At 29.3% G+C, this 72,089-nt stretch overlaps 1 protein-coding gene across 1 annotated transcript; it reads left to right on the top strand.

The window, feature by feature from the left end:
- The first annotated feature begins 12,675 nt into the window (after positions 1–12,675).
- Positions 12,676–70,626, top strand: LOC147072110 (zwei Ig domain protein zig-8-like). The gene is given in 6 exon segments (XM_085946426.1): positions 12,676–12,937; positions 63,074–63,273; positions 64,583–64,793; positions 66,308–66,435; positions 68,749–68,917; positions 70,508–70,626. Coding segments are annotated over 6 exon segments (942 nt in total). The 5' UTR covers positions 12,676–12,822.
- The last annotated feature ends 1,463 nt before the right edge of the window (positions 70,627–72,089 follow it).

The following is a 72,089-nucleotide window of genomic DNA, read 5'->3' as shown; positions in this document are numbered from 1 at the left end:
TCAGCGTAGGTCAAAATGGAGCTTTTATTACATTTTCAAAGCATGATCCTCGACATTCCTTAAACGCTGTAGATAAGCTACAACATACGGCCGTAGCCATAAATTCACAAACTATAATTATTGAAGTAGGGAGTAAAATGATGTTAACGTGCGTGTTTGAACATGTACCTAACCGATTTTTTTTATTTTTTTTAAACGGTACATGTTCAAACACGCGCGTTAACATCATTTTACTCCGTATTTCAATTATAGTTTGTCAATTTATGGCTACAGTCGTAAGTTGTAGCTTAACCACTGGGGAATGCCAAAATAATTTTTATCGTAAATATTTCACTAAAATAATGTCGACATAAATTATACTAATGGTTTTATAAATGCGTTTAAAAATTAATAAATGTAAAAAATCTTAACACTACTGCAAATTTATGTACTGGAATATGACTATATTCTAAAACATTAGAGCAAGAGGTTTAAAAGAATACTATTTTATGTAATAAAAATACCTTATGCAGTCATCAAGTGTTTAAAATAAATATAAAAGATAATAAGGCTTCAAAATTATATAAATAGATTATCTACAACGTTTAAGGAATGTCCAGGATCATGCTTTGAAAATGAAATAAAAGCTCTATTTTGACTAACGCTGAGCATGTCCCCCCTTAACCTTTGTCAATTTGAAATCCAAACAAATGATTAATTTTAATAAAAAAAAACACACTGTCAATGAAACAATCTGAACATTTATCAGGTATCATATTATTAATAAGCAATTTATTTTCAAAAGAGAACTGTTAAAATAATATTATCTAAGCGGTAAACTGAAAATTAAATGAGTTGAAATAACTTTCATATGGAATCACACCCTATGTTTTATGGTACTGAATAATGATGTAACAACATAAAACTTTATTTTTTGCAGTACAATTTTGTGTTGATTTCATAGGTGCCAGTAAAAATATATAACCGGAAATTCTTACCATTTACTAAGTTCCCAAAAGTGGATCTATATTCATTTTATTCGAGGTATTTTTTTACCTATATTATATGATATTTTTATTTATCTAAAGTAACGTAGTTATATAAATTTAAATAAAATGCATTTTTTGTGTAACTTAACTTTTATAATGTACAAAATGTATTGTTTCTGTATGTAAAAAATATATTTTATGGAGTACCTATGCATATTGTATACCCTTAAATTAACGATTTACATTTTTTTGTTTTGTAATACAAACTACATACTTTAAGAGTATGTTCTGGACAGTCAATTTATTTTTCTTCAGAATCTTTTTTTGAAAGTGTCTCAATCAAAACCAGATGTGAAGGTATTTTCTCTTTATCAATACATATACAGTATTATTAAAATGTGCCTTTTCCTTTTTCAAATTTTCAATTAAAATAAATTACGGTATTTAAAACAAATGACACATCTGTGTTTTTGAAAGGTACATAACATTTTACGATACAGCGCTTATTAAAAAATAATTCTTCAAAATAAAGAACGACCCCTGTAGCGATAAGGATTGAGCAGTATGCATTTTATTATGACCTGAAATAATAAAAAAAAACATATTTGTGATTGTGACCAACAGTCTACGTAGCCTTATAATATAATAATAATCATGTTAAAGTGTCAGCAGTGGGAGAGTATACTAATATATTATTATTGTAATGATCGATTGTTAGTCGTTTGATGAGTCAATAAGCTTCTTATTCTAGATACAAATATGGGATTTGAACCCGATAACCACTGATCGTGTTTAACAAACCGTACAGAAGACTGACTAACTAGCATACGCTCCAGGATAAACGGTGAAAACTAAAGAAAAAATATAGTTGAAGCCAAATGTTAATAATAACTTAATTCAGTTTATTAAAAAAAATCTATTATTACGGGTCTATTTTTAATTTAAAAAAATCCGATGTACGTGAATCAAATAATATAAATCTATATTATTATATTGAAAGTGTTTTTTTTCCAAATCAATAATTAATTTTCATAATCGTTCAATCCTTTTGTTCTCAGTCTTTATTAATTGGTATTTATCTTGAAACATATTATATACTAATTAAATACTCTATATTAAATGAATATATTTTTTAGTTTCAACACGTATATCTTAACAAGTATACTTAAAATAAAATAGGTAGCTACGGGATACATTTTCAGCAATTTGTAAGACATTATGAATATTTTGTATGGTGTTAACATAATTTTTTGGTAGGAATATTTTATATTTTATTAATACAATATTATGTAGTAGGTACCTACTCATTCCATAAGTGATACACTAAGTACAGGATAATAATTGTATACTCTGTACGGTTGTACATATTATGAATGGTCCATCTTCAAATTCATGTATACTATTTGAAATTATATAACAAATTATTTCGAAACAAAAAAAAATCAAAAATAACTTTGAATTTTTTTGAAAAGTTTTTATAAATTAATAGTATATTTAATTTGTAACATTTATGTACGTAACGTATTTAATAATAATGTGACCATTGTCAGTTATAAGTATGTTTTATTTATTATACTTGGAAATTCACATTTTCGTTAATACATAGAAGAAACGAGAGAAATTAGAAACTGTTATGATTAATTGAAATTTGCGTCTCAGAATAATAATAATAGGTACTATTATGAACTTATTAAAACGAATAAAATTTTTCACTACACTATAGTATTATTATGTATTAGTAAATCACTCTTTTAGTCTAAATAGACGAAGATCGAATATGCTGACGATTTGTAGAAAATCCGGTAAAAAAAGGATAGGTGATGTTTTTATGGTTAAACAGTAAAACCTCACCTCACTGGTTTGGTGTGGCATGTCATAAAGAATTTACATTTTATAGACTAGGTATGCCAAGCGTTATCGGAAGCAAGCCCTTCCTTTTACATGGTCATTTAACAAAACACAAAGTGCCGTAATAATATAGTAGACGCAGTAAATGCATTGTTTTTACCCCCTTGATTTAAGGAAAACCACCGAAAGGCGCTATACGAATTATATTCATCGCCCATTAAAAATTACACGGCACCTGTTAAAAACTGTGATTTTTAAATTAAGGATATCGACATAATATCATATATTCATAAATATTATATTTATTTTAAAAATCACAGGACACTAATAAAATAAAAAAATAATTTAATTATTTTTATTCAAAGAATATGTCATAATATTTTAGAATGTAGCATTCTTTCTTAAAATACTTTGGAATACATCAAAAAAAATCTAATAGAAAAAATATTGGTTTATTATTATTATTTTAACGTCACCGTCGCTTATGATAAAATAAAAAAATATCCGCAATTTATTATGTACTTTCTTAACTCATCATGTTTGATCCTAACAGAATCATATTATTATGGGCCTCTACAGAGTAGATGTTGTATTAACAGATTTTTTTTACGAGAAATGGATGTTAACCACTTTCTCAACCAATTAGGTCCATAATCTCACTCCAAACACAAATTGAACAACGATATTATTATGTATTTACCAGACACACGACTTGAACCTGGGACCCACGACATTATAAGCTGATGCTTAAGCCGCTCAACTATTGTATATCATTTATAATATTAGCGTATTATAAATGATAAATATTGCATTTTTGAAAACACACACGATATTTCGAGGCCTATGGCAGCTTGATTTAGGGTAGGTTTATGTGGTTATAAAAAAATATTATATTATATGTGATGTACCTATTCAAATGTATATTACTCGTATCTAAATATATGATATTTATTTAGTAAGTTTTCTCATCAATGTGAATTTTATTTTTAAGAGTTGGGTTTTGCAAGAATAACAGTATACTGTTATTTTCCGTTACGAATCGCTTATTTCACTCCAAAAGACAGTCCTTGTCACTGGTAAGACGAATATAGTTAATAAATTTACCCGGAAGTCATTTGCGGAAACGGAAATACTTGTGTAAAAGTCACTTACTATGATTGTCGTAGTGGCGTATAAACGAATGATAAATAGTTAACATGCTTCAATTGCATACTTTGTGAAATAGCTCTTCACGCGCATAGCTGGAAGGCTATATAGCGGGCCATTGTGGGTTGCGGTTGGAATGTGACTTGCAATAACGTTTGGAGAATACTTCACAGTCCACGATGAAGACAAGCGCAAGGATGTGTATGTGCGCGGTGTTCTCTGAGCATCGTCGTAGAATTTTGAATTTACGTCAGAGAATGCTGGCGGAAATACGCCCAAGCCATAAGCGGTTTAAAATAATTAATTTTATTTTGTTATTATTATTAAGTCAATTTTCTCATCGTGATATTTGTTTAAGCTTTGAAGGCGACAAAATTTATTCCATTTAAAATTTCGTTCAAATTCTTTAATTATTTAAAGCGCTAAGCTTAATTCATAGAATGAGGTTATAACTATAATAAATATTAAGGCTATACTTCAGCTGAGGCATGGTCTAAAAAGATCGTGACTAGGCGATGCGAGGATCGTGTAAATGACGCGAGCCGAACGAAATATAATTTGTCATAAAAAATCAACTTTGTCCTTTTAATGTTATGTTTATTATTATATTCGTAATAATAATAGCATATTCATTGACATGTTTTCTTTTTCAAGTACATGCGGAACGTTTTTTAGTCATCTTTACACGATTTAAGAATATATTCCTACGACGCCATCACAAAACAAATTGACGTGCTCACACCTCGACTATGAGTCTCCGATTGGCGAAGACTGCGAAATTTCATTCCACCTACTGTTGAAAATTATTTGCCGTTTCACTTATGTATGCTCTTAATATTATAGGTACTTGGATAACTTTCTCTATATTCAAAATTCTGAAGTGATGATTTTTGTGATAAAATATCTCTATTAAACTGATATGAATATTGTTTAATGTTATTATAATATTAGGCAGATTACATAGTTATCGTATATTTATGTTTGCGACATTAAATATTTTCAATAATAAAATTATTATTGTACAAACAATATGTTTTACACGTTATAAGGTACTCGCAGTAGAGAAATATTAATATTTATGTATTAATATCAAAATCATAATATTTGATCAAATTAATAAAAATTGGGTAGGTCCAGTAATAATGTTCAATTAAAATGAACTCAAAATGACCAGCAAAATTGGGCCTTTATATCGGAAGTGTAGGTATATTAAGTATTCAGCGAAAAAACTTTATATTTTCAGTTAATTATGATACTTTTTTTATTTCATTTTTAATATATAAACTAATAATTGTATTTATTTTTCTACTAAAAATATTAATGTTTCATTATGTCAAATAGTTTGTCTTTACTAGGTTCACAAACATAAATTATACGTAAATTAATTTAACCAGCATTTACGTGGTAGAACTGCATTTTAATGGTATTAAAACAAAGTTATTTTTTAAGAAATCTACTAACTGAGTCAATTACACTGACAGCTGATGTACTGTCTAAGCAATGGTCGACAATAATTGGAATATAGTCGACCGTCCCGAAGATGGGTTGATAGACCGAAACAGTTATCAAATAAATGATTCAGTTAAAGTAGAATTTACAAAAATAACTTATTAGTTTCAAAAACATTAAAAATTACACAGTTCCTATGAAACTTTGATTTGTCCTTTTCAAATCAATTCGTTCTAACCCAAAGTTAAAAAATCAAATAAGTTAATTAAAAAATAATATTGGATGTATGTGTTATATACTGTAGGTATAAAACAGTTATAATTTATAGAAAAGGGAAGGACAAATCAATAATCAATATTTTTTCCTGATTTGTATGCCTATAAATCACTAAAGCTTTTTAAATCTGCATTTGATTTTCAGAGAGGCGGATGTAATCAATCCCTAATGAGTTGCGTGTATTAGATTTTGCGAAACCCTTATCTGTCACGCTGTAGAAACCTTTCTCGAAGGAATCGTCCCTCAGGGATACTTAGAGAAACTGCTGTCCCCCGGTCCGTGCATGTACGTACTAGGAGAATAAGGCGACTGTCATGCATTCCATTTTTTGCCGACTCTCTCGAGGCCTCTGGAGACCATACTAAACATGAAATGACGTCACAGTTAAACTTTACAACCTACCATATTATACGGCGGGTAGGCAGTAATAATTGTGGTCATATTAAGAATTTTTGAACTAATTAAAAATAGCCTACATTTTTCCTGAAAAAGTGAAACGGAACGAAATAAAATATTAAAAGTCCAATTTTAATTAGCGCTTGCTAAAGCGCTCTTTTGAAAGTTTATTTTCATCTCGTCTTTTTTTAATGTTTTTTAATTAATCTCTATAAGCGAAAGACTAGTTTATTAATAAGTTTTCGTGAAAAAATGATAAAGGGTGTAGAAGTTGTTGGTTTCCAGAAACAATGTAAAATATGTTGAATACATTTCTTACATAAACATAAATGCATAATATTAATGTTTATTTTTGACCATGTCCGATCCATATAACAAGATCAAATGGGCCTCCACAGAGAGGAGGTTTGTATTAACATATTTTGTTTTTACGAGAAATGGATGTCAGCTACTTGCTCAACCTATTAGGTCCATATTCTGGTTCATACACAAATTGAAAAACAATATTTGTATTTGCCAGACCCAGGATTCGAACCTGGGACCCACGACGTCGTAGACCGACGCTTAAGCCGCTCGGCCATCGTGGGCATAATAATTCGTTGTTTAAAAAAAATCAAAAAATATTATTAACATTAATTTGTGTAGATGCAATAAAAATATGTTAAGTCATTACGAAATACTTTATTATTTACGTAGTATAAAATTATTAATTAAAATATTATGATGAAAATTGCATTCAACCACTATGAGAAGACGATTTTCAATTTATTTTCATCATTAGAATTTAACCGACCAAAGCTGCGGTGAAAATATTAAAGTGATTAATATGTTGTATTATTGATTGTGTATTATGTATACCGGAACAGTTAACTTGGGTGTTTTTGTGAAAGGAGTTTACCTCGTTGATTCGAATGCTTCATAAATTTCATTAGTTTACACAACATTAGCTAATTGCAGACTTGGCAACTCAAGCTGAGCTTCACTAACAAAACTGAGCCGTTGTAAATAACCCATAACAGAATTAGCATAAATCATTAAAACTATTCTACGCTTCAAAACTATTTAGATATTCTATAAATTTAACCATTTTCTGATAGGTCATTTCATGTTATAATATAACATGATATAAGTGATTCTCAACATTTTTTTGTTTAGCGGAACCCTTGAGATGTTCTTAAAATTCCGTGAAAAACTTACCTTTAATAAATAAGCAAACGAATTTTTTCAAATTTCAAAATAGATTTTTTCTAAAAGCTATATTTTCTCATGAGTGTTTTCAAAATTATGTACGTTCAAAAATTATCAAACGTTATTGTATTTGTTTTTCTCCGTATTCTGCCGTACTCTTTGAATGTTTTGCCTTTCAATACCGGTAAAGTTAGTAAACAATAATTAGTACCAACATACTTATCTGCATAATAAAAATATATTATAACAGTTGTTGATGCAACTAGATCCCTTAATAATTTTTGTTGCTTCTTTACCCAGCGAGAATTCGTTATAGTTCAATAATAACTGTGATGCGATATCTAAACCTAAATAAGCTAACTTTCCAAATAGGCAAAAACTAAATACATGCCTGTCTATGTCACACCACGAGAAGTCGCACCAAAGTTAGATATTGGTGCATACAAGTTTGATACGGTCGACAGTTTTATATACCTTGGATCTCTTGTAACTCGACATAATGATATTACAGAAGAAATCAACAAGAGAATCATGTCTGCGAATAAATGCTACTTTGGTCTGTTAAGACATTTTAAGTCCCGCTTACTATCTCGTCGAACTAAAAGCACTCTTTACAAGACACTTGTAAAGCCAGTGCTCACCCATGCATCGGAAACCTGGACATTAACTCTGCGAAATGAACGAGCCCTGAACATCTTTGAAAGAAAAATTCTCCGCCGTATATATGGACCGATCAGGGATGGCACCAATTGGAGGAGAAGATATAATGCTGAGCTCTACGGACTGTACAAAGATTGCAGCGCAGTTCAATCAATTAGGATTGGGAGACTGCGATGGCTAGGTCATGTGCACCGTATGAATGACAATGAACCGGCAAAGAGAGTGATGTCCAGCAATCCAATAGGACGTAGAAGAAGAGGGAGGCCAAAGATTCGCTGGCTGTATTCTGGGGGTACCTAAAGTGGCCACACTGGATAGGGACAGGTGGAGGGAGCTGTTGGAGGAGGCCAAGACCCACACCAGGTTGTCGCGCCCCTGATGATGATGATGACATACTTATCTGCATAATAAAAATATATTATAACAGTTGTTGATGCAACTAGATCCCTTAATAATTTTTGTTGCTTCTTTTCCCAGCGAGAATTCGCTATAGTTCAATAATAACTGTGATGCAATATCTAAACCTAAATAAGCTAACTCTCCAAATAGGCACTCTATTGCTTAAAGCAGGTCACATTAAACATTACTTTTAACATATTACCAAAAAGATTTCAAGACGTACCTACCTACCTCGCTAAAAACGGTTGGGAATCATTGTCTTATTAGTGATAATTTGCACTTTATATTAATTGCTTCAAACCACACAAACGGATTGTCAATGTTAACGAAAGTCAGTTGCATGATTTTAGTTAGTTTTGTCATAATAAGGTAAGACACCGGTAGTTAAATTAATATAGCACATTGTCCGATATCCGATGGATGTATTTTTATGGATTTTATAAAACGCATATTTCTGATTTATGCATTTTTAATAAAGAATAGTATTACAATTTCTAATGTTTAAAATTATTTGTTAAATAAAAAAATTGTTTAAATAAACCATTTTTATGCTCAGTTTTATGCATGCTAATTATTAAACATGGAGTCTTAATATAAGAAAAAGCCAAAAACTATGACTAGCGTAACGTGTAATGGAAAAGTTGTTGTTGATAATAATGCTGAATGACCACAAACAGAATTAATTAATAATGAGGCAGAGACGGGTACGCAATGTGATAGGTATCGCCAAGTTGATGAAAATGTAGATAAACCGGGCTTGTCGCTCAGCAAATGGATTATCGTTAGAGAAATTGAGTTATACAGTGGTACTCATGGGTAACTAAACTCCCATATTAACGCCTTTAAGCCCACTAGAATAATGATCTCATAAAGTTTCTCAGGTGTACATAATGAAAACGAATGGTTGAACAGAGTGGAAGGAACTAGATGAAACATTCATTTGGCAGAGGATTGCCACTGCCTGATGATAATAAGCATTTGGATTCAACATATTATAAGACTACTTTGATTATAACTATCTAACATTTGTGATGTACATAATAATAATACCTATCTATTTTATAAATAACTGTCAGTAGTTTATGCAGTGATGTTCCTAGGTGAATGCCGACATTTATTAAACTGACTTAGAATGTCGTGAATTTTATTTATAGTTTCAAAATCTTATTTTTTTTGGTATCCACCTAATTTTGTATTTCATTATCAATTTGTTTTCGGCTATCTTAAACAGACAAACACATCTAATTTCTTGAATCGATATACACACCATCTACTGAGAATTAGAACATTTCCCCGAAACAAACTCTCAAACAGTGGTAGTTTTTGCTGCACAGTTACAGGTTTGTTAGTTTAATAGTACTCTTGTGAAAATTTTTTCTTTTCGATAAACCGACATTATAATATGTATTAGAATGGGTATGTTAATTATTTGTATCCGTTGTTTCGATCGTCGCCCTTTATTACTTTCTGCCTAATATAACACATGGCCCTTCTACTAGTTCAGTACTTAAGGCGCTGGCCTCTCATCGGGGGGGGGGGGGGGTTCGATTGTCGGTGAGGTCACAATATATTTATGTGATTTTTTCAAAGCCTGGATGTTTGTGACTATTGCTCTTGTATTACTAAACACACTAATCTCATTTGGCTCTATAGTCTGTTGTAATGATAAAAATAATATATTTAAGCATTTATATTTAAAAAAAAAAAAAAAAAAAAATACCTGTCTATCCCCGCATAACGTCACCAAGTTTATGGGTATATCACTTGATATCATAATGTATTGTAGGTATAATATTATGAATTATACTAAAAAAGCATTCAAAATGTGAGTGTACAGATGCAAACTCCATATTATCTGGAAAGACACAGAATTACGAATGTTGACGTAATGTCGCGAATGAAAAAAAATAAAGAAATAATCAAAGAGATAACAAGGAATTTGGCATACTTTGGCCACATCATGCGGCATTGCGAGAGATATCACCTTCTGTAACTTAGCAATCAGGAGAAGATTTCCGTTAAGCGAGGTATTGGTAGAAGAAAATCGTCCTGTTTCATGACAGCACTCCATCCTTATTTAGAAGGGAGAAAATGACCAAACTCATATCCGACTTCCGATAACGTATATGGAAATATTGTGTAATGGGGTAGAAAGGGAGCTATGTAGTGTGGAAAAGAAATAATTGATGAAATTTCAAGATATATTTATTAAGTACTCTATTCAATGTAATCGTAGGAATTTTGAATGAGAAAAGTACCTATATAACGCAACTAAATCTTCGACGTAAATTTATCAAACTTCATTTTTATTATCATTTAAAAAATATGTGTAACGTACGTTTGTCAAATTTATCATGGCTTTAGTAAAATACCATAAATTGTATTATTATTTGTTTTTATGCAAGAATAAACATTATAATATTTAAATTAAATAATAAATTTGTAAATTCAAATAAATATTAGGATATATATAATATATTGGTGTGTGTATAAATATTGTATAATATTCAGTATAGTAGTTATATTTAAAAGAATGTTTTCGGTAATGTAACTACACTAAAGGAGAGTATAATAATTTTGACATTAAGAAACACGTATTCGATAAGATTGGTTCAATCACGGGAGCTAACTATACAAGGAGCCGAAGCGTAAAAGCTTCTCGATCTTAATTTAATTAAGGTACTGCGAGGCAATCTATGGAATCCCATTGAAAAGACATTAGGATTTTATCCAAAAGCGTCTCTACATAGAAAACATTCCACTAAAACCAAACCATTCACCTGAGTATATTCTCGAAGCGTTAAATAAACAGCAAGTTCTGTGTTCTAGGATCCAGGTGCACCATCTGTGTAATGTAAGAACACCGTTTATTGTGTCGCAGTGTAAACATTGGAACAAGTAACCGAAATCTTTGGATTCTAGATACCGTACACAATTTGTATATTTTGCTTTGTATCTGGCTTTTCGTGTTTAATATATATTTTGTGGGCATTTGTATAATACTGTATTAACAAAAATTACGACGTTCAGTTTAAATATAGAGTAAGTACACGTTGGTTAGAATCTTATGTTATAATGTTATATGTAGCTCCTAGTATCGACCATACACTATTTTTGATTAAAAAAATATTGGCTGAATCTGATTAGTATAATTATTTTTTACATAAATATTATATTTATTTTTAATTAGTAAATGAATTTCTACCGAGAGTAATATTATAACTAACCACCCATCACCATTATTGGCTTTTAATCCATTGTCTCTCCGGATGACCCGGTGCCACCGCTGTCTAATAACCAATCCAGTAGTCATGTAACCAACCATTAATTCCGGATTAACATTAAGATATATTCAGATGGTCGAGTTATAATAATATTCTTGCTAATTAATTTTCTCCGGATGCCGCCAAAGAGTACGACACTTTGTACCCTTGTGGCATAGCCTCAAAGGGTCCATCGTCGTGGCCGGCCCTCCCTCACCCTGCAGCGGTGCTACAAAAGTGATCTACACGCTGCAGGTCTGGAATCACGTTAGGTGCAAGAGTTGGCGTTGGATCGAGGGAAGTGGCGCAAACTTGTGCTTGCCCTATGCCCCAATGCTGGGTCATGACAGGGTGAAAGAAAAAAAAGAAGGATTCATTTTCTACTAAATTTTTTATCATAATAAAAATGATAAAATCGTATGACATAATATAATATTAATAAATACAAACTTTCACTCTGCGGAGGCTCATATTAATATGATCGTATTAGGATCAGACATGGTTAAACGAAGAAAATTTAAAAAAAAAAAAATGTGAACTTTGGTATGTACGTATTTTTGTATAATGTTGTGAAAAAATTAAAAACATAAATAACAGTATTTTATCTTTTTTTTCAGGTGGGTAATGAAACAAGTGGAATTGTACTATTTTAATTATAATTAAAAATGCTAGTCACAAAACGACATTTGAGTATAATAAAAAAAACTGTAGTGCATTCATAATAAATAACATCGTATGACAAAAAGGCTGTTTCGTGTATTTATTATTATTAACTGTGAAAACTTTTATAAAAAACACTATTTTATAGTTAAAAGTAATTTAGCAAATAAAATGCAAGGACAAATAATATATAAAAAATATTGTTTTCATAAAATATCGTTGATATTTAAATATTTCCTAAGTAATTAACTCACTGTTATATTTTAGTACATCCAGTTGACAACTGATAATAATAATAAAAAATATTGATTTCAAGACAGTCATGTGATAATAAACAATCAATGAAATTATCAGTATAGTTGAATTAATGTGCATGGTTTGATTAATAATTAAACCTATTGAAATGTGATTTACTAGTGAATATTCAGAAATAAAAATGACTGCCTAAAATCATGTTAAATCATATATAAAAACACATGCGGCAGTGTATGAAAGTAATCAAAAATGCACTGACCAACGGGATTCATGACAAAATAGTGGTGGACGCAGAGGCGACGGGGTAAAATAATATGGCCGGGATGAAGGGGTACGGTAAACAGGGGGAGCAATTTTCCGACCGCCGCCCGAGCCGGATCGGCTGGGTGCGATGGATTGCGGTTGCCACGGTGCTGAGCTTTGACCCAGGTAAATTATTCAGTGCAGTATTCATATTATTTTACTGGCGATGGCCGCTAGATGCCTGTTTGTAATTTTGATCTGTGGTTGAAACTTATGAATGGAGTTGCGTCTTGTTTAAGTATTTCGATATGTATCCTATTGTGTCAGAGAATCCATTCAGTACCTTCATAATAATTATATTAAATGTGGTAATATTTTTTTAACCTTGCAATGATTTAATTTATGGCTATTAGTGGATTATGGGGTAAGAAAGTTTGAGAATGGGATGATTTCACGACGATATCTTGATGTCAGGACAACTGGATGATTATTGAATTCAATGTACGTGTGCGTCGACTTGAAATAAAAAAGACGAGAAAATATAAAGGCGATTATATGACAACTACACAAAAAAAATCTAAACGCATATAATGGGAATCGTTAGGTTATTCCGACATCGAGATGATGGCACCAAATCGTCCTAGGCCTAAATGTTATTTAATTTTGTTGGTTAGTATAAATTATGATAAATTATACTGGTATGTGGTAAAAAACATTTGTCTTTGAGTCACAATAAATAAAATATATTAGGCACTGACATAATATCATATTGATACCTCAAATAATTTGTAAAATGTTTTTTTTCTCTATTGTGTAAGTACCTACTTATATTTTTTACTTTTTCTTCTTTATTAAAATTTATAAAAGACAAATAGAAGCAAGTTTTAAAAAAACTTACATTATAATAGGCCTAAAAAATCAGAAAGTAAAAATTTCTAAGCAAATAGAAATTGTTCATTGTATTGATAGGTGTCACAATAAAATATGTATTATTAAATGCTATAAATACCATGGCTCTCTTCTAGATATTATGAGGTATATTAATAAACGTTTTTACAAAGAATATCAGCCTGTTAGTCATATTTTTCCGAACTCTTAAATGTAAATTTAAAAATAACAAAATCAATGTATTTAATAATTATACATAAAATATTTCAAGGGGGAGAGGCACGCCAGCAGAGAACCTAGCGGAAAAATACGAAGCTTGCAATTTGAGATTTTTTTTTTGATAATTTACAATTTCAACTGTATTAATTAATTAATATGTATCTGAAAACATTAAAAAGATTTTTTTTTTTAATTTAAAGATTATAAAGATAAACTTGAAATTGTAAAAAAAATGTAATAAAATTTGAATTCGTTGCAGGGTCACATCTTATTATTACATTATATTTTATGGTCATATTTATTATAAAAATTTAGTTTATTAAGTTTTCAATTTTTTGTCGTTTAGATTTTTCACTAATTCATCGTTTTAATATTTCTTATATTTATTTTAAAAAACATCGATTTTTATAAAAATACAAACGTGTATAACTTGAAATCCTTTTTATTTATATCAAATCAAGCTTCAATATTTGGACCATACCTAAAATAAATACACTTTAATGTAATAATAAGATGTGACCCTGCAACGAATTCACATTTTATTCTTTTTTTTACAATTATAAATTTATCTTTAAATTAAAAAAAAATTAAAAATCTATTTAATGTTTTCAGATAGATATTAATTAATTAATAGAGTTGAAATTGTAAATTATCAAAAAAAATCTCAAATTGCAAGCTTCGTATTTTTCCGCTAGGTTCTCTGCTGGCATGCCTCTCCCCCTTAAATCCGCGATCCATTGCTTTAGAAACGGTTGTTTCATTAACCAAGGTAACATGGCTAAAAAGAAAACATAGTGGTTAAACTATAGCAAATTGGTTATAGTCATAGATAAAGCTATTTTGTCTATTAGTTTTATTGCATTAGTATCAACAAAGTATGTATGAATTTTTGATAAAATACTTGTTAAAAATTACCCCTTTCTATGAATATGTTATAAATGAAATCAACGTAATATTAATTAATTTAGAGTTAAAACCAATGTATATTTTTTTAATTACGGTAATATCTTTTCTCACTGCACCAGTTTTAACAAAATTTTAATAATATTATTAGAATACGGCATTCATATTTAATTTCGATTAATAAATATTTAAATAAACAATTAACAGTAATGAATATGAATAATACAACTTTTAAAATAATATTTGATCCCAGTCATTATAATATTACACCTACTTAACCTTTTATTATACGCACCCATTGTGGGTTGATATGAATATAATTATTTTTAATATGTAGACTTGGTAATTTCAATTATGTATTGTCGAATTACAAAGATACATCTAATATCAAATAGAAAATTGTAAGAATTTAAAAGCAGATTTTTTTGTACGGTACAAATTTCAAATAAACAAAACGAAAGAAAAAAATATTATATTGTTTTAGGAAAACATTGGTAAAATGTATGAAATCATAGGAACTAAATTTACGGTTGTATTATACTTCCTTCTATGAAAATGATCGTAAAAAATTGAACTCATTTATTTACCGGAATTTTATGACCGCTCCTCATCAATAACTTTTTTATTTGAGCAGTTTCCACTGCGCAACGTCGTCCATGGCTTGAATCCTAATATATTTTTGATATCTTTTTGGAAAGCGTTGAAAGTTTTGTCAGGGTATAATAAAACTACATTGATTTTATGAAAATGTGTTATTATGAACCAATCAAGCATAAATATTTGAGGTTAAAAAAAACAGAAAATAGTTAATAGTTCAACCATACTACTTATAATTATTATTTTGATGACTAAAATAAGTTTAAAATCTTTAAAGTACATAATATTTATTGCCTTATAACTATGTAAACTTAATCAGTCATACATAATATGAATATTTTCAGGTTGTAATGGTTTACCATAAAAAAAACCACAAAGTAACAATATTATGTGAGTAAGCAATATTATGTCGGGTGAAAAAATATTGTGATCAAAGATGTCGAAAAAATCTTTTTGATGTTATTCTTCAACAAAATTGCTTCTGATCCTATTTAGTCAAAGGAAACCATTCAATCAGAAATACAAAGTATCTTTCAAACTGACAATCAATTTTTGCTCATATTTTATCGTGCTAGTTTTAACTATTTACTATAACTAGAAATATATACAACTGAATTAAATTTTAATAATCCTTATTTATAAAAATTAAAATAAAAACAAGTAAATTTGTAGTTCGATAACTAATAGGCATCGTTTTAGAGTTTTTATTGCCAGATCTAGTATCACTATTAAGAATTTATGTCAATTGTAAAATACTCAACACGCATATTATTGTAGTAAACAAATTAGCGTTTTTGACACCAAAAATAGCTTAATATTTCTCATTAAAAAGATAGAATATTTTATCATATCCTAATATAATGTGACGGCCATTCGTACCTTGTACTTATTATTTGTTTAAATCATACATATTTTGTTTATATTTTATTTGTAAAATAATAAAATTATTTTTGTCAATTTTCCTCTCGTAGCAAAAATGTTCATAAAATTATCTGTGACATTTTTTTTAATCCCAGTTAGACTTTTTTCAGTTTCAACTAGCATTTTTTTTCGGCCAGCGAGTTTATTTTTTTACCCTATATTATGTAATAGATGTGTTAATGTTGCAAATTTATTACTTATTTATGTACCGAGATCAAGCCCAAAGCATAGATCGATTGAAAACGAGGCAATTTTGGTATGCCAATATTTCACTAACTGGCATATTAGTATAGCTCAGTGGTCGGCAAACCGCGGCTCGCGAGCCACATGCGGCTCTTTGTCCTCTTGAGTGCGGCTCTGCTACAAATTCCCTCTGCCCTATGTGACATGGTTACAAAGAAGAAGCAAAGAAAATCGGATAAAGACAAGAACCGTGAATTTAAAGTTGAATGGACCTTTCGTGTTTATTCAAAATTTAAATGGCCTACCGACCTGTATATTTGTCGGGAAAAATTGGCGCATAACAAGAAGACAAATTTGGAGAAACACTTTACAACTAAACACGCCCTGTCACGTCATTTAGCACTGAATATCCTGTCGGTGATGCAAGGAAGAAAGCAGTTGAGGAACTTTAGAAGAGACAAGAAAAATCAAGTTCTGTATTTAATTACTGAATACAATCCTCCAACAATGCAAATATTGCAAGTTTTGTGGTAAGTAAAGAGATTTCTAAGAAAGGAATTTGAGAAGTCGTCTTATTGATAAGAACCTGGAATCGTGCTTGAAATTAAAACATCAAAATACAAACCTGACTTACCCAAACTTTCCAAGGAGATGTAAGGGCATTATTCACATTGAGTGTTTGTCAGTTTAATTTTATGGATACCATACTTACAATGTAATTTTTATCAATAAATAAGATCATTATTACGTATAATATCAAGTTTTATTCAGTGTACCTATAGTTTCATTAAGACTTAAAACTTTAACTAAAGTTTATTAAGTTAATAAACAGTGTACCCACATATATAATTTAAGTTTAAGAAATTCGGCTCTCAAAAGAAATCTCAATCGTTGTACTGTTGATATTTGGCTCTGTTGACTAATGAGTTTGCCGACCACTGGTATAGCTCATTGTTCATTATGATCAATTTTATTAGTGCTCCGATGTTTTAACCATTGGAACTAGTTTAAATTGTTATTTCATTGAATTTTTCTGTGTATAAATACTACATCTGTTTATTTTAATCTAAGACTGAGACATCATATTATTTTCGATTCATTACAGTAATATTATTTTATTTATAATTTATTTTCATATTATGATTTGTATAAATTAAGATATAACCTATGAGTGACTTTATATACCGTCTGAAATTTTGAAATCATTATAATATATTTTAAATTCAAATTTCAGATTAAAATTTTATTTATTTTTACATACTTATAGTGAACATTACAAATTATTAATTAAAATCGTTCACAACATGACATTTAGAAAAAAAGAAATATTAATAAAATAGTATTATAATATATAAAAAAATAGATCAGCAGTAAACAGTAGAAAAGTGTAAATACAAAAAAAATATAAATTAGATACAAGGGAGTACACCGACTGAGCTAAGCAGACCCTATTTTAAGAATTTATAAAACAATGCCCACTCATATACTCATCTCACGCAGGTAGAATATGTCAATATCCGAAGTGGTTTTATTGAACAGAGTCATTACCCTCCTAATTGGCATTACCAATAGCAGGTTAGTTCTGTACCTTGGGAGAGCAAACAACGGATACCCTCAATTCCTAAGAAAATTATTATCAGAGACACACAAGCCAATGCCACCAATAATGGTAGAGTTTCCATTTAGGCCGCGTATAATTCGGAAAAAAATATGTAAATAAAGATTCCTACTAAACTTTAAAGCTACTTATATTAGTTTTATATTATTTTTTCTATTATATAAAAGGGGATATTCTTCATTTTCATTACTATGTAAAATCAATGATTTTTAGCCAAATAATATTTTACATACAAATGACCATGAAAGGATGGAACTTTGCCTGTACCACATTATCCTTTGTATGAAAATTTATCGCTATACTCAAATTCGACCTTTTTATTTTGCCTGTTTCTAACCATCTCCAAAAATCACCCATTGTTTTATGCGGTTCAATTTATTTTCATTTATATTGTGGAAAATATTTCGTATTGAACGAAACAATAGGAAATTCAGCTTTGTGTAAGAAAAGTTAATGGGAACGATTGAGCAAACGACGTTTTATCTATTTTAAGAGATCACGGAACCATTGAATAAGGATATAAAACGAGGAGCATATTTTTTTCAAATTATTTTCGAATAATGTTTTTCTTTTGTGTGGGTATGCTATTCCAAATTCAAGATATTATGCTAAAGATATAATACAAATATACAATAATATATACGTACCTATTCAAAATAAACAAAGAATCTTCACAACAATAAAAAAAATCTGAAAAGTTTTATTTACCGATTACCTAATACCCTTTTGTGACTTAGAGTCTATTTATTAAAGTAAACATCGTATTTTATATAAATGATCAAATCTTGATTATACCATTCTAAAACTAGAAAAAAATACCAGGTGGCACTGTCAACACTTTTGTGTTTTTTTTGATTTTTTAACACATTCACTTCATTCACAGTCCAAAACCTTTTTAATTTAAATCGAGCATATTCTTATAGAAATTTACATTTTTATAGACATATTAATTTTAAAATCGCGTTTCCTATCCGACACCATTCATATGTATATCTTTCTGTCAATCTATCACAAATTTTATTAACTGTAATGTCGTTAAATATTTTTGATATGCTAGTACTGCACTGTAAGCACCTGTCAAACTATCATATCGATTTTTTTTCTTTCACGACCCGATTATAATATAAGATTCACTTATTTGCGTTAGTTGATTTTTTAAATTTAGAATTTGCGTGTTTGTTTTTTTCATCTTAGCCCTTTTAATATGTCTTCTCGCCATCTCCTACATATTAACATACTATTATGTTTCCTCTCATGCATTACAGATAGACTTCAGAAAAATAATCTTGTTAAATAAAAAATATGAATAATACATCACTTAAAATTCGTTTTTCCGATTAGTTTCAATTACTAAAACAATTGATTATCAGTATTTTGTATATTTAAACTTTACGCATCATCATCAGCCGACGTCTATAAATGTACTTTTGAGTGAAGTGAAGCGGTAATCAATCATACAAAATAAATGTCTATTAACGTGTACTATGCTGTTTGTATTGTTTCAAATCGAGCTTCAGTATAAGGGCCATACCTAAAGTAAAATTTGATATAAATAAAAAAGATTTCAAGTTATACACATTTATATTTTTATAAAAATCGATATTTTTTAAAATAAATATAATAAATATTAAAACGATTTATTAGTCAAAAACCTACACGACGATAAATTGAAAACTTAATAAACTAAATTTTAATAATAAATATGACCATAAAATATTAAGCAATAATAAGATGTGACCCTGCAACGAATTCACATTTTTTACAATTGTTAGTTTATCTTTGAATTAAAAAAAAAAATCTTTTTCACGTCACATATTTATTAAATAATACAGTTGAAATTGTAAATTATCAAAAAAAAAATCTCAAATTGCAAGCTTCGTATTTTTCCGCTAGGTTCTCTGTTGGCATACTTCTCCCCCTTAATCGTTATGTATTACCTTATGCTTACGCAGTATTACAACATCATGATGTTGATTATTTTAATATTATTGAAATTATACCTGTAAAAAGTGATGCTACTATTATATAATAACGTATAGTTAAATGCTGTAAATAATATTTGCAGCCATATGTATGATATTCCTAGATGTATGTCACATAAAGTAGCTCCCACGGTCTGATGACTTCGCCGAAGTTCAGTAAATCTCGTTGTTTTCCGCACAACATGGTTAAACATAATCGTTCCGCGTAATATACGGCTTATTCTTTATCCGCCCGCGTTCCTAGATGCAGTCATAAATTCTCTACAGACTCTTTTACTTATCTACTCAGTCATACACGATAAATAAATGTGTCCCCAGCAGATTTCTTCCGATACACCGCAAGTATTCTGCTGCGTTTGAATCCAAATGCTTTTCAACCTCTTTGGATGTTATTCTCGATAGAAACGCGTGAGTTATCGCCCTAGAAAAAATAGTTTACTAGGTCAACGACTGTACCTACATATAGTTTTTATGGTAAAGAAATACGTCCTCATCTTTGGTAAAAATCACTATTTCCGCTTCACACGTGACATATTTATACCTATAATGTAGAAAGTATCGAGAATGAATAATAGAACGCGTGCAATTGTATGATAAATTAATTTTAACATAATTTCATCGAGGTAATCGTGACGCCTCAAAAATAAAACACAATATTTTCTTTAAAATGAGTTAATATAACATACTAAAACTTCCAAAAGTATCATCACTTAAGATAATCTCCTCCAGAACCCTATAGAGACCGGAAATATTATCGAGCTGACTCAAACAGATATGAGCAGGGTTGCCTACGAGACAGCAATTTTCTAGCAATTAAATTAATTAATTGTATTGTCACTCTGGCAACAAAAGTTGCATAGAATCATGTCCAGCCCTTAATGCAGCGATTTCCAAACAGGAAGGCGCGAAAAGTTTAACACAAATGTAGCCACAGGTGTGCAGTTCGCAAATACATAGTTTAATAAAGACCCTGGGGGCCCGAGTATAACAGATATCACAAATTTACTCTAATAGTTTAAAAATGTCGTCTGCGGCACTACTTTGTTTCAAGACTATTAAATATTTTGAATATGTGATTGTGCGTTGTAATTTGATGTGATACCTATATGATGATTGCTATAGATACTTAAGGCTTTTAATCTCAGCGATAGGTAGGTGGGCCCGCCTAAAATCCTGAACTGGGGGCTCGCTTTAGGATGTGGGGCCCATGATAGAATCCATTTGTCAATGAACGATGATGAATTTGGATTGACTACTATTGAAAAGGAAAAAAAAATATAGAATTATCATGCGATAATTCATTGAAAATAAACCCTAGCTCAATTTTGATTGAATCGAAGTGAAGAGTAATAATAATACTTTGTCAAGAAAAGCAATGCAAGTTGTAAGTAAAGTACTGCTACCATTCGTAACATCATATTTATGTGAAACTGGATTTTCTGCATTAGCAGCAATGAAATCCAAATATTGACTCCGTTTAGTAGAAAAAGAGCACTTTGTGCTGATAAACAATCATATCCATCGCATGAAAAACAATTTAATTTAAAAATGAATATAATAAAAGTAGTAAAATCTTATTTTTATAATTATTTTTTTTTCATTGATGTATTATTAAGTAGGTACCTAATATATTTTTGGCTATTTAAAAAGGTGTCTGTATTATTTAATAAAATAAAGGGGGTTGTGGGGCGCCAAGATTCGATTTTTTTTTTAAAGGGAGGCCTAGTAACAGAAAGTTTGGAAACCACTGCCTTAATGTATGTAAATTACTTATTTTACATACTTTAATATTATCATATTTTTTATATTTAAAAGCCTAGATTCATTGTAAGGTATAATTAATAATAATTGTAGATATTCAGCATGTAGCAATTCGGTAAGATATTAATAAATTAATTATAACGCATCAGCAATAAATAAAATATTTCTTTCTTATTATCAGGCATCAGCATAATTTTACCAGTAATTGAGAGATCCAAGCTAAATTCCAGCCATCATTGTATTATTTGTATTCTGATTTTAAATATTTTTTATAAAATGTTCCAACACTTTATTAGAATTTTATAAGTTCCGGCCTATCAAAAAAAATATCAGGCATCTCTTGCTACCCGCTATTTTTTGTGGGTTGATACTAAATCTCCCTCTATTAGAGATATGTTTCTTGCACATAGGATGTGAGTCGAAAATTATCTTGTGAGAAAAAAATAACGATGGAATGCCCACATGGCGTCAAATTTTCGACCTCGGCGATAGAAAATATTTGTGAGACAGGAAGAGCTCTTCGGACTTCATTTCGCGGTGGTTGTATAGACTGCAACTATTTGAGAATTTTACAACGCCATAATCAATATTTAACAACACTGTAATCTCCCTTGAACAAATCTCGTCGTTCTCTTCGACTATCCGATGACCTCTTTATCTCTATGAATTTATCTAATAGCAGACAATATCACCAGCCTGCCTACCAAGTGAGAGGGATTACCTAAAGCTCCATCTTTTTCCTTCATAGCTGATTAATTGGCAACCAACGCGGGGCATATTATGCTTCTTGGTTTTGATCTACTGGAATCAAGAATCAGGTGTATATTTTTTTACCCGGACATACATTCTGAGAAAATTGGAAATGTATAAGAAATATTATTAATTATTTTTACTATTCCTGCCTTCCTGAATACATTCAAGTTTAGGGTGAACAATCATTTAATTTGACTTGTTGAAATAATAGAAGTATAATGTTATAAAAATGATTAACATTATAGAAATGAAGTAATAATTATTATGAACTAGTATTTAAATTGATATAATTAATATTTATACACCTTAGTTTTCTTTACTTATTGAGTTGGAAAAATAAAATAGATAAGTAACTAACAATATGCCGCAAAAGGTAAATAAGTGCACAAATGTGATAGTAACAAAATATTTATATATGATGCGGGTATGTACCTAGATATACCAGAATATGTTATTTAAAGCGATTAGATGAGTTTTCAGAACAAAATAAAAATATATTACATCATTTTCATCCTAGATCCGGAGTGCATAGTTATGAAGCGTATACTCTACACACATTGTATTATAAAATAGAAAAAGCATCAGTAGTCTGATGCTGAGTATTTCTGCTACACGGAAGTACGTTGGAACTTGTATATGTCTGAAGCGATTGACGACATAATATATCCACATTTCAATGGTTTTCCATGTAGCGGAGGTACTCAGCATTTATCCACTAACTAAATATTTTGTTCAAGATTGTTTTTTTTACCCAGTCTCTCAAAAGGTTACCGACCACTAATGTAGATAGTGTTTGTTACTTTTTAAAAATTAGTTAAACCCAAAATCCAAGTCATAGTCAAAATAACGTAACTGGGGAATTAAATATGTAACAAATTCACATTTTTTTTTACAATAATTGTAAGTTCATCTTTCACTTAAAAAATTTTTTTTTAATGTTTTTAGATACATATTTATTAATTATTACAGTTGAAATATATTGTAAATTATCAAAAAATGTCTCAAATTGCAAGCCTCTTTTTTCCGCTAGGTGCCTCTGTATGTACAACCCTCTCCCTTTTATCTTATATTTGTCTTACTAAGGTTAAAAATATAAATTAATAATTTAAGAAATACATAGTACTAGGTAATAAGATTTAAAAAAAAATTAAATATTTGTCGGAAGTTGAATTCGAACCCACGCCAACAGAATTTTTATACAATTACTGCAGTCTTACTGCAGACGGTGAAAAATTATAATAAATGTTACCAAGCTGTCACTCATCTAAGTAGTATCCGCACCCAATGTTGCTTAACATCGATAATCAGACGACAACCTTAGAAAGCGCTCGGCTAGCGTGCTCGTAGCGATGACGTGAAAAATTGTAATAAAATAGTAATAGTAACATTTCTGCACACAATTTTCATATCACGTTGAGCGGTAAAACATATACATGTTAAAATATAGTTTTGAAAACTTACGCCACCAAAGCAATGGAGTTTCGACATACAAAGCTTTTCTGGACCGACAATAGACTTGGTAAATCCAGATAAAAAAACGTTCTGGCTAGTTTCACTAAGCCATAGACAAAAGGGTTCTTTGAAATATATCGAAATAAACCTGCCGGGTGTCTTTAAAGGTATCCGCATAAAAATATTTACATAAATAGATATTCTTCTGATAAATAGTATACTACTTCAAGTTTTGTTAGGAAAAAAGTAATAACCAATTATTAGCATAGAAAACCAATAAAATATTTAAAAACACTATTTAAAAAAGCAGTGGAAAATTGTATCAGAATAATATTATTAATGACATTTATTAACGAGGGGGATTTTTACAATTTAATTATACTAAAAAAATATCACCATTCATATTTTACGCCAAACTAAAAAAAATCAGGTACCTAGATAAAAAAGTAACAACATTATGATATGAGTAATTCGTTTACTATACGCCGAAATGAATTCGCAAATACCACGACTAAATTTTGCTACTTTATTGATTTATTAATTTGTAAATTTCAATATAAGTAAATAAATAAATTTGAATTTTAAATTTATCACTCTTAATTTGAATTTAAATTATAAAACAAAAAAATTCTATCAAAATATTACGGATGTATTATTAGTTAGTAAAGTATATTTTGTTGTTAATTTTTGTTAACCACATCTCTTTGGCCACATTTTGCGTACTATGCACTATCCAGTATCCTTAACAGTAAAATTAGTAGTTATGTCGTTACCACAATTAATACTATTATTGTCTTTTTATGAATGACACATAACATTATGATTTCTTATGAAATCCAAATTAATATTTTTATTTTAATTATATAAATCATATTCGTTGATAATTTTTTATACAATACCAGCACATAATCAAATCGTTAAATAGTCCTTAATTTTAAAGAATTATTGCTTTTTATAAAAATAATAATGCACTTTACCTACTAAGCTTTTCAGTGTGTTATGCACGATTTTCACAAGGGTTTTTTTCTGACAAGTGATGAAATAAAAATGGTACTTTTCACTTTATCTAAGAGGAAGGTAGAATAAATTTTAATAAACGTTCTATAACTAAACGTGTCAATGTTGTGAAAGGTATGAGCATTGTTCTTTCTAGTAACACAAGGACGTATATATAGACCGCATCCTGAATTTGCTGAAATAGGTAGAATATACTCAAATTCTCTTCACGAGATATTTTAAATATGGTAAATGAATTTACTCTATCTGTTATATAACATGATTTTAATATTATGATTGTTGCTTGTGAACGACATTGCCCATGAACACTGCTTGTCTGAAGAGTAATAAAATAAAATTCGAGTAATATACGAAAAGTCTGTAATATATAACATTATTTCGGTTGACAAATATATTGACATTGTTAAACTAAATATTATTAAACATTAATGGATATTTGCAAGAAAATTAATTATTTAATGGGTTACTAAAGCTATGTTTAGAGTCCCAAAACTACGTCAGGAATAGTTGTTTTGGGACGAACTTTTATATAATATTTTACAAAAAATAGGTACCTACGTAAATGATGAAACTAAATAAAAGTTCTCTTATTCAAAAGTAATTTCTTGTTATATTGAAAATTGTCACGCTATTGATACAGATATTTCTTAATGAAAAAGATAATATGTTGTTTTAGTAAAAGTGTTACTAAATAATAATCAGTATCAGTAAATAAAACAGAACCTTTCTTAAACGTTTATTGCATGTTTTTTCAGTATGTGTTTATATCTAAAATGGCTTGTGAAAAACATTTTTTTTATATCCATAAGACATACTATAACGTCTAATTAATTGTTATAGATCTGCAATAAAAAGAATTCGGGACATAAATAAATAATAATACTAATAATTTTTATTTATTGTTTGTACTACCACACAATAATATTTAATTAACTATGTGGTAAATTATTATTAGATTAGTGACATTGTAAAAAATGAAAATAGAAAACAAAATTTAATGCATTTTAGAATATACAACGAATACGATATCTTCCAGTATGCCACTAGAAATGCTTTCTTTTTTCAAATATCAATAGACCGTCAATAAAGTAGGATGTTTATGATAACAACGTATTATATGCATTGAAAAGGGTAAAATTAGATAATTTACACAAATTATTAATAGAGTTATTTCTATCATTATATCGAAATAGTTAGAAATGTCGCAAATATGCGATAGTATGTAGTAAGGAGTGTCAGTTAGGGCTAGTCATTAATATGATTTCAAGCATGACAACAATATTTAACAATGTAATTTTAAATAAAGAAAAATAACTTGGTCAAAATATGACCAAAAATTAGTAGATAATTAAGTCTTTCTTTCTCTATAACAAAGAATATTAATAAAAATAAATATACTTCTTGTCACTGATATATTAATATATTCATACATAGTAGTCATAGTATAAGCTCATGTGGAAAAAATACTAAGTATAAAGCTCAAATGTGTATGTTAGTATGGTTATAATATTGTATGCACTCTGACATTTTACTCTCATAATATGGTGCGATGTTTAAACTAATGGATCAGATTATATCACTTGTGTGACCATCCAAAAAAGGAAGAATAATGAGAACAAGAGTTTATTTAAAATAAACACGAAAGTTTAAAATATCTAGACGCTTTAGGGTAGTACAACATGCACCAAGTTGAATTATTCAAACAGTCAAAAGATAAAACAAAAATAACAGGCAGCTAGTGGCGGTGAGCTGTACCGATACACGAGTTACACAAAGTAGAGCGAACATCCCTGGACGGCAGTTATAAATTTTCTTCTCATTCCATGCCCGTGTAAATCAAGGGCTGTCAATAAGTAAATGAAACTCGTTAATCTCTTATGTCTCTAAAAAACGATTTAATTTATATATTAGGTACCTAAACAGGTAATTGGATTCAAGAACCGTAGGTTAAAGTCATATAAAAATTTTTTAACGAAAATTATTTAAGTAAAACGTTATATGTATGAAATTGAGGGCTCCAAAAAAGACAGCATCCAAAAGAGTTCTAAAATATAATTAGTTTAACATTTTATATTTTTTTCAGAAATATTATATTAATAAAGCACTAATCCATTTTAAATGACTTGCCAACATTTTACGAAACCTGTCGTTTTTATGTCTACAGCACCCAATTAAAAAGTTTTTTTTAATATATGTATTTATTTCCATATACATACCATGATATTGATTGATTAATAATTAATGTCATTGTATATTTATATTAACCATTGTCAAACAATATAATATAATACATAATATTCTGCATTTTATCTACTTGAAATTATGTGAATACTACTAAATGTATTTTGTTGTTTATTGGCTTTCATATAATATTCATTTTTTAGCATCAGGAATAACAGGTCATGAGGTAAAATAACAGAAGTGTAGTGAAACGGAGTAGTAATAGAAATGAAACAATCACAAACACAAAGTGTTTTTAAAAAAATCGATAAATAAAACGTGACCTCATCTGGAATCGAACCCGGACAAGGCCAGAGTCATAAGCACTGGACTGCAAGGGTTGCTAAAAGACGCAGGCTCGAAGATGAGTGACATACAATTTATTAAAAAATACCAAAGGTTAGGCGAGTGAACGAGGGCAAAACAATACCTCTACATGAACTAAGAATGTAGGAGCTACGAGTATAAAGATACTGTTGTAAGCTTTTAAATAAAATCAAGCTTATATTTAATACGCCAATATGCCACTAGTTTCTATTATATAAAATTAGTATGTACTTATGTATCTTTATATTTAATTATTAATATTATCATAAAATATTATAAGGAAATTCTTTAAGAATTATTATTGATGCTAACAGCATTGTTTTTAAAACTTAACTCAGTTTTAAATGGTTTTTAATTATTTTTAAGAGGTGTAATAATCATTGACATCATCAAGCTCTGGACGGTAATTCTTGATAAATTTGACTTTGACTTTTATAAATGAAACTTTTGTTGTTAGTAGGGTTTGGCTAACAATTGAATGGGAATTTTCTCTATGTATAAAATATAAATCAATAAAAACGAAGTATGTACATAAAAAATGCACTGCATAGTTACACTTTGTGAAAAAAGTGTATGCCATGCGTACACCGAACTTCTTGTTGTAAAGTAGCTTTTATTTGTATAAAAATATTAAACTCAAGCTAGCGTTAAGCTTTGTAATAATAATTATGAAAAAACATAATGAATTTGGGTAGAGAATCAGAGGTATCCTTGCTGGCGTTGCAGTCACCGGGCTGACGCGCTCTCGGCGACTGAGGACCGACCCGTCGACCTGGAAAAGTTTTATGTCCTTAAAGTCTGGCAAAAAATCTTCTGCACTGTTGAAGAAAATAATTTCTGCATTTTGCTTTTCGAGATAAGAATAATAAGCTATTCGCCTTGGACGCTCGTAATGTGTTATGTAGCTCCTGCTTTAAAAAGACTAACATTTCAAAATTATTATTGATTTTTAGTTAAGAAAGTTAATAATGATATTATGGTAACGTTGCTATCACTATACTCAACACTCAATTGTTAACAACTAATTTTATCATAATACGTATCTAAGAAGTCCGAAAATATTAAATGGTGAAACCTAGCCAAGTTGAAAATAAAATATTTCCCAATTAAAATTTAAAATCAAATTCCACCAATCACCCTAAATAGAAAATAATATTATTTTTAAATAATGTAGCTTTAATTAAAAAACTATACACTTACTTAATATTATTTTGAATGATATGAGATCTAATATTATTTAAAATGTTTTTAAGGACCATGCAACAGTTTTCGAGGTATAATTAAATTTATTTTTAAGTAGTATTTTTATTCATAAATAAATCTGCAGAATCTAGTACCTGGTACATTTGTGTTCAATTTATTGTGTATGCTCGAAAATTATTGCGTGTGTATGAAAATTATTGTATGTGTAAGTGTGTGTGTTTAGTTTATTGATTTTTTTTAAATAAAACCTTATGGTTGTAGGTCATTCGATATATTATTTCATTTGTAAATCATTTACCAGATTTTGATCTTAAAACAAGCTCAAAAATTTTTTTCAAATTGAAACACGAACGCCATTCACTTTTTTTTCTAAAACTTTTATTGTTTTATGTAATCGAAATTTTAATGGGGACAAATAAAAAATATCGTAATTCACAATGGCAAATAACATCAATTTTATTTCGGCGTTGAAAAAATAAATAAATTAATATGAGTATAAAATATTAATAAGATCAAAACGTAGCCAATTACATAATATGACGGCTCCACAGTAAGACCGGTGAATGTCCAAGTGAAATGATTTAGAGATACGAGTATATGCACTTAAAGGTTTAAATCGGTTGCAAAAATACAGGTGTCAAGAAATAAATGAATGTATTTCTAATTTTAAAGTATACAGTCATATAAGAGTATTAATAATTGTTGTCAATTAATAGTAGTTGATATTCTTGTGATCAGTAAAAAAAATAATAAAACATAAGTTGTCATTAAAGTCCGAAAGTACCACTGCATAAATGATGATTGTTCATACTGACACCCATTCAAGAACAATGATTGTCCATTTTAACTCTGTTATTTTTTGTTTATTATTCTGCGTTTCTTAAATTTCCACCATGAGGAAGATCATCATAATATTCCTTTGTTTCAAGCCGGTAAAATTTCTTCAGGAACTGCAGCTAGTTATATTTTTTCAGTCGATATCGGTAGTCTGTTCTTGTATACTAGACCGTGTAGTTTAAATTCATCTGCATGTAACCTAACCTAACCTTACAGGTGTCCGCAGCTTGATAAGTTGACAACGGGACATACAGTGTTTTTTTTTTTTTTTGAATTATTAATAACCATGTCCTTGCTTTTTCGTACAAGGTGGTTGTTAGTAATTTTGAACGATCAAAAACACCCAGGCTTTGAGAAAAACACATAAATGTTTTTGTCATGACCGGAAATCGAGCCCAGAACTCTCGGGTGGAAGGCCAGCGCCTTACCCACTGCACCACGAGAGCCACCTGATATACAGTATTATCGCTATGTAGACACGTGACTCTCAGCAATTTGGCCGTGTGTCGCTTTTTGAAAAAGTCATTTTTCTCAAGACTGTCGGCGGTATTGGTTAGTAAAAAATCCAGGCTGAAGAAAAAAATGAGCTAGGACCTAGGCTATCGAATGGAATACATAACTTAAAAAAATATATTTTGTGACATTGAATAGTCTTGCAGTGGACTCTTCATATTTTTTGCATCGCATAATATCAAATACTTAATGAAAATAAAAAAAACCTCAGAAATACACAGTATCAATAAAATTAGACCGAATGGGATTCGAACGTAGGCATTCCTAAGTACCTACCTATCATTATGATCAAATATTTTATCCGAATCATTGCTAAATAATCTAATTCAATATTATTGAAATATTAATATCTACAAAATAAATAACCGTCATATTTAAAATAAATGGGAGAGGTTTTCAAAATACCTAAAATTTTACGCTTGATAAAATGTTGGATGAAGAACGTGTTATCCGGTATTAATGCTATTCTGCCATTTGTTATTTGAATATATTATTATCTTTCCGGTCATAATGTATAAGTGAAAACTATATGTAACATACTTCCAATATGATCAAGGGTATACTTTTGGAGGTTAGGTAGTATTGCGCGGCTGTTTGTTTGAAAACCAAAACCTTAGTTTGTCTATATGCATTCATAAATATTAAGATTGGTAAAAGGATAGAAAAAGGTTCTATTCCCTGCGGCTATTCATGTGATGACTTCGATGTGAGGATTCAGTATTGATTTTGGTATTTGGTATTGGTATTGAATTCAGGTTAGTGATGTCTTCAACCAATTCATTCAATTATAGGCATATTGTGAAATCATGTCAAGCAGGCTTAGTTTGCCTCGATGCCGCAAGATACGTTGTTAAAACATAAATAATATGAAAACACTTCTGAGAAAATATATAACCTATAGAAAAAAATCTTTATTGAAAAAATACGTCACCCAACAGAAATCTCGCGTGGAATTCGCGCCCAAGTACATAGATGACAATACTATAGGCATCCTATCTAATTGCGATACGTTTATAATGAATAAAAAATAATGTTAATTAAATTATTAGCAAGTTCAAGTAACTTACAACAAAAAAATTCTAGTGATCCGTGACGTCAGTTAGTCATCAAAGTATACCTACTTTGATTTGAAATACAAAAGCCGATTGCTAATAGTAAATCAATTGAGAAAGCGCTTCAGAGAGTATTTATAGAGCCATTAGTTCAAATTATGGATGTTCAATAAAATGAAATTTACATTCAAATCTTGTGAATTCGTTGAATAAAAAAATAGTTAATTACATTGTTAAAACATATTCCATGTATTTATTTGTCCTTTCTCAACAACGCGTAAAAGTTATATATTTTTCTGATTGTGGTATTTTGGGTGGTGTATACTCATATACGAGTATTAAAGTATTTTTGTTTGACCCCGTTGTTTTAATTTTCCACGCGTTTTGTGAGTTTCTGACCGTTATTGAGTATCGTGCGACTTTGCGCCTATTAATAGGTTTCAAAGAGTATTTTTATCACAATCACTGAAAATAACCGATATAGAAACGTGGAACGTTGAACGTTTTAATTTAGTACAATAATTATTTACTACCTACGCCTTTGATAGGTTGGGCGTTTTTGTGGTTATCAAAACTATTTCATTTGTATATAATTTATAATATTAAAATGCTATCTAAATCCAATTAATAACTGTTTTATTCGATAATAAAGTAGCGAAATCTGAACAAGTAAATTATTTTCAAATATTTCCTTAGTAATACGAATTACTTTGTTTCTCAATATCGATATTAATCCACAATGATTGAGTTAGATGTTGAAAAATAAATATTTCTTCTTCTTTATGATTCCTGTTGAGTTAAACGATCGGTAGGTAATTATCTTTTATTTACTGGTTGGTTATTCCAAAAATATCTATTTAAAGTGGTTATATTGATCTAAAATTTAATATTATGCAGTTAAGGTGTAATAGCTGCAATATATCTACTGCAGTACTTAAATTTGGATGGAAAACAAGGACGATAAATTTAAAATATTAATATGTTGAAAAGCTATGAGTATAACGTAAAACATGTCATAGAGAGATGCGTGTTGGGCATTATGGATAAGGGTAGACATATAACAAAACGAGAAGAAGTGAGAAAATGAAATTATTTTATAAACCATTTCTTTTACTTAACGAATAATTCACAATATTTGAGAATGTAACATTCTATATATTTAACATACCTACAAAACTTAAAAATCACATTTTATAGTAAAAAATGCCGCAATTTGTTAAGCATTTCATGTAAGACCTACTAGTTAAAATTATCGTAATTCAGTGGGAGGCCCGTAGCTTAATTGGTTAAAACCAGTAGATATACGGGTTTAAATATAATTTTCTAGTAGATATATTTATATCTGATGTGTTTTCAGGTTAAGTATGTTCAAAAGTATTTGATACAAATTGGAGATAGCTTGGTTATAGAATTGAGATTATATCTGGAAAATATTATTATTACCCAATAATAATGCTATACTTATTACTTACAAGAGATATTAAATACCTAAGAGACGAGCAAGAAGCCACTGGATCGAAAAAAATAATATAATATGAATATAAAAGATAATGATAATGTATTAAATATGTTAAAATTACAATTTTCCACAATAATACCATTATATTTTGCTAACATCAGAGGGATAATATTTTAATAGTCTTAAAATACAGAATATTTTTTGCCCATGGAATGCGTACGTTTGACTTTTATTAAACCTTTAGAAATATAAAAGCTTAAAACAACAACCAAAAAACATGCCATGCATAAATGTCAATAAAATGTGAACGAACTTTTTTTTTCCTTTTATGGTACTATTCGTAACATACGAATTTTCCAGTTTGTGTGCGAGCATTTCAGACCTAAATAGTATCAGGCAAAATGCACAGGAGTAAATAACAGAATTTTTTGTGAAATTGTTTTACTATGCTAAAAACCGAAAAGTTAGAACAGCGGAAATATTTAGACTATAATATTATATTTAATCTTATCGCGTAATTACTATTTATTTATATAAAATACATGCACCAATAAACAACGGTTTTGTATTTGAATATGTCAATATTTTTTTTATTCAATATGTTTAATATAATATTATTATATTCAAAGCTATGAATTTTTTATCAAATATAATCTAACGTAGTAATAATATTCATGGTTACTACGAACTCTACAGTATAATATTATTTTAACTACGTGAAATTAATAATATAAAATACCATAATAAGACCATTTTCACTCCAGCCAATTTATAATACGTGGACACTTGTAGGCCAGCTAATTTTGGAATAAAATAAATCGCTTAAAAAATATTAAATAGGAAAAGAATAAAATAATTTGTAAAAATTGCTTGCTTTCCGTCCAACTAATGGGCATTATTGTGTTTACAACATGAATAATAATATAATCTTGTTATATTTGCATTAAAATTTTTTGGTAGGAATGATTCTTCTAAAACATAACCATTCAATTTAATTAACTTTTCATTGTTAATAATATTTAAAAAAAATAATAATAAGTAAGATAATAAAATATTTTAATATAATAAGTAATATAATCTCCTATATATTATTATCCTACAGCTGTGCCCGTTTTTGCGAACGATTGTGTGCCTTATTCGTCATGTCCAATAGGTTTAAATGAAAAATGCAGTAGAGAAACGTTCTTTATTCAAGTAAAAAAGTATGGAATTTGATAAATTTTGTTGCGTTTTAGGGTTTTTTAGGGTTATTTTGATTGTTTTACAATAGATTTTTGATCGGCACGTGACTTTTTTTACAACAGATATTAATTGGGGAATTTATTTTTTCAATGTGCTTGCAACACTGCACAAAGAGATTTTAAAAAATGGCCGCCGCGTATTTACGTTTTCACAACCGGTAAACATAATATTAATATTAGAAGTGATTTAATTTGTTTTAAGTTAAGTTTCTACCTACCACTCTGTTCGGCTCATCTATGTTTATGTTTTAAAACGTGTTTTCACTAATATTAAAACATTTGTGATAAACTATTGTCAAGCAAATTGATTGGATACACCGGTTCATTTGTGTTTATATTTTAAAGCGTATTTTACTAATATTAAAACTATTCTCAATCAAATTGACTGGATACACATAATATTATAAGTGTTTTGTAATGTTTCATCCGTCTGAATGACAAGGGAAAGTTTTTAAATAACTTATTTAACACTGCACATCGACTCGATGTGTCAAAAATCCCAACTCTAAAATATCGTCGCACTAATGAGGTAGGTACTGCAGCTGTCATTATTATTTAATTTGCACCATTCTGCTCTGCGTATGAATGTTATTAATAATGTAATTTTGCATTGAACTACCTACATACAATGACATTATCAGCTGTGATATTTCGTTTTTAGTTTAACTTTTATTAGGTACCCATCGCTTTGCTTAAGATTTGTTACATATTATACTATGAATGTTGGACGATTACTGATATTCGTAGTATGTATACCTAGATAATAATTATAATTAAAATAAATTAAGTAAGACGCAATAGTTCAAATTATTAAATAGGTATCTTTTCGTTAAAGTTAGGCGATTGATAGCGGAATAATATTATTATATTATGGATTGTCATGTTTCACAGGAATCTACCTTATCGACCGCTAGAAACTATGATCACACGTATATTATCTACGGTCACACCAGTACGATACCAATACGCTAAGATAGGGACTATGAACTGATTTCATTTGTTATTATATTTTTTTGACTATGTCTGATTGGAGTGGAGCTTTTATTAATAGATTTTTTTCTTTTTACGATAAATAGATAGAAGCCACTCGGTTAACCTATTCGGTCCATACTCTGACTCCAAACATACACTGAAAAGCAATATATGTATTAGTCAGGTCCAGGATTCGAACCTAGCCCCACGACATTATAAGCCGACGTGTTAGCCACTCAGTCATCGTGGGCTTAAAAAAACCTGACTGAATCAGAACTGAAGGATTTTTTTAGAAACCCAATTCCTAATGGAACTGTCAGAAAATTCTCGGTGTCCACCCTAATTCCGAAGTGGTGTAGGTCATGGCTGGGGAGGGCTGACAGGGCTCTAGCCTGGGGGCCCGGACTGTGGGGAGCCCGGCATGTCGGGTTGACCAGATAAGTGAGATAAACACACATCATAAATTAGCTTTAGTATTAAAAAAAGTCGCGTGCGGCGCTATTATATTTCATGACCATGAACATTTTCAATAATATAATTGTATATGTTGTGATACTCGACAGCTTCATTATTAATGTAGATGTATTAAAAATCGCCTATAATTCACTGTATAAGTACCCTTAATTTGAACTAAAACACAATTTGAACAACGTTGATGTAGTGTTTCACACTGCCTTTAATATTAGCAATATGTAGGGGGTCCGCCAAATAACCTAGCCCGAGGACCCGTTTCAGGATGTGGGGGCCATGGTGTAGGTACACTGAGTTCAATAGACAGAAGACCGATAAACGAGAAATTAGGCTGTGTTGTGTTGATTAGGTTTGTGTATAAGTTAAATTTAATGCAATAATACTTTTTTTGTCAGTTTTCAATTAATATTTTGAAAAGAGCGACTACACCCACTACAGTCGGTGGTGGTGTAAATCAAAAGAACATTTTTTTTCAGTGGAATTCGGCATACATATTGTAGCTCTCTAGGTAGACCAAGCGGGTAGCACAGCCGATATTATTTGAGTAATGTTTTAACATAGTAGGCGCACATGTCCAGCAAGGTCACTGTTATTCACTTCCAATCCGCCAGTCGCTGATGACACGCTCAACGGTTACCGCCACTATGCCTCTAATTTAATAAAAACTAGGAGAAACTGTACAAATATACCGCCGTGTATTGTGAAAATATGTAAACATAGTATATGAAGAAGAAAAAGAGCCTATGGAACTAATTTACATTATCCTGCTTGGGCTCCCCCCCCCTATTAAATCTTGAGAGCGCCACTGTATATACCTACCTATTCAATTCATTATTATTATCACCATCATCCTGGACCAATCAACTGTTAGATGAAGTTCTCTCCAACCTAATTCTAGAGTGCGTAGGTACATATTAATATATAACATATTTTGTGATACGTTGTATTGACTTTCAAAGTGTTGCTCAGGCTTTCCAAGTAGCACCGAGAAGTACCGATCAGTGTTACATATAAAACTGTTTGAAATCGGACCCACTGAGGTAAATTATTATTTTAATGTGGGGATAAAAATAACTATTTTCACTCCTAATCGGAGCATTTTAAAGCACACAGGGTAGTTTTCACAAAACCTCTTCGGATAAATAGTTGTTGGGCATTTTTCAAACTATCAAGTGGAAACTACGCACCATCAACGCATATAATTTTTATTAGATTTTCTTCGCAATTTTATTAAAATCCAACATCATGTCATTATGACGAAAAGCTGTCTGCAAGACCTAACGAGACAGACTGGCGAGAGCCAGATGGCTCAGCTAGTTAATATTAATATTAATATTTTTTATTAAATGTTAATATAAATTCCAGTTTTTGTTACATTTAAATTTCATTCGAAAATATAGCTATTTACTTTCCTTTATTAAGACGGCTGTAAAAAAACAATTGATAGGTACATTGATAATTCAAAATTGTTATTACTTTACAATTACAATCTGTTATATTGTAAAACTCGAAATTTAAATGTATAAAAACCAAATGAAAATATGTTCCCTTTTCTTAACCCGTTTCATATGCAGCGAATATTATCGCGCGAAACAAAATCGCTTGTCTTTTAATTGTGTGGCAAGCAGTTGCAAGGGAGCGTGGAACCAAAGCGTGAACATACATTGGTTATAAGTGTGAATGCCAAAGCATTTGGCACGTGTAAAATCTCCGAAATATGCATTGGAGTGAATAAACGAAGCTATATAATAATATGAAGCCGATAAAATATATTGGTTTGACCAATGTGCTGATGACTGTAAACTGGGAATACGTGTTGCTGAAATCTGTAGTTTTTATGTGCGCAGTGCAGAGTTTATTGGTCAATATTTTTAGTAATTGTAGTAGAAAAGATGGTTAATTGTATTTTGTTTATATTTTGAAGCTGTTCTAAGAAGCAATATGATGATGTAATGTTCCATAGGTAAGTTAATAATAATAAAAATGAGGTTCTAATGTGCGTTAAATCCAAAAGAAACGGCTTTATATACCTCACAGAACAGATTAATAAATATAAATGTAAAAGCCATCGCCATGGACCAAAGTTCTGAAGCAGGGTACTTTATGGCCTGACCGCCATAAAACGCAAGTAAAAAAACCGCGTCGACTGTTCCGAAAGATTGAAAGCACGTTACACTATCGTGACAAACTAAAATGCATATTATTAACCATTGAACATAGCATATTCTTAACCACGTGTTTAATTTTATCCCATATTTTGCCACACTCAAAATATTTAGTTTGTTATACCACACCCAGTAGGGTAAGCCAGTTTCCATTAATTTTGTGTTCTCTGATAAAATATACCCTCTGATTTTGTATTATTGATCTGAGCTTAAAACTATATTGGTTACAAATTGAAATAGATTTTGCGACAACCACAGCCAACATTCTGAGATTTTTGTGGTACTTATTTACAACAAAGCTTATTTTTAAATTAAATTAAAGTTATTTTGGATTCCAAAATATAAATTAAAAATATAGAAAAAGCAAATAACTTTACTAGCTAATTATCATTGCTACATAAAAATTGTTTTATTATTAAGAAACATTGTTGAATTTGATTCATTGTGTACATTTATAAAGTATATAATAAATATCCTAAATATTATTTTACTTGTCATAATTTTAATAGTATAATACAAACAAAAAAATATATTTCATGTTGATTGTAAATAAATTAAAGAAAAATAGTCGTCATTAAACATTCATGAAGCACAAGTAAAAGAATAATCAATAAAGATATTGAGCATGTTTATGACATACCTAATTAATATTACATCGAAAATAAATCGAATACATGGATTTGATGTAATGGTTTGATTAATGGAAAACGATGAGTGATGAGTCACAATGATTCGTATGTTGAATGGGTACCCGAAACTTGATCACATCCACGAGGTCAGTGCAGTCGAAGATGGAATTGACGATTTTCAGCATGTGGTCAATAGCTTTAGTTTGGATAACAACTCTAGTTTGGAGTGAATAACACGTAGGTATAAGGTTATGATAACATCTTTCAATAGTATCGATGTGAACTTTATAGTGAGGGATCATCAATGACATCCTTAGACAAAATGCCGACTTTATGTCGACTTAGAGTGCCGTCAAAATTTATGTTTAGTTTTAAATTGTCTAAAAATATCTAACCTATTCTATTATATTTTATATTCGGCTATCTTAAACAGATAAATAAACCAATCTTTAGATATACAAACACACCATTTATTGATAATTAAAGTATTTTCACAAAACCTCACTCAAATAGTGGTGGTTTCAAACACGTCGAGGTATGTTGTAGTTACTGATAGGTTTGGATGCACCTTTGTAAAAAAGTTTCCTGTACAATAAATTGCCTTTACAGTAAATGTATTACAGTGAGTATTACAATATAACGATAGTTATGCTGTTAGGACTTTTTTTGGATCGATTATTTTTAAAACTAAGATGTAAATAGTTTATAATAAATCGACCGCTTAACCAGCTTCATCAAAAATCGCCACTGCTCTCAAAAGTTGTAACGTTAGCATTCGTCTCTTCATTTGCCGCCCTATCTAATGTGCACCATATGGAATGCATGGCCTGCTTACCCACACGGGGTAAGCAGTCACTGGGGATGAAATCGGAGAAAAATTAGATATATTCCAGAAATATTCTTACTTAAGTATAATACCTTTTAATCAGTACCTACTTAATCAGGTAAAATTATTTTCTATAAAAATTTAATTTTGGTACTCTGATATTTTAATCTGCATAATTATTATTATTCTGTGTCAACGTCTGCTTCAGAGGTAGAGTCTAATACGGATACGACGCCCTATCTCTATCACTCAACAGTATTCTTGCGTCTTCCCAGATCATGCCAGTAATGACCATACAGTAGTTTCACTTAATACCAATACCCTGTGGATGCTATTTAGAAGTCTTCCAGGGCACTCATCTGCATCTGATTTCCATGAATACGGTTGCTCTGAGCTTTTATAAAGCCTCGTATGCTGTGTCAACTTGTCTTCCAATCATAGTTACCAGAAAACACGTACGTAAATGTTCATTTCTGCTTTCTTATGTTTCATGATTATTATCAATATGGTATTCAGAGACAAATCGACAGTGTCTTAATGGAGTATTTGCAATAACACGTTACCAAAAAGCAGAATTCTAGCATTGAAAACCGGTATCTACTGAATCTAGATATGATTCCCAGATATTCTGGATTGAATAGAATATTGCTCTAGCTACCTACTCCCATTTGGATATCGAAATCCCTTTGCAAAGTGCCATTTTCCGTGATGTAAACCCGAGATATTTAAAGCTGTTGACTCTATCAATACTCTGTACATCGGTGTTAAGAGGGAAATCTGGACTCGGAAAATTAATATTTATTACACATAGTTTCGCTTTATTTCATATAGAGTTTCAAACCAAAGCAACACGAAAATATTACACAGTTTTTTCATTATCTCTTGAATGTACCATATAGAGTAGTCGAATATGACAGCATTATTGATATTCTCCAGATCACACAGCTTCACGTCGTGAAGGTGACAGTTATATCTCAGTCAGGTAGGATTTTCTTCCATAGTAAAAGGTCTAAGATAATCATATATAATTATATACTAAATAATAATTACAAGTAGCAACATCTCAAAATTTTCAGTTGGTTTGAAATTTTATTAGACGTTTTAGAAACTTTTAATTAATTAATATTTCTTTCTCTTTTTAGATATAATTCAGCAGTATCATTATATCCCGTTTACACGTGAATGGATTTATAGCTGACAGTACGTATTATCGCGGCCGTAACAAGAAAATGCTCGTGTATGTATTATCGTACAAGTTGCAAGATTCATGTATCAAAAGAGTTTAGAAGATTCGGAATTTTTACGCAATAATTGGTACATGCATGGCGGTGCGCATGCGCAGTAGAACGATTGCGGAAAACCTGCCGGAAGAAATAGGAATTACACTGCACAGAATATTTTGACGTCTGGTCCGAAACTGTCCAAACATATCTGACTCTGTTAAATAACACCATACGATGACAACAATAGCGTCTCGCTTACGCTTGAAGAATGAGATTGGAGAGACAGTCAGCACTTTTACGTGAAAACAGTTATTATCGCGATAGTTTAACTATTGGTGCAAGTAAATCCATGCACGTGTACAGGCGCTATTACTTTAAATTATGCTAATAGGGATTGTATTCGTATTGTTAGATATGTCTTGAAGTAAATAAAATATATGCGTATATATTTTCCACGAATCAGAAACTATTTTTTTAATCACTATACAACTTATTTTTCACACAATTGTATTTAAAAAAATCTCTAAATGTGAAGTAAAAATATTGTTTTATTTAATAATTATTATCAAGCACAATACCTAGGCATTGGATAAATAAGTACAATTTTATGACTTCACAAATCCCGGGTTCCTGAAATCATGTTCGAAAATGGTTATCCAGAAATACCGAAAAATAAAATTCTCTCCGGGATTATAGTCCCCACTAACTACCTATAATACGTTATACGTCCTATCAAAGTCAAGTTTTCTTTACATATTGTCGTCGCGGCGTATAATTGAGAAAACGCGTATCTCGGAATAAGGAAACATTTTGCCTGGAGAGCCAAATAAATTGAGACCCGGAAAGGATAAACGGCGAAAACAAGGCGGCAAATATCTAATTTAAAGGCACTCAACCTTTTATGCAATTACTATAGCTGGAGAAGGAGCAACTAGAGGCATAGCTAAGCTAATTATTGAACGAGCGACATTTTTATTTTCGCCATTCGTCAACATAATCACAGAAAGCGTTTTTGGCAGGCTCTTAAAAGGAAATGTGCTGACTTTTTTTTTCGTCTTTACTTATCAATAAACCAATTAAGACGTGAAAAAATAAAGGTTGTTGAAAAAAATATTTATCTTGTAATATTTTCCTAACAATATCGTTATGCTTAAAGTTTTAAATAACGCACATTATTCACTTTGATTTATAAACGCTTTATATATTTTCCTTATGCGTCCCATACATTTAAAAGAAATTGCAACTATAAAAAAATGATTTAACATAAATTCACTTAGCATCTACGTTACAACTTTGACGTGTCTATGTTTATTATCACCTTGATTACTATTAGGCAACTTACGACCAAAAGTTGAAAGGATATTATCTTCATTCAATTCAACTTATAAGTTGATCAACTCAAATAAAATGTCGTTCCTACATATCAATTGACTTTTAACTGTCATTCAACATATAGTTAAATGATAAAAACCGAACCGTGAGAACGCGGTATTACCTACGCGATAACTGATAAGTTTGTTACATTATGTCATACAATATCACCAATTTTACAGTTAAGTTTAAATATTTTTGCGATTATTTAAAAGAAAAGTGAATATTGGAAAACGATACTGTGACTGAAACGTATTTTTGAAATTTTGTATGCTTAAAATTATTCCAAAGCAGAGCCTTACAATATCACGACCGAGGTAATGCTAAACTCAAAAAATAAAATTGCACAAATAAAAATCTACGAGAAATTTTGTTCTCCCATATCACAATGGCTTCGAAAGCGATGTGATTCAAGCACGTACAGTTCCACTGAACAGCACCTATATATTTTTACGACTGAGCAAACAAAGAGTGGAAAAATTACACCACATTACACAACCACCTAGCAATATTTTAGAGTGTGAAGTTGTATCGAAGTTTTGTTTCATTTTGCACAGCTTAAGTTTATTTAATAAATCCTCCACTTTTATTCCACTGGCCATTATTTCGTGTTACAGCCACTGTACGGACGTAATATGGGCTAAAGTTTTTGGTTACTTACTAGTTTTTATCCACATATAAATATGTAGGTACTTCTAATATTCTTTTGAATGTTTTGTAACTCGGGGATAGTATTCCATAAAAATAGTATCAAAAGTTTATTCACAAAATATGATATTTTAACATTTAAGAATTCTTATACAAAGCGAACTTTAAAAGTGCGTAGATATTGATAGACATAATGTAGAAACAATAAAAGAATATACATCCAGGAAACATTTTTATGGTGGATAACTCGACGCGTAGGTCGGTAAATTCCGACTGATAAATTTACTAAATTCTCTCACATATCACTCCGCAGAATTCATCGTTTTCTCTGATTGGTGCCACTCTGAGTATGTCATGGTTTCTGTCAAAAACTGTCACACCTTAGATTACTGTGGTATGTTTATGGATTGTAATTAATACTATTTAAGTGAATAAAAAAATAAAATATGAACGGTATGGAAAGTAATTATACTACATATTATAATACTAATATAGAGAATTTCACCGTTGCTTATTAGGTCAATTCTGCCATAATGTCCAAGATTGATCCGGCACGCCAATTATTTTATAATTTTATTAAATATGTATACGCGGAAAAATTGATTTAAATTAATTTGGCACATGTTTATATTATATGGTTATCAAATAAGAGATATATGTTTTTTATTTAAATCTCAATAAGTTTATTGTTTCACGAGCTATATGTCATATTGCAACATCTTGTTAGAACCATAAAATATCGTCAAGATCAAAATCATCTAATTTATGCCAGAAAAAAATCAGTAATCATGTTACTGTAGCGTACCCCATCAATTCATAGTAATAATTGATAGTTTCACTTTTAAAAAAATTGATTCAATTATATCTCCAGACCATAAATGGCATAAACCACAGCAAACTGATTTTTGTGGATCTAAATGTGTTTCAACAACAGCATGTGGGCTTTAATTAGGTACGATATGGTGCTTATTTATGAAGCTGTTTAACCCAAAACAACCTTCATCGCGGTAGATGATTTTATCATGAAATAATCACTCAAGTAGTTCAATCCAAATTACTGCGCACTTAATGGTCATTCAATTTGAGTTCTTGTATTAAATGTATTTTATACGCCTTTAAATGCAAATCTTTATGGAGAATAAGTACCATAAGAAAAACTTAGTTGTTGAAAGCAACGTATAATATTGATTGTTCTGGATTTTCATTGAAAATTTAACTCAAAACATCGATATTTTCAGCAGCATGTTTATGTTTTTGACGTGTCAGATTATTTACATCACAGACATGACTATTTAACTCGTTTTTTTTTTTACGTTACGTTACGTTACGTTTTTTACGTTAAATTACGAATGGTTAGCTTTGTTGGTCGATTTTTTTAATCATAACTTTCACGTAATGCCCAAAAAATAGCTCGAATAAATATTACGAAAATAAACTATGAATACCTACTTAAATTATTAGGATTCAATAGTGCATTATTAAATTTGATTTCAATGTGATATTTCATTTAAGAGACATTTGAATATAAATTTTAGCCATAAAAACCGATGGAAAGATATTTGATCGCCAAATTTATGAAAGGTGAGATATTTAAGATGAAATAGCAAATATTATAATTAAACTACACATTTTTTTTAAAATATGGTTTGATAATGGAACGTAATTTAACAAGTCTGAAAATATCCAATTGCTAACAGACCGCCGAAGAAAAAACATTATTATGCTGTTAGTTAAAAAATCATATTTTGCAATAAAAAATATTTTTTCCTTTAAATATTTAAATATTTAGTATTTTCGTAAATGGAAATAATTGATCTTTAGATAAAATAATATATATAGCTGTCATAAAATATATCAAGGAAAATTTGGAACGGAGAATTTGCACTTTCTTCAAAAATACGAGTCGATTAACTCTTTTAAATAATTTACTAAACATAATTGACTATAATCTGTAAAATTTAATAAAAATTGAATATTATTATATAACGCGTGTTCTGACAAAATAATAATTTGAAAAGCTGCTATAACCACGGATATCTAGTGTATTATTAAACATGGATTTATTTTCAATTTTAATACGACTATATTTACAATACTATCTACAATATATTAATACGTGTTTTATCTGATCATTAATTATTGCTAATTTCTTACATATAACATACATGTTTCTAATAAGTAGACAGATTATCTAGGCTAAGCTCGCAAAAATATCACAAATTCTTCATTTTCACAATACCCCGGGCCTTAAAATAAATGAAACTAAAATATATGTTGAAATACACATGAATAACTACTAGTCCTTATAAGTAATTGTTATTGAATTTCACTTTTGTCAAAGTTATTTTTACATTATATCGAAAGTTACAATCACAAGAATTGATATTTATATATATTTTTTTATATTATTCTTCGTAAGAAGCCTCTATTGATAGTAATGGAAAGAGTCCAACAAAACTCTATCTGAGGAGTAATTGTCAAAGTTTTCTGTTGTGGTTGGTGGTGATATGTTTATTACTTTCGTTTTGGTACAAAAAACTTTTTAATAGTATTTTCTTATTTATACAGTTAGGTGTCGAAAATAAAATGTTTGTACTTATCCTCTTATATTACATGATATGATAATGTCCATGATCAAGATCATGTAATGTTATTAATACATGATATCCCTCGATATTACAAATTTTTCATTAAAGATGGATACAGTATCGCATCAATGACACTCAAAATTATTTTTAAGTTAAATCCTGACTCTCGTATACAAAGTATTATTTAATAATATATTATTTAATTTACACAATATAAGTGAATTGCGGTTATTTAAAACTAACTGGTAAAAAGTAACAAAATAGATAACTAATACATATTATTGAATGAATACTTCCAAAGAAAAAAAATCTCCACGGAATGAGATGACTAACGCTATAGAAAATATTCATATATTTTTTAGATACACTACTTTTGCATACTGCTTTTCAGAATACTCTGTGTACTTTAGTAGCACTAACATTTTCTTTAAAGTGTATCGTGGAACAAAGAAACTGGTTTTAGCTGAATTTATCCAGACTTGTTCCCATAGTGTATACGAGTATACAAATTTGCATAATATAAGCCTACAAAAAACTTTAGTCAAATGGAATAATATTCACTATTGCATTTAATGTAAATAGTTCAAAAACAATACCGGATAACACCTTTGTAATAGTCATATTTTAGGGGATGAAATATTTACTTATATAACTACCCAACAATATCTATTAATATGGTCATATATAATATATCAACGGTATTATGTTATTACACATATGTGTGCTTCCCGTGATCACGTATGCATGTGAAACATGGACCCTAAGTAAAAGAGAGATCCAAAAACTTAGAGTAGTACAACGTGGTATGGAGAGGTGAATGCTAGGCATAACGAGAAAGAACAAAAAGAGGAATGAGTGAATAAGGAAGCAGACAAGGGTTAACGATGTAATAGAGTTTATTAAAAGCCTTAAATGGAGATGGGCTGGACACATAGCTTGAAGAAGAGACAATCTTTGGACAAATCTAGTCATCCAGTGGTATCCAAAAAGTACAAAATGTCCGAAAGGTAGACCTAGAGGCCGCTGGATCGATGATATGATAAAGTTCTGCGGAAGTACGTGGCAACGCAATTCACAGGACTGAGAGAAGTGGAAGCAGCTTAAAGAGGCCTTCATCCAGCAGTGGATAGATTCAGGCTGATGATGATGATATTGAAGATAATATATTTATTTGAAATTGGCTGCAAGTTATATTTCGATGAGCTTAATTTTCAGTTATTTCTTTATAGTATATCACCAAAAAAAGCAAAATGCAATGCAAAGGACAAGAAAATATTCAGCAGTTATAAAATAAGTCATGTCTAACTTCAAGTGAGCTGTGATCTATTATGCAATATCAAAACTCGCAATATTCAATAACACTTATACATTGTAATTTTTCAAGTTAAATGAATGTATTAACTTATCTAATGACACTAAGGTGTTACAAATTTAACAATAAAATTTGTCTGTCACCAGTTTTTTTTTTTTAAATATTTTTAAGACATACTGCGTGATGATACCTAAGGAAAAACCATACCATAACTTAATGCGTGGAAATTCATATCTTGCCTATTTTTAATTTCTGTGGTAGATCTTGATTAATGCAATACAAATTAATCAAGTGATACGACGCCACGCTGACTTCCTTATCGTTAAGTTGAAAAAAATATCAATTATGCATAAGCTAGTTAGGGAAATAAAAATATGAATGGTTAATGCTTCCTTTTTAAAATATCATTGAAGTCATATTATACAACAACGTTTTGTAAACTCTTTTACATTTTCATAATTCAGTTGGTTCGATCGACCAAAATCCATCCGCGATAGAGCAGTCGGTCGCGATCGATGGATCGGACGTAATATTATCTGATTTAAATGAGTAGTATTCAAATAATATATATATATATATATAAATATATCAAAATATATTTTGTATTATATATAATTGTATTAGCTCAGAGCACCTGAAAGATGAAAATTTTACCCATGTGTGATAAATTAAATAAGATAGGTGTAATATAATAATTATATACGTGTCGCTACTGGTAATGTATTAACCTCAGTATGGTAACGGTTAATCAACCAAATGTCTCAAATCTATTAATTGATACTTTTTTTGAAAGCTTTTTTAATAAAACTACTTCACAATAATATATAATATATTTATTAAATACAAATATTGCAGGATTTTATGTCTCAAACAAAATAATTATAAGGTTAGAAAAATGATCAACCTCATGTATTTATTATGTTGATGAATTTATTTTATACGTAATAAGCTTGGATATTGTTGATGATTTTAGAAGTGGGTAAAATTTTAATGATTTCGTAAGTATAGTAAATGATTATTATTCCGAAATAATTCATTCCGACATGCCTGGGATTATTATCAAGTAGAGATATGAAAAACTAGATATTTTTTTATACGGTTTACAAAAACTGTTATAAACTATTAAGTGTCAAAGTTTTAATAAAAGTGGTCCAGTTAATAATTATCCATGTATTAAAACTTTGTTAGTTCATTGTGAGAAGTCAAAAGGGAGTCGAAAACTTTTCCCGCTAAACTTTCCATTCGACGAAACTCGGGTCGACTGTATTATTTCCACTGATCCCAAGTCTCGAATTGAAGCGTGGAAAGGCGGACGAAGATAATCTCTTCTACACAAAATCTCAACTCATTTAAATTGCAGAGTCCCGGGTTTCGCCCAACTTTACGGGACATTGACAATAAAACAACCGACGCATGCAGATTTGAAACATTTAGGAACGCGTGTGTCGACGCTTTAATCGCTAAATATTATGAATGGTAACCTACATAATAATATATTGTAGTTTCATTAAAATGTTATACGCTACTCTCTTCATTTTTATCGAGGGTGATATAATATAAAGTAACTTTTATGTAATGTTTATGAACGCAGACAATATTAATTTTACTGAATAAAACCGTAATACAACATTTATAAAAAATACATTAATATTATTATGATACCAGTTTAAAAAGGAAGTATTTTTTTGGATGATCAGTTATATTTTCCAATATACTCTTTTGTGCTACATTTGCCCGATTACACAATTTTTTCATAGTTACCATATTATATTATGAAAAATAGTTTTTGTCGGACTTAACCAAATAGTCATTGATTGCAAAGATGACATTTTGATGATTTCTACGTCATTTTTAAACTAATAATTATTATAATGTATAATCCATTTGAAATACTAAATTATATATAGTAATATCTGGACAACTAGTACATTATTTAAAAAATAGTAATAAAAAAACACATCAATTGTCAATCTATAAGAAAATAAAATATAAGCAAGAAGTATTCGTAATTTTTTCATAAACTTGTAGCTATCAATATATTAGTGATCAAATATCTATTTTTTAATGTATCAAATTATTCGACCGCAATAATAATTTTCCAGCGACTCATATAACGGTAAACAAGTTTACTGTTTAGCTGGATCAGCAGATTGATTGGCGATATGAAAAACGGTATCGCAATGGAAAATTAGTCGAATAATTCTTTCCCATAGTATCATATTATATTATGACTGTAATAATTAATAAAATTCACAGCTACTCGTCTTTAGACTGCTGAGTCGTTCAATATAATTATGTATGGGAGATAGTGTTTATGTTTTACTTTTGACTGTATAAATAACGAATAATGATTTATCAACATGTTACTCGAATCTAAGTACCCGGCTCGTAACTATCTCAGTAGATAATATTATGTACTGACATTGTATTTATACTATTGTACCAATCGTTAAGCTGCAAATAAAACTCGCTCCTGCATACATCTTCGACTTCTTCATCATCATCCTCAACTCCATAACCTACACATCGAATACCACAGTGGTGACACCAACAAACTTAATAATGTAAGCGAAATAGTAGTTGTCAACTAAAAACCAATTCAGATAATTAAATATAATTAATGGCGTCTTGTATCTGTATTTAATAGAATTTAATTAAATAAATGCATTATCATTATTAAAAAAAAATGTGTAGGTATCTAAAATTTAATTATAATAATGTATGTACGGTTTTTATTAAAAATATACGTAAAGGGAGGATTATATTTTTTTCAAACTGTGCTTATAAGTGAAATGTTACCATTTGCATATAATCATATAATTTTATTGTTATAAATATTATGTTGCTTATATTATAATAATATAGGTACTTAATATATATTATTTATTAAAATTATGAGTTATAATAATACGTTTTATCTGTAAATTGTAATATATTGAATGACTATGTAATAAATAGAAAATCATACATAATCAAAAAGTAAAAGCTATTGACTCTCACAAATGAACTACGATATTTAAACAGTTAATAACATTTAGATTTCATGATGGTGCCTATTTAAATAAATATCAGGTGGTGGTATATCTTCTCAATAAAAATTGTCACGCTCTTAACTCTTAGTATTTTCTACCTTGTTATAATGTCTCCAATTGTTACACCTTCATTGTATTATTCCAAAGACTGTTATCACTATGTAGGCAGAACACGTTCCTCGGGAGTTGAAATTGTAAGTTGTGCTCGTGTTGGCAATTAATCATATTAACAAGTTTTCACTTATCACCTTAGTCGTTAGCTCACCGACAAGGATCGTTATACCAAGACTTGAGATAACTAGATTCTACGAAGATACTATACGCAGATATTATACCTCGTAAGAGACTCGTCAAGTTTAATACTCACACTTTTTTTTGTTTTTGATCTCATAACAATAGATAATAATAAAATGATATGAAAAATAAAACACGAATGTCCCACATGGTTCATGTTTTTTTTATGGATCTTTTTATTGGTTCTATAATCCATTAGATCTTGCCATATTACAAGGAAGTTCATAAATAAATTTATTCACGAAAAATCGTCTCTATCTAAAAATATTCTCTCAATGTATTAGATTTATATTTTCGACAGTGACATATTATTGAACATAACAATATCTCACTTTGTCAAATGCGGGATTCAAACCCGGATATTCTGTTTCTCGTCAGTCCGGAATGGACATAGTGGCCCGGGCGCTCTTCTCGCGGGTACACACCTGCTAACATCAGGGCAGATTACAGATAATGCACACCGAATGAATTTTCCGTATCCCTAACTTAAAGTCGATATTTTCAGGAAACATAATGGATTTCGCTGTTGCAGTAGACGGGCTAAATAATCATTTTGCCTCGAAAACCATGCACGCCATGCGCATAAAGTATATTGTGACTTAATATTGGTGACGTGATTTTTTTAAGATACCTACCATATAAATCTCAAATAGTTCATGACATACTCGTTGGTCATTCGTTGAGTATGCGGGAGAAAATGATAAAAAGCTACGGCAGTTTGTAGGCATATAAGAAGTATTATAGATATCCACGGAGTGAATAATTGAGCGTAGTTATGCACAAAGCAGCCAAGCCACAATTTTGAAAAAAATGAGTTATTGTGATTTCCATAATCGCACACGTTTGTTTTACGTTCTGCACAAATCAGCCAAGCTGCTGTCATACAAACATCTCATATAAATGCGTTTTAAAGATTTTGCAAATCGCAGAATATGACATTTTCGATTTGCATAAAGCAACCAAGCTGCTGTCATACAAAAATGTCATACAAATGCGTTCTAAAAATATGCAATATTCGTTTTGCAAAAAGCAGCCAAATGATAATATTATGTACTTACGTAAATTTTTAAAATCGCGACTGTAAGGTGTGTTTTTCTACATTCAATTAATAAACATTATTTTCTCAATTACATTATATGTTTTTCATTTTATTATATATAATATAATATACAGATTTTTCATATAAAAAATAGTGCCAGGCAGCTAAATATTGATGTATGATTTACAAGTTTTTCGAATTATTTTCAGAATTTTGAAATTCCCATAATAATTTAGTAGCTTAGAAGGCTATTTTTAAAGAAAATAATCAAAAATAAAGACTTTTCTTACAAAAATAAGAGATGGCTGCATTCTGCAAAATGCACATTCTAGAAAAAATCATTTTACTCAAAACACCTGGACTGATAAAACACCAAAATTTCATAGATTATATGCTTTTATCTCTTCAAATATACAAAATCATAAATATATATAATATCTATCATTGAAAAAGTATACACAGTATACAGAGGCTTTGCTGATTTAAAGAAACACAATTTACATAAAAGTGCTTCTATCTCTGTTTGAGGTTTGTGTGGCTCGGCTGCTTTGTGCATAACTACGCTCAATTGTTAGTTAGGTATACTTACATTTCTTTTCTAAGTTTGTTTCGAATAGTAGTTATTAACCATTCGCTTAACACAGTGGGCATTTAAACACGTTATAAAATGCGATTTTAGCCACAGACAGAATTCAACAAAGTTTACTTTACCGTATGGGATTGTATAATAATACGATATAACGAAAGTTAATATGTACAAGAATATTTAATGAAATTGGTTGGCCTGTAAATTCTGGTAATTAATATCATAATAATAATATTATCTTCTCTAGACATCATTTGATTTAGAGATATATTAAAATACATTTGAGTGGGTTGGTTGTTAGGATATTATATACGCTTAACAGCTATTTAGAATCGAACTGGCAGAATGAAACTGAAATATTTACATAAACTTATGTTATGGCTGAAAATATAATAAACTAAATCGCCAAGATCTAAAAATGTTTCTTTTGCATTGATTTCATTCATTAAAGCTATAATATATTTTGTATTAGTTGCTAAATAAATTGAATGATGTGACAATTAACTTTAGACTTTATAAGATAGATTATATATTAAATATGGAATATTGTAAGTATAAAATTACAATAAAAGTATAATTGATAAGCGATTCTTAAAAAAATATTTCTATTAATTTGAAATAATTTACCAGTAGCACTTTCCAGCAACAAGTAAAAATAAGCATCAAATTCAACGTAACTATAGATAATTCAATAAATCATTCAATTACTCTGACATACAACAATTCTCCAAATAAGCTTTTAATGCGAGTACCGCAAAATTTGTATTATAAAACATTTAATAACGTTTATTTTAAGGCTTACGTAATATCCTAAAGTTATGTATAAAGCATTTTTCAAAGTGCCTTGTGCTTTCATATAAAGTACAATACATCAAATGAAGTAATCCGCTTTATCGCAATTTCATTTTGATTTACGATGCTAGTTAAAATTTGTTTTAACAACCGATAGGGATTACTTGCAAGAGTTCGATTTACCCTGGAGAGAGAAGCCTACTTATTCATAACTTAATTCATAATAGAAGAGTTACGGTCTGTATCTTCAATATTACACATGCGAAATATCGTATCGGCAGTAATTTTGAATAAAGGTAATAGTGGTTTAATAAATATATACAAATTTGATTTAATAATGATAAAATAATAAGTACAACTTTTGTCGGGATTAATTAGACATATCCCGTAAAACTATAATGTATCACATACTGGCAATGGAAGAATCTTCACAGAATAAATTAAAATCATTTGTTTTTGTCGACAGAAAAATGACAGCAATGTCGGTCAAAGTTAAACTCGTGTGTGACGGGTCAATGTTATTCTAACACAGAAAATTAATAGGGGTGTGCGATTGAACCCGATTATTTAGCAAATTCATATTTTCTTATTGCTTTAATCGATTTTTGAAATACGATGATTTAAAATGAATGAACCGATTCTAAAAAATCGTATTTTTAATGATTTTTTACGCACTGTAAACGACATGAACGATTATTATCTATCCTCATTTTTTTAGTATTGGTTTCATCATTAAAGAAAGCAAGTCGTAATTAAGATTTTATGATGAAATTATATGACATGATTTTCTTATCTGATTTAATGAATACGATAATTTTATAGAGTTCATAATATATACCTATTATTTCAATTTATATTTTTGTAAGAAAAGATATCTTTATTTTATAATTATCTTTTTTCTAGTCTGGTGCTCGAAAGCTTAGCTAGTGATAATGAATATACACAGATTATAATTGTACCCATTTATATAAATGTTTAGCATCGCTCTTAAAAAAGGTACCACTAAAGTAATACAGTAGATTTATTTTTATCTTCATATTGTATTTTGTATTTATAATTAATTTATATGACTGAATAACGAGATACGATAAGATAATCTAAAAAAACATACAGTAGGTAGCTAGGTACCTACTTAATTATTTAACCATAAAAATACATAATTTAAATTATTATTTGAAAGAGCTACGATGAATCTAGAAGAATGTTTTTATAAAAAAATATTATGTACTCGTTAGATTTACATTTTATAGCGGTAAAATATTATTTATATAATTAAATTCTTCAAATTCAAAATAAATATAATGTTTGAAATTTACTGTGATTATTATTGTATTGTTTCAAATGGTAGATTTCTTTTCTAACTCCTCATTTCTTACTGTTTTCTTTAAGTGTGTAATAGTCTACGAACTACAATAATATCTTCCTTTTATATTACATTTTCTTGGAATACCCAAGTATGCCAGATGTTACATTATAACGTCATACTTTTTTCTCGTGCAAACTTTCCCGTATGTCAGTCAGCGCCATGAGATATGAGACAGATTCTTAATATCAGTCACCGTTCTGATGTTGTACATTTCCCTATTATTTTCAAGGTATAAAGAGATAAAATGACAGTTTTATTACTACTGTAAATTCTGGAAGATCCTAGCAGATCGGGTGATACGTGAGTTATTATTATGTCATGAAAATAATTCGTGATTGTGTTTATACATAAAACCATATTTCAGATACGACCTTTACTGCTGGCAAAATATTCATTTATTATATTCATCGACCCATTATAATAAATTATTAGTTATATTTGTATTTTTTGAGGGTCGTGACATTTAATGACTGGAATAACTCCGTTCCTCACAATAATCTTCCGCTGTTCACTTCTGCATTATATATCTTTAATGCCTATTGGTAATAATAATAATAATTCTAAGGCAATCTTCACACGACTACTCACGCGAGTTAATATCTTTTATCGTCCTTTTTATGCTTTGAGTTTTAGGTTGAATAGCATTATCTAAAGTTGTCAGTACCCCTGTGAGAACTAGGAACAAAGTACCCACCTATGCGCATTTCGTATAATTTTGGAAGTATAGCCTGAATGTAGAGATCCGTGACAACACTCGTTCATGCATTGACCGTCCTTGGAATTCACATCATATTCCTCCAGCATATTTTAAAAGATCATAGCCAATTTTTCTCTGTGACCTTTTAGTGTTCATTTTTTTTATACTGTATAGGACATGTAGAAGACAAATGATCTTACAAGGTGAACCTATATTTAATTTAATATTTCCGACAAGGCCGATTATATTCAGGCGAGGGCACGAAGCTGGTAATTTAGATCGAAGTGTTAGTTGTTGCTTATTTTTAATTGAATACAATATGGCTAAATGGTTGTAGAAAATGATGATTGTTATAAAATGATAATACATTAATTAATTTGAACAACATACTTAATAAAAAATCTTTATTTGTTATTAAACGGTTACCGCGTTGCATTCGAAGATAATGAATAAGTAGCAACACCATTATAACTTCTTATTCAGTGCTCCGGCTTGACTATAGTCAGCCTTATACCCGAGCTTCTTACTTATATGAATGACTTAGACATCAATGGCAGATTCGGATATGTTAAAAAAGAGTATTATTCTGCTCTGATAGCAACCGCAAAGACAACCGCCAAAAGATCAATGAAACATAAGATATTGTCCATTTTGATCAACCAATCACAGAATCCCTCAGACTTTAAATTAATAGCTACCTATTCGAGTGTATTGATTACTTTGTGCACATCATTTCACTTATTACCAATGAATAATTAAAATTAAAAAAGGAAGATATATCGCCATATGTTTCAAAATTTGTAGAATCAAATAGGCAGGGCATGTTACATGAATGGAAGTATAATACTGCTGAGGGGCATTCTGGAACTTGCAGTAAGTTGCCGACTAGTAGGCCGACACTTCGATGGTCAGGTGGTATCAACAAGGATACTAAAGCGGCTGTTGTAGACACTTGGAGGATACTGGCATAGGAAAGGGGGAGAGGAAGATGTTTTTTGAGTAGTTTAGATTCTAGTATAGATTTAGTCTTTATCAACTGTCACGTATAAAAACTGGGAACTAAATAGATATAGTGTATATGATAATATAATAAAGAATACATAGGTGTCGACTAGCTAATAATATGAACTCTTGTCTCGGGTCGTGGCGATTCTAGAGGTCCACTCTCTCCTAGAATTGTTTACCCTCCGGTGAAATAAAATACCCGTGTGTGGATGATAATAAAGAACAGAAGTTAATCAATATCAGGTGGGCGCCAGTCCGCGGACCGCAGGTTGAAGAACACTAGTCTAGAATAGAAGCTGAGTTTTTAAACTACTGACGATGATAATTTATGTTATTGTTCTTCCAAATTCTGTTTATCGTAGGCATGATACATTTTTCCACCCCTATTCGCCAAGTAACTCCTAGGTCCATCGCTCGGTTATACATGAACCGATGAAGTTAAATTTGTAGACGATTTAAATGCATTCGGTGACAGGTTTGCTTGTGTTATTGCTATATAAAATGTGTCTCATAATTATTTAAAAAAAATAGTGGCAAAAATATTTATTTCACACATTGGAAATTATTATACGAAGTCTAAAAATAAATAAATTATATTAGCAAAAATAATTTGATACACCCTTATTTTTTTCATTTTATTTTTCTTTTCCATTAACGTAATGCTGGTATCTATTACGTTTTTAATGGTAAATACGGTTCTTGGAATTTCCATAAAACAAATTTTAAAAGAAAAATAAATCTGATTGATGACTTAGAAGTAAAAATTATTATTTTGTAGTTTTTGTGCTTTCGCCGTTCTATTTCTTCGTGATTTTTCGTAACATTTTATAATATTATGGATGATTGAATATAATATAGAATTTGGAAAGTCAGGTCATTTAAAATTGAATAATAATAATGCTATTATAACGAATAGTCAATATCTAAACAATAATTACAGAAATTAAGCAAATAAATTTGATTATCAGAATTCCAATTATGAAAAACTTTGCTAGAGAATGTTTCGAGATAATTGTAAAGTTGAAGACGCATACTATTTATTTATATATTTCTTTTTATACATAAATAAAAGAAACGGATGAAGCTCTAGCCATCGTTCCTTTGGTAAACTTTCCGATAGAAATGATAGTATACTCAATATCACAAACATATGAATAAAAATAGATTTGATCGTATATTAGAAGAAAATGAAGAATAAGAAATCGTTGCCAAAAAATAGTACCTAACATTCCAGAATATGTGATATTTGGTTTTATATGTAATTTACAAGTTTATTGCCAGTAATAAAATGCCTGCAATTTTCTAAATATTTTTTGAAATAAAAATAATTTTTATACCTATAATTTGATCTCCTTGAATAACATTATGTATACCTATGTATATTATAATATACCTAAAATAATTTTTTCGCCATTTTTTGGAAAAAAATATTTATACTTTGACGTAAGAGATTTAAGAGAGATAATATAGGTAACTTATATAAATAAACTTATTCTATTATAATTCTAGTTGTACTTATATATGGCGACGGTATCTCATTATTTTATCACTTATAAGTATAAAATTTATTCGCGTTAGGGTTATATTTGGAAATACTTTACAATGTAACAATGTACTGCATTAAGATTCTCAGATATACGTTGTATGTATTTTTAATATAATATTTGATATATTAATTTTGTTTTGATGCTTTATTTATTTCTTGTCCTGGTAATATACTATATACAATCATTTTCCATATTATATTATATCATAAAATACCTATGTTATTTTTTACTTTGTCATTGCATTATTTATTGTTACTTATAAGCGAAAGAGCGAAATATCTAACTCTATCAGAATTCGTTTAATTATTGATTTTACATTTGAAAAGATAATCGACTATATTATTATATGAATATAATTTCATTAATTTTTAAATATTCTTTATTTATTTTAGTGTGTTCTATTAATTAACCATGTAATTCAATGAACAATTATATATATCTAGTATTATTGTATTACTTTCCATTTATTTGTAGATACAATACAGTACAACTAACAAGGTAACCTTTGCCTTTTCGTATCAAATTTGAATTAATTCTCATTCAAACTTAAGACTTCCAAATTTTACGCTCATGAAACTTGGAACCCGTATCTATGCATGAGAACTAAACCAATAGGCCAGACACGAACGATAATGGCAAAAAGGGGCGGAAGTAGCCTCGGAAGGAAGCTCGCGGAAACAAATTGACTGCTGTCATAAATAAATGAGCATTATGGAGGTTTCTAGAAACTAACTTGTTGTAAGCTTATCTACCAAACCATATTTCAATTTCCGATAAGCAAAGTAAAATGTTAGACAAGTCCACAGCAGTACCGAGAGTCGCCAGCACGAAATTGGGCGGATGCTAAGACCAACAATATTCAGAGAAAACTCGTGGGATTTGCATTAAACTTTAGGCTTTTGTACACAATTGACTTCATGCCAGTGATGACAATATTGTCAGTTAACGATAAACCTATGAAGGTTGCCAACTTTCATTAGAGTGGGTTTATTGTTGCGTATATTTTAAAGTTTCATAATAATTATTATAAAATGACAAACTCGCCAATAACTCAGTAACTTTATTTTAATATAATATATCTTAATTAAATGTATATAGAACAAGGCGTATAATATTATTTTACAATAAATAAATATACGATTTACTTATAATTATATCCATTGATTTTAGTGAGCTGCAATAAAATAGTATGGAAATTAAATTACATTTCTAGCAAATCTTATAGCCGTTCCACACGAGACACTGGTGTGTTTCTCCGTCTAAACGCGCCCATTTATTTATGTGTAAATGCAGCATCTCGAGACACTGGTGGCTCGTGTGAAATGGCTCTTACTGCTACAAACATATAAATTAATGGCCTCACCAAACCACATCCACTCCGAACCATATCCGGTATTAATTTAGAGTATCACGAGACTCTACGTTTGGTGTGCAGCATTATTTTTTTTATGAATGGGAATATCTCAAGAGCAGTTACCGACGACTGAGGTCACCATGTAATTGAATGTGCTTTGACTGAATTACACGACTTTAAATTAAGAGTACCTTAGGATAACGGAGATCTTTCAGTATTGAATACAAAAATAATACGAATATATTATAATATTAAATAAAAAGTTTGAATATTAATAATATTTTCTCTTATTCTTCATAACGGATACTACTCTAATGTGAGTCAGTTATTTTAGCAATGGTAACCACATACTCTTTTTTTTATATACGTAATACGGTATTTTAAAATAATTCACCGATATTTTCATTTATTTTATATAAAATGTGTGTGCAGCAAGATCATTGGTTATTATAAATAAATACATACTCAGCATTATTATTATACTGACTATACAGAAAAGTTTTGAATCCCGTCTACGTGTAGGTACATATTATAATTTCCAAGTTGGACCAAAAACATTAATATCGTGTATGACTTTCGGCTTTATAAAGTTTGCTATAATTTAAATTACTATATTAAGTACACTATTTTAGATCAGATAATGAAAAATATCTAGTACATACTTACTGAATTCGATAATAATTTTTGCTCGATAATTCAATGTACCGCATATATTTATTACTTAATTAATAAAATGATAATATTAGTATATAAATATAACGTTAATCGTACCACGAGAACTCTGCATTCAAAGCAGTATCAGAAATTGGGCGTCAAAAATCCGATGAGAGTCGTTTGGATTAGTATCTGAGATTACAGAATCGTATTAAAATATTCAAAGAGGGAATGCAACCATTTTTTTTGGGTACACTAGAATCTAGATACTGCAAAAGTATTGAAAGAGTAATTAGATTTAATTCGCATACGTCATGTATAGACTGATAGGTCGAAGGATAAGAGCAACTCATAATATAATATTCAAGTCCCATATTATGTTTAACTCTTTTTTCTAGAATTTAGTCTAATAGATTTATGTATATTATATGAGATGTTAAGTATTTTTGAGAAATTTGGTAATGAACTAACAAACTGTTGCAATTGAAATGAAAGCCAATTATCTTTCCACACAAATGATACTATTATATAATTAGTATTAATATGCAAACTGAATCTATTCTATAGACAAGGTGGCTATCGACGGCGTGGTTTATCATATTTATGCATTGAGGTATTATTTATAATTGTTACAATACGTTATCCGCCTAAACTGTCAAAATAATAATTGTCTATCTCGCTGTAAAAGTTAACACAGCCAAGAGAGGGGTTGTTAAAATATAGTACTTTTTAACAGTTTATACTGTTATTTTATTGTAACAATTAACTACCTAAATATATAAATATGATAAATTATCGTCGATCGCCGCCGATAACCGCCTTGTGTATACCCACATTAATGACATGTAACAGCATGTGACAGTAACGATTGAAGGTTATACGCTGGTCATCACTCGGCCATCGATTACGATGCTCAGAGCCTCAATGTCTCTTTCATACTATCTTTCAAAGCAACTGGATACGGACGTTTTGAAAGACTACTCTAAATTTCGTCGAAATCTTTTATTTGACTAGCGACTAGGCTTTTACGGGTTATTGCCATAATATGTATAATTAAAAAAAAGAGATATAGACAACGAAGAAGAATAAAAATACCACATAGGCACTATACATACATAATGCCTTATATCAATATTGCTTGGTAAATACGATGTACGTGTTATTTATATTATATTGACTGTTTGAAGCTTTAAATCGATTGATCAAATATTGGAGTAGGTGCCTAGCTTTGATATTCAATATCGCAGTAATTCTACCCAAATGATGGAATAGCAAAATGTAATTAAATACATATTTGTAAAGTACACTCATTATGATATAATAATATTTATTATTCAATACATTTTCATCCAGAAAAATAATCAATAATGTTACTGTTGAAAGCTTTACAAACAGAAAGCGAATAAGATTAATACAGTAGCCTTATAATCAATATTATGGTAGTCAATCTTACAACTGTAAATTTATTTGTATTAAGTTTTGAGGTATTTTGTAAATAATGAAAATAAATTTTCATTTTAATTATAAATAATAAAAAGTTAGCAGAAATCTTATTTATAAGCCATAGAGTTATTGATTTGAATCCTTTGACTCGAAAAACTCATAATTATTTTATTTAACGCGTACTTGTATCAAAAGTATGCGCCAAATTGAAAACATAACAATCAATATATACAAAAATATTTTAACATATTTTGCTTCAACTTGGCGTGGAATTGACAATTGAGTCACGTATGTCCTAGAGCAGTGCTTCGCAACCTTTTCTTATCCACGGCACACTGGAGATCTTCGCAGAATTCCGCGGCAAACCACACGTAAAACAATTTATACACCAAAACATTGACCCCACATACTCTAAAATAGCGTTTTTTAAATGGTGTTTGAGGTAAAATTAATGGTATTGATTGTATGTTTGGCAGTTTTTTGTTTATATTAATACATCAACTTGAATTATGGTTAATTGTCGGGTTACAAATACTTATTTGTCGACTATTAACATAATAATAATAAATTGCATCCTACGATCGCATGTTTTAAAATATTAATATCAGCGAGTAAAATAGCGATTTGCTTTCGGCCAAGCACCAAAATTACATTAATATATATTTTTTTATTTGATAAATAATTATATATACAAACAACCATAACACACGACGAAGAACTAAATGTACATATTATTTCCATTTATTTGTATTAGTATCACTATAATAACTAATTATTGTGATAACTGAGCTTGTTGCAATGAACATGAAAGTTTTATATATTTTGACTTGATATTTGAAAGAGAAACCCGAAGTTATTGGTCAAGATCCTTCAAGCAGGGTCTCGACGTGAGGGTGAATTTAGGTGGACGTTGTTTTCTTAGTTTTTAAGATAGGGTCTATCAATAGTTCCTCTGTGTGCTTCCATCTACTTTTATTTTTGTTATTTTATTTTATTTTATTTCTTATTTTATTACTTGTTGTATTATTAACCCACATATCTTTGTATTTTTATTTAAAAAATTGTTAACACTTATTTTATTTCAAATAATTCCAATATTGCAAAAACATGTTAAATATAATATTTTCATTGGATTTAGACAAAAATTTAATAACAATATTAAAAACATCCGGAGCAGTGGAGCACTACCCATTGCACCACTGCTCCGTGCTAATGCTCCAAGCTCCGCTAATGAAAATTTATTAAACTAAAGTTTTTCACTACCTACATAAACATATTAATATAATATTAACCTGCTGTGTAAATGTAGTTTATAATATAATTAATAAGTTGTAGAACTCTTATTGTTTTATTAAGAAGTTGTCACAATATCTAACATTGGTAGTCTCTGTTGCAAAGCAATAACTAACAAACGGTCGGCAAATATCGAAGTTGGAAGTGGTGGAAAACTTTGTGATACGATCCCTGGAAAGCCTCTCCAGAGGCCAAGTTCTGAACCGAGATAAATGAATAGTTTAATATTTCTTATTGCTTAGTAATTATACTACACTGATACTTTGCACACCTACTTAGTAAAGTTTTAAATTACGTACCCGTGAAATTGTATTTATTCGGTTAAATGGGTTTTCAAATATGACGATTTTCGATTGTCTCTTGTAAAACTTTCTAACCTATCTTCATTAGGAATCGTTACTAATACCTACCTTGTTTCATGAGATAGTTTTCTGATTCATTTTAATATTGTTGTTTCTTTCTTCTCCGTTGTCAGATGGACATTTTTTTATTTTTATATGAACGTATCACGTAGCAATTAGGCTGTCTAAGCTACATGTCGCTACCTGACGGCAACTGTGGATCTAAAATACTACTAATTTAGAGATAATAATTGAACGTAAATGTTTGTGTCATTCTAATGAAAAGTAACTATATGTTTATTTTGGTTTTTCTGCGGTTTATATTAGATAAATATTTACAAGATAAAAATAACTTTTTATATACAACGTTTTTAAATTCTGTTGAACCATATAAACTTGACTTGACTAGCTTAAACGATCAAAAAAAATTGTACTTGACATGTCATATTGATTTCCACAGTAACGCACGTATATATTAATAATTTTGTTGCTAGGACCCCAGCCAACCAATAATGGTGTCGAAATAACTTTTCATAGAAAACAGAATTAACTGAAAATGAATTCAAATCTACTTAAAGATGGCTAAAAGTATTTTAAAAAATGGATTGGTATCGTGTTCTGATATATTCTAAAAGTTTAAAATATCTAGCTAGTCGGAAAGTTAGTTAAAAATCGATTGCAAGATTTGTACCGGACAAAGAACCACCGGACAAATAAGAATACGAGCTAAGAAAAACGTTGTAATAAAATGGTAGGATTTTTGGTATAACATTATTTACAGTGGGTTATCTCAGTAATCTGACTACTACTTTAAAATAACAGGACAATTTTAATAAATGCAACAGTGGCATTTTTTTAAGTGGGTAAAACATTTTTTTTAATTCAGTGATTCATTATCAAGTAGGCAAATCAATCTATCTCAAAATCGACTTTTTTCACTTTATCTCACTGTTGCTTTCAGATAGCGATATCTAAAATTAAGTAATATATCGTGAATTGGCGGCTCTCGTGATGCAGTGCGTTAGGTGCTGGCCTTCGATCCGGGAGCTCAGGGTTCAATCCCGGTGAGGACACAAAATATTTATGTAATTTTTTTAATGCCTGGATGTTTGTGATTGTTCAAAATTACTAACAACCACCTTGCACTGAAAAACAAGGACAAGGCTATTAATAACAAATAAAAATATACATCATGAACTAGTTTTTGTGGAAAATAATATAATGGGTATTTTTTTAATTTCTTTCCTGGGCTTACTTATAATAACAATATTTGTGTATATGTGTGGTATCAATTATGTAATAATTATTTTAACAAAATCACTGTTGTTTTCCAAGAAAATGCTTTGCTAATAAACAAAAATGATAATTATTAGCCTAAATAGGATTTTTTTAAGTTCTTTCTACTAATCTAAAAAAGCTATCTATTTACTAAAAACGTATTATCAAATAAAGTGACGCCTAATTCATCATCATATCTGTATTAAATAAATCAGCACCTAAGTGATCTGAAATGTTTCTTTTATTGCAGGGAGTATTTCAGTACAAGCCGGAGTGTACAGCAAGGGGTCAGGGGGGTACAATTCTTTGCTGGGCGGTTCCGCCTACTCGAGTCAGCCCCCGCCTACTCACAACCACCCTTACTTCGACGCCGTTCCGAGAAATGTCACTGCACTTGTCGGCAAGTCGGCGTATCTTACCTGCAAAGTGCGGAACTTGGGGAACAAAAGCGTAAGCGCTAATTATTGTACACAATAATAATTGTAATTCTCACTCGGAAAAATTCAATCTTTCGTTGAAATATTCAGTAAAATTTTTTCAAATACCTATTTCAAGAAAGTCCTTCATAACAATACACTATTTTTTTAAAAATAATAAATGTATCATCATTAATACTTTGGACGCTGAAGACGCACATGCGCGTAATGACCAGGCGGCCGATCGATGTAATTAACGTGAATTTTAAAGGTGCTAATTAAAAAATCATTATATAGTCAGCAGCGAATGAGTTAATAAGTTAAAGTCTTGTAATTGTGAATTCATGTGCTGCTTAGGGGCATTTAACGAACTACGTTTAATACAATTTGCTGATTATTTATATTTAAAGTTTTTTTTCATTAATCAATACGTGGGTATCTTAAGTAATTGTAATTTAATTTTAAAAACTGATAAAAATTCACGTTTGTTCAAAGCTTTAATTGTATTATTAACTAACACTAAAGTAGCACCGCACTTTATCTTAACAGATAATATTTGATGATGTTTTCACTCATGAGTTTCAAAATAATATATACTCGTAATATTTTATATGTCAGTATAAACTTGAAGATAGATTTTATTGGTGTAAGTGCAATTGTTTGGTAGATATTCTATATAACTCTTATCTCTAGTATATATGATGTTTTAAGTATAAAAAATGTTCTATAATAATATATCAGAAGCGAAGGGTGAAGGGAGGCATACATTTAGCACAGTATACTTTGTCAATCATACTCATTTGTTTTAATAAAATTAGACATACAAATTGAAGATTCCTTTTAAAAATCAATTAACCCCTGCCTTACCAAACCATCAAAGATAAAAATATTTTTCTATCTATGAAATATCATAAGTTATAATATAACTTATTTTAATCTAAAATCTATTATGGGTTGCTTAAATTGAATTTTGAAAACTAACCAAAACCATCGAAAATTTGTATTCGTAGTTGAATGACAACAAATAATATGTATGTGTGATAAAATTTAGTATGGACTATTTATGTTGAATCTTCATAGCCTACCTCCACCCTGTGGTATGGTGTTATATAAAATAATGGAACCCATTAATTTTATCATACATATAAACATACAAAAAAAATATTCAATTACAATATTCTTCAACGTTTTCCTTAAATATAGTTATTGATTAACAACTAAATACAATATATTTCCCGAATACTTACCTAAATATAGATATTTACTGTAACTTTGAAGATACTTTTAATGCATTATTTACTTAAGCACTTACTTTTTTTAACAGTTTATTTTCCAAACGTCAGGTTTCCTGGATCAGACACCGCGATCTCCACATCTTAACGGTAGGTAGTTACACGTACACTTCAGACCAGCGGTTTCAGGCCTCCCACCACAAGGAGGCGAGTGAGTGGACCCTTCAAATAAAATGGGCACAACAGCGAGACGCTGGAATGTACGAGTGCCAGGTGTCTACGCAGCCCGTCAGGAGTTATTTTATAAATCTTAATGTAGTCGGTGAGATATAATTTTTATTTTTACCATTTTAAGGACTTATCAAATACCTACCTATAACAGTCTCAATTTTTTTAGATTTAATTAAGAATTTTATATTTTTTATATTGCGAGTTTTATAAGCTCTAGGTACTGAAATAGACTATTAACTTAACGAGGGATATTTAAAATGTTAATTATTTATTTATAAAACATGCTTCAATGAAATTTTTGATAGTATATTTGATAGTGATCCACAATGTGTATAGATAATTCTTATTAAAATCATATTTTAATAAATTATCTTTTTAAATCAACAAATATGACACAAGATTTAAGAATGTAACATTCTATATATTAAAAAGACCTACTTTTAAAACCTCTCATGCATATATACCCACCAGAAAAAATATATTTTTAAAAATGATTTTTTTTCTGGTTCGGTACATGTTCAAACACGCGCGTTAACATGATCTTACTCCCTACTTCATTTATCGTTTGTCAATTTCTGGCTACGACCGTATGTTGTAGCTTAACTACTGGGAAATGCCAATAGAAATGGCATATTTCAAAAAAATACTACCTTATTCTTAGGTCAATAATTATTATAAAACAATCATTATTCGTAAGATGTTGTAACATTTGAATGGTCAAAGATATAGTTTATAATCAGTATTTTTAGAACTATCTTCAAATGTGTTAATAGTGCTAATTTTTTAAAATAATAAAATGCCTAATTTTTGTCAAATTTGGGATCACAGATATTATAAATATAATTTTTTATCGTAAATATTTCACTTTATAATGTTAACATTGATTTTACTAATGGTTTTGTAAATTCGTTTAAAAAATAATAAATCTAAAAAATCTTAACACCACTGCACATGGATGTACTGGAATATGACTATTCTAAAACATTAGATTGAGAGGTTTAAAAGAATACTATTTTATGTATTAAAAATACTTTATGTAGTCATCAAATGTTTAAAATAAATATGAGGGATAATAAGGCTTCAAAATTATGTTAATAGATTATCTACAACGTTTAAGGAATGTCTAGGCTTATTCTCTGAGAATACCTTAAAATCTCCATTTTAACCTACGTGGCGCACGTAGGCCGTTAAACATAAAATAATTCTAGAAGTCGTAGAGATAAATAAATGCACGAATTGCCATGATGATTTTTTTCTTAGAATGTGTTGGCATGTTTGCCAAACAAATCCATTTATTCACGTCATACTAATAATAATATATTAATATGGCAGTAAGTGCATTCCCAACATATTATTCTCATCTTTATATTAGAGCCGAAAAATGAATAATAAAACGCGTTTGAGGAGAAAAATAATAAATATTATAGAGGAATATAATTTTATTATTAAAAAAAACTAAATATTTTCATGCAAAGTTATTACTGTAGATTAATATAGTGTATTATTTTTGTTTTCTAGTGCATATTCCGCAATAATCCAAAATATTTTCATTAAAAATTCCTTGCAGTAGCAATAATAATATGTTGTAAATGTTTTTTCTGTTAGTTCCAACTGCAACAATTCTGGGAGGACCTGATCTTCATGTTGACATGGGCAGTACAATAAACCTTACGTGCAGCATCCGATTCAGTCCAGAGCCACCAGCATATATTTTTTGGTATCACCAAGATGAGGTTAATTAAATTATTAAAATTAAATTAATATTTCGTATATCAAGTAGAGATATTTGAAACTTTTGTATTTTTAATGTATTTCATATTTAGTTTTATGTTTGATGTTTTTAGGTGGGTAATGAGAAGATCATATTTATTATGGGTCTCATGGATGGAGGGTATTCGAGTATTTTTTTTTGTTCTTTACGAGAAATAAATATTAGCCATTTGTCTAATGGGTTCAATAATATACATTGAAAAACAACATGTGGATTTTCCAAACCTGGACTTCGAGCTCAGAACTAGGGGAATATTGGCCGGACGCGTAACCGTTCAACCATCGTGGATGAATTAAAACAACATAATATATATATATATATTGTATAAATATATATACATAAGAACTTATTGTATAAAATTTAAAATAATGCGCGTGTATTACAAAATCAGTTAGCAACATAACTCAAATTCATAATATATTATTGAGATTTTTTAATATGTTTGGATTTTACTTACGTACCTACTTTTGCTGACAAGTGCTATTTCACTAATTATCAAATGCAGTTATCTGCACTATGAAAACTAGGTTAAATTTAAAAAAAGTTACAAAGATGGTGAACATCAATAATTATTGATATATTATTTAATAATTAATAATAATACGTATAAGTGTCTCAAATAATTAGTGTGTGGTGTATGTCATTATATTTATTTATTCTATTTTTTTTAGTAATAATTTAAGAATGTAAGTAACTGAGCATTTAGTCAGTAATCTAAGTCATTTCATTTCAATTTTTAATAAGCTATGTAATATTAATAGACACTATAGAATTATAAACATTAATATTTATAGGCATGTTGCATGAAATTGTATTTATTTTTTGTGTTTAGTACTTATTATGAATTTTTTGTGAACCATTAATATCTTTGATTCCTGGAAGTTCAACATAAGAAAAATACTGAACAATAAAAGAGAAATACTGAATTATTATTACTGATGCCTTTCAAGAATACAATTTAAATTAAATTAGGGCAAAGTGTAACTTTGTCACTGAAATAAGCGCCTTAAATAAAATACTTTTCCATTCGTATTTATCGACGTTCAAACTTTTACAATACAAGAGTTTCTTGGAATATCGTTTTCCCCATCTTGCCTGTCAGTAACAGAATTTTAAATTCACCTTGAGCGAAGCAATTTTTAAACTTTATTTGTTTAATTAGATTTAAACAAAGTTTTTTTTAGATTTTTGAAACCTATATTTTTTTACATAAGGATCAATCCAAACTACCACTATGACTAAAGCTTTTATATGTATTAAATTTGTAACAGATACTTCATTTCAAATACTAAACTATGAATTTATTATTTCATAAATTAATACTTAGATACTTACCATATCTATATGGAATCTAACCAACAAATATTTATATGTCAGGAGATCCCATTTTCTATGAATATTGAAATAAGACCGAAGCGTTAGCTAACTTTTATAAGGCTTTACTGTAATTTAAAAACCAGGAATAAAAAAATATTAAATAGGCTAAATATAAATGTGGAAGGAAAATACAGTGAAAGTAGTACATTTCGAGCTCAAAATTTCCAAACACGGTGATTTAACAATATTTAGATATTTCAAGATTAAGTGTTAATTTGACGGATATAAGTGTAAAAGTAATATCTACTATTATCTCGTTTATTTAATAATGATAATTTAAATAATGAACTGCAATTTTCAAACAATATAATAATATGTATATAAAGGTACCTATACCTAATATAATATTATTTACACTACTACCCTCTACTAACTCTATTGCCTCCAATATATACAGAAATAACCTAGAATTTGACGATTTTCATTTAGAATAAAAACCCATATATCTTAGCATATTATATTGGAAGTAAAATTATCAATATTTAGTATCAGTATCGTATCATAAGAAAGTATTGACAATGCTGTTTTGGGAGAGAAATATCTATATTTTCGTTTATTGGTGTCAAATTGTTTCTGTCTAAGATATCTACAACAAGAAACTACAAAAAGCATCAGCATTGAAATATTTTGTCCAAAACAACTTTTTTAATAATTTGTGGGTAACTTTTCGTAACGTACCAAGTACAAATAACTTTTCGTAACGTACCAAGACCAGTATCATATCTAATGAAAGTTATCAAAGTATTGAAAAAAGTATATTCTATAGACATCCTTACCACTTTGTATAAAATATAATATGGTCCAAGAGTTATGTGTGGATTTTTTGTAGAACAAAAATCTTATTTTATAAGATTTCAGGAATTCAAAATGCTTCAATGGTATTATGTATTTATAACAGGTAATAAGTTACGACTCAACCAGAGGCGGTGTTTCAGTAGTTACCGAAAAGGGAGAGGTCACTACATCCCGACTATTAGTACAACACGCCGACTTACCTGATTCGGGGAAGTATTCCTGCAGCCCTTCAAATGCTGACGTAGCCAGTGTTAGAGTTCACGTCTTGAATGGTAAGAAAAATAGTAATATTTATATTTGAAAACGCAAGGAAAATATTTAATAAATTGAAACCCAATATTATTTTGGAAAGCAATTTCTTATAGTAAGAATAATTTATAACTAATCAAATACCTTAAAATATGTCTAAGACCATCCTGTCAGGCAATGAGTACTACTTATACAATTTTCACTAACTGTTAGACCTAAGTATTTAAAATTAAAACAGCGATTATTTAAATAATAAGTACTCTTATTTCGCTTGTATTAAAAGTAACTTAAAAATTTTATAGACAAGCTTAGTAATTGTCTGTCAATCTGTCAATACAGTATATTATGTAGGTGCTCACGTTTTGGCGTACTTGATTGATACTCGTATTTAGACAGTTATTTTTTTAAGATTAATTAGTCGGATCTATAATATTTAAATTACAGTTAAAAAATAGAAGGCAATACAAAATTATCAATGCCTCGATACAATATTACCATTCTACTCTGTAATTGTGTCACTATATTTCCAAATCAGCCAAATCCACCTTTAGATATTTTTTACTTTTTTGTGAATTGCTGAAGAATTGCTTTCTAACATTTCTGTATTATCAAAATGTGGAATTTATTAATTTTAAATATTCTATACTCGAAATAATATAAACTTTTATCCTTGTAACTGTATATTTGAGAAAACAAAAAGCTGTTTTTCTCCTATTCATCTATTATGGACTTGGCTGATTTTGAAATCTAGCGACACAATTACCTTAGTTGATTTACATTTTCAAAACTTTATACGTTGTACATTAATTATATCAGATATCTGGGCAGACACATAAATTAATTCAATTTATTTACACCATTACATACTATAAAACAGTATATTATATCTATTCTAAATATATTTAGTACGGCATAAGCCAGGGAAAATCGGAAAATTATCTGAATGGGTAAACATGAAAATTTTCGGGGAAAATAAGACTCAAAAATACAAAAAAATAGTATTTCATGTACCAAATGATCGCTTTGACTTTATAATTAAACATTTTATTAAGGTAGAGATGCCATGGAACAAAGAAAAACGGCTGGACTCTCAAATATATTTAAATTCCGTATAAAAAAAACTCGTCTAATAATGTAAAAAATGCAATAACAATAATAATTGTAAAAGTGGTGTTTTAATCAAAATGCTTCAGTTTCATTAATGTTGTATAATTACATTATATTATTTTCTATTCTTATTGCAGCATGTTTGGCTTTTAAAAAAATTTATTGATTATTGAACTTGAGAAATGTTCATTCAATTTACTTAAATTTTAAAACCTCCTGTAATCATGAAAGTAATATTATTATTAATAATAAATACGATTTTAACATTCTTAACTTTTATGTATAAAAAATATAATAAAATTGATTCTACATTATAAGGGCAATTATCTTGTTTTTTTATTATACTCTGAAGTCTGGAGGACGGATGGAGTAACATTATTTAAAGCAAATACATTTAGGCTGATACCTAATAAAGTTCCTCAACCCTGCGTTATGACCGCTAGAAAATTAATAGACTGTTATTATTACATAAATGTGCTCAGATATTATGATTGATGGTTTGATAGGCGAACGTCCAGCTGCCATGCAGACGGGATCTGCAGGCTTATCAAGCAGCGCACAGCATATCTTGCCTCTGCTCCTCTTTCCAATTCTTCATGAGAGGCTTAGATGACTAGACAGGTGACACAACCTCTAAGGAGCCTGAATTTGATTTATATGCGAATAGCAAAGACTTTGGTTCTCGCATGTCACCTAAAATATAAAGTGATTTAAATAAGTGAATAATATCATATAATCTTGCCATCAAGAGTGTATTTAATTAGTATAAGGATTATATTATTATATATAAGGTTTCTTGTATATCTTTATTTTTGCAAAACAAAATACATACATATGCAATTTTATTATTTGTTTGTCAGCTATTATCGTTTATTATGAAATATTACTATTATCTACAAAATGAATAATAAAAAAAACAAATATTAGGTGTATGTATAATTTCATAAATTATTTATTAATTTCGATTTAAAACACAAAAGTCGATAGCCAAACATTAATGTAATTTGACAAGCACTTTGAATATGTAAAAACTGCTTGTTAATTTCGTATATAGGGTACCCGTGGCTTAATTTGCAAAGCACATTAGCGTAAATCTAGTGAATCGAGGTTTAAGTTCCGCCAAGCGTCGTATTTTTTAGAAAAAATAATAAAGATATATAAATCTCAGATGTTTTGAAATCACGTACGTTAAATATTTATTTTATTTCACATACGAATCGCATTTATAATGGTTAACAATTTAAATGGTTTTCTTTTTTTGTATTTAAATCATGATAAAAATAATAAATATAATATAATACAATATAAATAATGTACATAATGTGAATAATTTATAGTTTATTAGAATTTATAGAAAAAAATGAATGTACATAATAATAATATATTCTATAAAGAGATAAAAATAATTATTTTGTATTGTTTGAATGAAAAACTATTAATAATCATTCATAATATAATATGAAAGACATTGAGTGTTAAATATAAGTATACTAATTTTGTACAATAAAAATGTAAGTATAGGTAATAAATAATTATAATAGAAAAATATAGTAAACTAATAGTGCAACAATATTTTTTTTCTTTTCCTATATTTCAGCAATATTAATTTAATAGATCTTCAACTTCAGTCATATATTTTATTAAAAGCCAATTTATTATTGTATTTTATTGCGGTTTATTGTAATAATAAATATTATGTTTTTGGACTTGTTTTTATTTAATATTTGTATTAAAATTTAATGAAATGTAATAGATTCTTCACTATTAAGTTTATTTTATTATAAAATGAATATTAGTATTTTAAATGATTATATTGATAAGTAAATTTAATGTAGGGTGCAAACCATCAAACTATCAAATATTCATTTTTATAAGCTGTAAAAAAAATAATAAGTGATATAAATATTTTTTTCGAAGAAATGAGCTTAAATCGTAATTGATATTCTAAATGGTTTCTTTAATATATATATATATTTATATATCCATAATAATGTCAAATAGTTAATTTTCTCAGAAAGCTGTATTCAATGCAAAGAGGAATAAATTAAGCAACGAAAAAATTGTTTCAAAATTCTACATTATGTCACT

Source organism: Rhyacophila brunnea, unplaced genomic scaffold (genome assembly GCF_057557595.1).
Source record: "Rhyacophila brunnea isolate RB1 unplaced genomic scaffold, BYU_Rbru_1.0 scaffold_2, whole genome shotgun sequence".
NCBI lineage: Eukaryota > Metazoa > Arthropoda > Insecta > Trichoptera > Rhyacophilidae > Rhyacophila > Rhyacophila brunnea.
Note: the sequence above shows the minus strand (reverse complement) of the source record. Positions and strands in the feature narration are given on the sequence as shown.